The sequence below is a fragment of the Acinonyx jubatus genome, chromosome D1 (assembly GCF_027475565.1).
Source record: "Acinonyx jubatus isolate Ajub_Pintada_27869175 chromosome D1, VMU_Ajub_asm_v1.0, whole genome shotgun sequence".
NCBI lineage: Eukaryota > Metazoa > Chordata > Mammalia > Carnivora > Felidae > Acinonyx > Acinonyx jubatus.
In genome coordinates this window covers 111,010,301-111,082,389 of record NC_069390.1, presented here as the reverse complement: position 1 = coordinate 111,082,389, position 72,089 = coordinate 111,010,301, and the positions used below count along the sequence as shown (strand labels likewise).

General features: G+C 45.5%; 1 long non-coding RNA gene across 3 annotated transcripts; it reads right to left on the bottom strand.

The window, feature by feature from the left end:
• Positions 1–25,966: 25,966 nt before the first annotated feature.
• Positions 25,967–45,271, bottom strand: LOC113596943 (uncharacterized). Of its 3 annotated transcripts, XR_003417757.2 has the most exons (4): positions 45,182–45,271; positions 43,474–43,635; positions 29,330–31,326; positions 25,967–28,047 (listed from the first exon to the last, which is right to left on the bottom strand). It is a non-coding gene; the product is annotated as an uncharacterized LOC113596943 (long non-coding RNA). The 3 variants fall into 3 exon arrangements; XR_008290729.1 differs by lacking the exon at positions 25,967–28,047 and having other exon boundaries at positions 28,066–31,326; XR_008290730.1 differs by lacking the exon at positions 25,967–28,047 and having other exon boundaries at positions 28,066–29,455.
• Positions 45,272–72,089: the final 26,818 nt, after the last annotated feature.

Below are 72,089 nucleotides of genomic sequence, written 5' to 3'. Positions count from 1 at the left end.
CGGAAACTGTAGTAAAATGAAGACATCCACCTTAAGATTGAGCCTGAGGTGTTCACCTTCTCCAGAAAATCATCCAGGTAAGAATGAAAAACGGACTAGTGTTTGGGCTTTCAGGAAGGCATTACGTCTCTAGTTAGAGCCTTATGTGGGCAGAGGAAAAAGGGAAGACACGTTCCCTGAGCCCTCACTACACGGGTTCATGGGATTCACCTACAATTGAGCTCCCCTCCAATGCCCACAATCAGTACAAAGTGGGACATTTGAATCTAGATGCCCATTCTGCCTCCCCCCCCCCACCAAAGATGACCGGAAAGATCAAGATCTCAAATTCTTTGGGACTGTCATGGCATTTCCATCACTAAGGAAACAACCAAAGACCTAGCCAAAGAATATTCACAGGGGTTTTATACTAAAGGGTGGAGGAGACAGGCACGTCAGCAAGGACAACTGGTTATGTCATGATGCAGTTATAGGATCAAATATCATACACAAAGACTATTTGATGACAGCAACTAGCCCAGGACAATGTTCATGAACAAAAGCAGCATACAGTGATGACATCAGTCCAGTATTGTTAAAATGTACACAAAGAAAGTATATCCTGAATGGGCATCCGAGTTAATTTCTTTTTGGTTTTCAGTGATTTAGATATAATAGTAAGAAACCTATTTTGTTGTGATTTTTCAAGTGGTTTCCTTGAGGTTCTGGATACAATTTTAAGTTTTTCAGCCTTTTCACTTATGTTCTCTTTAATCCCATAGTGTGGTCTATAGAATGGTTCTTCCCCTTTCAAGGTAGGAAAAGAAGCCCAGAGATCAGTAACAATCGGGTGGAGCCCACACAGCGAGATTCGGGATTTGAATTCTGGTGGGCTTTTTCTTGTTCCTTCCTGACCATCAAGGCCCTCTTTCAAGAACCTGTGAATGGCCAACTCATCACCTCCTATCATCTCTAGGAAGACTCCTCACTTGTGTCCCCCCTTCTCTGTTGCTAAACAAATGTTCAAACCCAGGGAGAACCAGCTTCCCAGGCTTCCCTGTACCCATCTATGGTCTCCCCCGAAATATCGTTTTCCAACTCAGACTGCCCACGTACCAACAGAAACAGCATCCTGGTTGTCAGGGGCCAACCCGCGTCTCAGTCAGAATCTCAGACGCTGGGGTGTGAGCTCTAGGGCTGAAAACCCCAAGTAGAGATCACAACTTTTTCTAATCTGAAAACTCCAGGGGGTTGAATTGATGACTCATGTTACTTTCTCTTTAATGCTTACTTTATTAAAGTTAATTGTAAGCATAGTATTAACTCAGAGCCAATGTTTAAGTCACTACTTCTGAACCAACTCCTTGACAGAGTTCTGGTCACTACTTAATTGTTCACAGGACCCAAGTGATCAGTGGTCTGCAGGAAGTCAGTCATGACTACTACTTCTGGCTTAGTTCTTAACTACCAAAGAAGGAAATACAACTCTTCCTCCCAAGGATACAAAATTGAGCTAACTTTAGCTCAATGCCAGGTCAATGCCAGGTCAAAATTTGAACACTGTATGTAATTCCATCTTGTTTCATGGAGTGCTAAGCAGTTTTGCTCTGGTTCAGAACTCCACAGCGAAGGAGCAAGTTGTGGGACCAATACAACGCAGTATCCTTTGTTTTTCTCCTGTTTCCTCTGGAGACAAATTTATGGATTGCATTGTACTTGGAGCCCCTCAACTCAGCCTTGATGCTTCTAGGTGAAGCCTGATAAGAGTCAGCTATGAAGAAGCTTGTGTTACGGATCATGGGAGCCTTCAGGGCAGAGAACCCCCATTTTGCTGAAGACTTGTATCCCTAGCTGATTCACACACCAACGCAACACTGTAGACTAGGTGGTTTAAAAAACAAATCCGTAGGTCATTCTGGAGACCTGAGAAGACACATATTGCCTTTCTTGGGACAGAGCGGAGGCTGGACCTCTTTTCTTCTATGATGGTTATTCCAACATCAGGTCCCCACCCTCAGGACTTAACCCTAATTACCTCCCAAGATCCCACCTCCAGAAAGCATTGTATTGGGGGTTAGGGCTTCCATGTAAAATCTTAGAGAGTTACACAGATTTGCATGGGTTTTCCAGAGCTCACCAGATGATTCCCAGGAGTTGCTGAATCCTGGGAAGTAACCGAAGAAAGGTTTCCTTCCCCGGAGTAGAGAGGAGGGCTTTCCTGATGGCAGTATGAGCAATTATTCTTGCTCTGCAAACTAAGAGGGTTGCTCACTGCCCCGCCCCTGGGATCCAGCTCAGAGATGTGATTCCGGGAGCCCACTGACCCCTGTGGCCTTTAGTCCTGGTCACAAGGCAGTTGCTAGATCCTCACCAAGGTCAGGAAAGAAGGGGAAGGAGGACAACTACAAAGCGAATGGTCAAGAAGAAATCAAGATCTGCTGTCAGTCCCAGAACAAATTCCTTCATCTCCTTTATCCTGCAGCTCATCAGGGGGTCATTTGTATTCTGTGTAGCAACAGGCTTCATTCTACCAACGCCACCCGCTGCAACAGCTCCTTGAAATTCGTCATTTTGACTTAGTTTTCATTTTTACTAAAACTGCTTAATGAAACTGTTAAAATAGTTTGCAGATTCTCCTACATGAAGTGAACAATGGCATGGATATTCACATCTTATCGATGGAGAAAAAAAATCACCATGTAGCTCTAGTGAGCTGATCAAAGCCTGAAGCAGGTAAGTTCAAGGAGAGGTATTCTGTCCTGGCAAAGCAAACAGACTCGCTCCTTTTTTTTCCTGAAAGAACCCCGGACTCAAGTATGTTTTTCTCTGATCTTCAATATTCATCAGAGCCGAGGCTGGAGAGATTGTTAAACTTCATGTTCCCAGCACACACACCTCAGTAGACACCCTGCCTGTGTTTACAAGTTAAAGTCACGATTTCAATTTAACAGTATGTGGATGTTGAGTATTTGGAGGGTGAAAACATCCAACGCTGTTGGAAACCAGATGGGTGTGAAATGATGTAGCACAAGTTACGTGCGGGATGAGCTAAGTAGCAATGGATTCCATGTCTGTTTCAGCCCTAAATCCTTATGCCGAAAGGTCATCCAAGGTCATGGTTTGGAAGGTGGAGTGTTTGGGAGGTGATTAGGGGAGAAAGGTGAGCCCTCCGAAACAGGACCATTGCATTTTTAAGAGCATTTCCTCCCACACCCTTCCAACTACGTGAGGACACAGGGATAAAATACCCATTTTTGAGCCAAGAGACCCTCATCAGATCCTTCATCTACCAGCACCTCCATGTTTGACTTCTCAGCCTTCAGAAATGAGAAGGGGGTTCTTGTTTCTAGGCCATGAAATCTGTGCAGTTTTGCTCAAGCAGCCCAAACAGATGAAGACAGAAGGCAGGCTATATCAGACCATTAGCCATGCCAAGTCCAGCAGCAGGAGGGCTCCCTAGTTGGGTAGCATGTTAGCATCACCTAGTGAAGGATCTGGATTCCCACATCACATCCCAGAGACTTAATCTAAGTCTCTGGGGCTGGGATGCAGGTATCCGGGGAGAGGATTCCCATGCACCAAGCTGAGAAATACCACCCAGGGGACTTTGTCACTGAAAGCCGCTTTTGCAACAGTCTGTCTTGTGGACAGCGGTTTCTGTAGATATGAGAAATGGTGGATACATAGTCCAGAACCTGAACAATTCCTCCAGCAAGTTTTTCTCTTAAAAAAAAAAAAAATCCATCCTAAGACAAAAAAGGTCAAAGTGTGTTGACAATATCAAGTCTACTCAAGTAATGGCTAGAATAAGGCCACTGGAAATTCCAATTCCTGCTTCAATAAACTGCCCAAAGACACAAGAGCAGGAAAATAAAACCCAATTCTATAGTATTGCTATTAGATTCTAAGACCATTAGTGATTACATGGACATTTCTGGAAGTTCTTCAGATTTGTGGCAGTGTTTAGGGACTTGTAGGATTCAGTTATCCAGCAAGTTATTTCTTTCGTTGACTTGTTACCAGCTTCTATTACTAGGCACTGGAGACACTACTGAACAAGGCCAAGTTCTTACTCTCGAATGGATATTCAGGTAGGGAGAGACACCACGTCATTACCATCTCTGGCCTGCTGCCTAGGATTTTCTTGAGTCTCACACAGGGATTCTCCAAATTCACCGTGCGGAGGGGTCACATGGGGGTGCTTGCTGAAACGTAGGTGTCTGGACTCTACACTTGCAGATTTGGGATCCCAGCCTTAGTGCGGGAAGGTTAACAAGCATCCTGGTCATCGAAGCAGGCTGCCCATCACTTTGAAGAATTTTAGCACCGAGACCTCCTTTCTCCTGGCCTACAGGCAGCACTATGGGTAGGAGGGCTCTTCAGGACTTACCTAGCTGTACACTCACCCTACACTCAGGTACAGAGATGGCCTCTTGGGAGGATGATGTTTGCTCATTGGAGGGGAATGGCAGCTGCCAAGAATTCCTTTCCTTTCAGAATAGAAGGTGCAGTTTCTACGAACCATTTTGGGGTTAAGTTGGACCTACTACACATTAACGGCACATAAATATAGACTACTGCATTTCCCTCCACCTCAAAATGTGGCTATTTTGATTGCAAAAGAAAACCCAATAAAAAGAAAGTTGTGGTAGGATACTTGGGTGTGGTCACAAAGCCCATACTGTGGTCCAGGAAGTGGGGGTGGCTGAGCCCAGGCCTGGGACAAATAAGGCTCCAGCGATCGTCGTCATCCTCTTTCTACAGTTTTGAGATTTGGTTCAATTCCCCTCATCTTGCCAGGCTCCGTTTGATTCAACTTTGGTCACATGATTTCTTGGGTTCCACTGAAAGTAAGAATGCCTAGGAATGGGCCAACCCAAATCTGCAGATCAGGTCTAGAGATAGGTTTATATTTAACAATATTTTGAGTGGGCTTTTTGTTGAAGTAGTTGCTTACGTGTTTGTCTGTGTTTCCACCACGAATGGCAGGTTACACCTAAAACCCTCCAAGTTGTTGAGAGCTCAGAATTAGCCACGTAGCCAATGGAACAAACCACTATGGGAGTGACCAGCTGTCCTTTGTCCTGGTTTCAGATTCAGAGAACGGAAGGGTTTCCTGTAACAGGGGACTTCCAGTGTGAAAACCAGGAAGAACTGGTCACTTTACTCATTACTGACCAGGTAGTGCTGCTATCTGCTCTGGGCATTTACAGCCTCGTCAAAAAATGCAACGTAGCACATACAGTAACTTATTGCCGAATTATGTGCTCCACTGGGTGATACGATCTCCAAGCACAATAGGGACCCGGAGAAAGGTCAGTTTGATCTGCAGTCGCTGCAGAGCTGCATGAATTAGGTGGGATGGGGTCCAAGCCTCATGACTTGCAATCCTGCTTCCTCCTTTACAAGAAGTGTGGTCAGGTTTTCTGTGCGTAGAAACTTATTAATTGCCTTGAATCCACGTTTTGCACTTAACAGGAAGGGGCAAAGAATGACATGAGCTTAGAAGTTGCTATGAAAACCTTTTCTCTATTTAACCAGTTAACATTTCCATGAACATACAAGAAATACAATTCCTGCCCTTGAGGTGTTCGTGGTCTACTGAGCTGTGTGTACAGGATTACCTACAAGCGCCAAGTTCAATTATATGGGAGGAGACCTTGACAGCTTCTCAGCTATGGGGACCCCCCAGAAATGCTAGAGAAGAAAGCCAAGTTCAGTAACTAAACCTATCTTTTCCATACTTACTATGAAGATCTGTCAAACAGCCTTTCGGGGCAGCCAGAGGAGTTCAACTCAAGAGACTTGGTAGTGAAACACTCTTTGAATGACCAATAAACAGGCTATTTTGGAGTCTAATCATTTTTCACTTCATTATATGCCCCCACTGTGCTTACTCTAGGGCTAATAAAAGGCACACTTATCGGAGAGCAGGGCAGAAGACCACCCTACAAGCCTAGGACTCTCTCTTGGCAGATTCACTGCTGCCCCAGGACCGTAAGCTTGGCAATTCCCCGATTTCGTGGGGTTTGAGGGAGGTTAGGCAGAAGTTAGGTTGTGAACTGCTTTTTCATGTGATAGGAAGCTAACCCACCGAAGAGCTGGGTGGGCCCATCAAAGGAATTCACCCTCTAGTGACGTTACCAGATAGGGAAAGTGCTCAATCATCATTTCTAAAGCCAAATAAGGAGATAAACAAGATGCACAGAATACGGAGTGTAGAATCCACTAACAACTATGTCAGTAGAGGGTGACAGTTGGGGGACCCAACAGGACAGTGGATAGGAAGAGTATGACAACTAAGTCCTGTCTTAGTCATTACACCTGGCAGGGCTCCCAAGATTTAAGAGCTCACGCGGAAGGGAGGAGGGTGTTCAGTCCCCTCATCTAGGTACCAGTTTGTTTCCTGAAGCATCCTGAGGGATCTGAGATCGCGGCCGGATTCTATCTTTTGTGTGGCCTGTGCACTTGACATCCAGGCAGGTGTCTTCTCACCTCTCAGTATCTGGACCATTTGCTTTCCAGAAAAGAAGAGGGGGTGGTGGGGGGGCGTGCAGAATCCCCCTTCCCCGGCATCTCCAAAAGCCTATGAAATAGCCATACACTTCTCTCTCTCTTCGAAGACACTCCTCTTCATGTGAGTTCTGGGCTTTTACCCCAGACTGGCCAACCCTCAACACCACCATTAAGGGAAGAGGCTAACCCATCAAACAGAGGTTTTGCAAGCTGGCTTTTGGGACCTAGGCCTGGATGCAGCTCCATCTGGGACCTGCAGGGTGAACCATCACCTCCGGATGCAATTTCCCTTCTTCCTACCTGGATGTGCAGAGGCCTGGGAGAGCTTCTGTGCACTGCCATGAAGCTTCCGGGCTCAAATCCGGTCTCCGCTGTTTATCTGCCCTGCCACAGCGCAGAAGTTACTTAACCTTTGTAAGTTCGTTTCCTCTTGGGGAATGTTGCTTTTAACACAGCTCAGAGGGGTTGAATTAAGGACTCAAGATGATGTATGCAAAGCACTGAGTCGAGTGCCTGACCCCGCAGCTGGCACTGGAGAACTATTTTTACGTGCCCCCAGCACGGGCTGCCCTGACTTCTTGCCATCCGATTTCCTGTGCCCTGAGCTGGTGATGCGGATAAAGCCATTATGAAGCATGCCCCAAGCCTGCGGTCAAGGCCAGAAACCCCACCGGCTGGGCTCAACCCTCCCACTTCCACACCAATTACCTAGCAGAAGTACAAATACCGTTGGGATAGAGCATTGCACCCATGTCCTCCCTCTGCCTGTTTTATACATGGTTACAGGGCTAGAACATTCTCCATCAGGGCTGCTGAGGTCTCTGGTTTTGACCATGTGCCTTAGCAGGCATGAGGCGCTCGCTATAGGTCCTGGGAGGCAGATGTGGACACATCAACTACCAGCCGGCAGGGCAATGGGCCAGAGCACAGAAGGATGTGTGGTCAGCCAGCACTTGCCAAACCCATGGCATTCTACCAGGCTAAGTGTCTTAAGTTCACAGGCAAGCTATGGAGGCTTTTTAACATCAGCTATTCTTGCTTTGTACTCGTGTGGGGATAAAACTCCCATCTCCTTTCCTTTGTTCCCCTGGTTTCCTGCGTCTGCATAAACACGCCCATCGGCTCAGAATCCTGTTTAGACCTTGCACTTGGTTGGAAAAACAATGGAAGAGAAAACGGGCCGCCTCCCCCTTCCCCCCTCCTCGCCCCAGTGTGAGTTCCAAGCCACAGCCTCTGACGCGGGGGACTCTTCTTATCTGTCCTGGTTCCCTGCTCTTTGCAGATCTGAAACTGTTGACAAGTTACGGCTGCATTCCCTCAGCTTTCCGCACAAACAATTCCCATTCGCAACCCAGCCCGCAGACCGTGCAGCGTGGGGTCATGACGCCTTCAGGGCTGCAGGAGGCAGGGAATCGGACGCCAGGCTTCCAAGGAGCCAAGCGCCAACGCTCAGTCCTTTGCAGAAAAACGGGTTTAATTAAGATGTTTTATACCTGCTTTTGCCCTTTTAAGTGTACGAATTTAAACGTCTGTAATATTAAGTAGTTCTGTCTTCAGAAGCCTACTTTTCCTTAAACAAAAACCCAGCCTGGCAGGTTTTCCTTTAAACAACTACTTTGTTTCAGTGAAATAGGAGAATGCAAATGAGCCGAGGTCCATGAAAAATCGTTGATTTTCTCTCCTGGTTTTACCTCAACCCCTTCAGGGCTCACAGGTTTGACAACACACCTTTAACTTAGGTCTATTTGTATGAAAATAACCGCGTTTCCTCCCTCGCTAGTGCCTAGAGATGGTTACAAGGCATTTTTGACAAACGATAGGCCAGTCTTCTTTTCTTTCCAGTGACATTTGCTTTGGAATGGTGAAAAATGAGACAGGACAAGCCTTCTTCAGTGAAGGTTAGCAATGCAAACTGGGAAAGGACAGGCAGGCCCCGGCCGTCAAGGCTGGCGGTACAAGCAGCATTTCGGGGGCGCTGGGGCAAAACATTCCAGCAGACTCACCCTGGCCCCACTTGCTAGGATCGGGTCTCTGGGCTGACTCTGGAGGTAGCCAAGGAGGACAGGCTGTCAGAGTGGTAGGTAACAAGGTTGATCCTGGACTAGCGAAGTAGGACGTGGTTCTAGAGTGGTTCCTGACCGTGGCTTCCTCTGGGCTGTGGCACAGAATTCTGTGTGAGAAACACCTTCGCACCTACAAAGCTGTAGCATTTTAACGCTTCCACTAGAAGCGGACAGAAAGGCAATACAAGGTTCGTAGGCTAGTCAACTACTCGGCGAGTTGGGATCTGCAAGTATTTGCTGGATGAGGTGTACTGTATTCGTTGAAGGGGTGAACGCAGGTTCGCAATTACCCAACAGGATTCTGGGTGACAGGATCCCCAAACAGGCTGTGTGACGCACCCTTCCAGGCCAGAGCTATAGCCCGTGTACCAAGTCTAAGAGGAGACGGTTCCAATGGCTGAAATGAGGACACCTCTCCAGAAAAAGGAAGGGTAGCATAGGGACTATCAGGGGGTCTCAGGTCAAACGTACCTTAGTGCTTTCCTCTGAGCTATTGATGAGGCAGCCTGGGGCCAGCTGAGTGTCAACTACAGGCTAACAGCACCCCCCCGCCCACGCACACACCTAGTGGGATATAGAGGACCCACTTCGGGCTCTCCTAGCTACCCAAGAACAAAGTAAACAGATGGTTAAGTGGTACAGATCAGTCATGCAGGACAGGAATCTTCATCAGTTCAAGATCTTCCTAATGAGCACACCGTATACCTTGTATTTTAGCCAAGTTGACCATAAACCAAGAATAATCTTCCTAAGTTAAAAGACATAGGAATCTTGTCAACAGCCTCATCTCCAGAAACCTATCAACTCAGTTTCCCAGAGCCCCAACATCACCCCCCTTTCTCCATAGTCATGTGAGGAACCAAGTAGAAAATGGCAGGTAAAATTAAGATTCCTCCTAACCTGGAGCCCGTAGACAAGTCCTTGAGACCAGGACAGAGTAGGTTTCTCCCAGAACCCACACCATCCTGACGTTGATGCCTTCCAAGAGGAAAAACCACCTCACAGCTTGACAACGGCAAGGCCTCAGGTATCTTAGGAGTCCTCTTTAGCCTATCGAGGTCCCTCTAGGAATCTCCATGCGACTTGACCTTCCCCAACTCCCAAGTTTATTATCACTCTTCACAACCCCAGGGCAGCTTGTTCTGCCCTTGGGTCCTGTCCCCATGCTTTACGGGATCACCTTTTTCCAACAAAAGGGTCTTTAAGAATTCGTACTTGGCTGTCAGCTCTGGACACCATGAACCCCCAACCATTACCCCAAAACCTCATCACCATGAGGAAAAAGAGCATCAAAAGACAGGAGGTCATCTCCCTCACAGGGTTCCTTCAAAGTTTAGTACCGTGGCCAACACTCCAAGCACTTGGATAGAACCAAATCATACGAAGTTCAGTAAATATTAACCAATGAAGGACCCTCAGTACTTAGTTGTGTGGTACATTTATGAATTTAGGTGGCCTAAAAAGGTACAAGAAAAAATGCTTCCTGTTTTAATTGAGAGGGGCACCTGGGTGACTCCATCAATAAGTGTCTGACTCTCGTTTTCTGCTCAGGGTCCTGTCAGTTTCAGGAGTTTGAGCCTCACGTCAAGGCTCTTCACCGACGGCACAGAGCCTGCTTAGGATTCCCCCTCGCCCACTCTCTACCCCTCCCCTACTTGTGTTTTCACTCAAAATAAACTTAAGGATTTATGTATTAAAGTCAGAAACGAGGCTCGAAGACTTATTTTACTGAGTGCACCTGTTCAGTTTAGGACCAGTCTGTCCCTCACAATGACAAGTGCACTCGGTTTGTGCTGCTCTAACGAAAATACCACAGCTTTGGTGGCTGGAACACAGAAGTTTTTCTCATGGTTCTGGAGACTGGGACATCTAAGACCATGTCCTGGCTGGATCAGTTCCTAGTGAGGACCCTTCCTGGCCTGCCAATAGCCTTCTTGCCATATTCTCTGCAGAGAGATCATCAGTTCCCTGGGTCTTCTTGTAAGGGCACCAGCCCCAAGCACCAAGGCTCTGCCTCGTGACGGGATCATCTCCTGAAGGTCCCACATCCAAATCCCATCGCCGTGGGGATTAGAACATACGGATTCTGGGGAAACAGTCCAAAACGGGAAGAAGGATAGGTCATAAGGTTGTCAGGACTGTTACTACAGAGGAAATGTTTCTATACTTTAGAGAGAACCCAGTAATGACTGTAAATTGGTTTCAAAGATTGCTTTACATTTTTATCACTTAGAATTTTAATGTTTTGCACCTTGTTTCAATTAACCCAAGGCTTTATCTGTTTATGAACTTACTGTAATACTCTAGTTCCGTTGGTAGAGGTTTAGTAGAGAGCTTCCGATCTTGGGTCCCTCAAGAGGGTGCAGTTACACACTGGCTGTGGTTTCAGACACCTAAATATTGTCACTGGGCACGACAGTCAAGATGGCCTCTCTGGCACATCTGGCCCCAGGCTAGGACAGCTGCATAGCTTGGGTGGGGGGGGGGTTGTGGGGCAGGCTTCTTTATGTGGCTGGTGGGAGCCTACCGTCTTCTGGACAAGCTCTTCATGGACAGCCTCTTACATGGGGTCAGGGGGCTCCCACCAGAGTGAGTTAACAGAAATTCGATGTCTTTTTCCATCTTCTCTGTCACTTTTCCAATCTCCTCCTGGTTCTTCAGGGCTGGGCCAGCCCATAGTCAGCGAGAGGGGACCATACTAGAGCATCTAGATCAGGATGTAGGAGCAATGCATTGGGACAGCTTCCCAATGAGCCAAAGTAAAGTCCATCAGTTGGCCTAGCATTTCCCAAGCTTAGTTCGTTCCACTTAAAAAAAGAACCTCTTTTCTTGGATTTTAATTTGTTGTTCATACTGGAGACCCAGATTTGAGACTTGGGAGTCATCCAGAGACATTCTAGAAATGCTGGACCTCAAGTGTCTTCTGGTACACAAGCGTAGTTACCAATGACCTAAACGATTTCTTCAAGGAAGACAAGCAAGCTTGAGCTCCTATATTCCCAGGGTCCCTCGGAGCCTCCATCCATGCCCCCAGACCCTAGAGAAAGAGATTTTATCAGATCCATTGTATGCTCTGAAGCTCTGGGATGGAACAGGTGTTTAAGCAAGTTCATGTGACCATTCTACCCGGAGACACTGTTCTAGTGATGGCTACTGAATTTGCTTCAATTATGAACACAAACCATTTATTCCTTCATTTATTCAGATCTTTCGTAGGTCAGCCATTAGTTAAGCATCATGTAGTGGTGTTGTATGTGTGCACACGCCTTCAAGTACATCTCCATGCTTTCAAGATCAACTTCTAAGGATTTACCTCCTGATGCTCGTGCTGTCCAAGTTTTACCACTTGGTCCTCCCATACTTGAGGCTCTCCGGCCTCCAAGTTCCTGGGCACACCTTACTTCAAAAGGAGGGTTCAAGATCGACTTCTTAACAGAACTATCCCTTGAGTATTTTAACCTGCAGGCTATTCTGCCCTCTTACCTTCAAAACACCACTCATACCTTGATGTCCCACATTTATTGACAGGTATTAATACCTAAAATCCTCTGCTCTATAATCCATTTACTAGATTTGTTCCCTACTACAGAAAACCAAAATAAGCACACAGACCTTTAGCATGAATGGTTACCATTTTGCCTGTATTGTTATTTAAGCCAACTGTGCACCTAACATAGGGCTTGAATTCATGACCCCGAGATCAAGAGTCACATGCTATATCCACAGAACCAGCCAAGGGTCCCCCAGCACCCATAGTACTTAAGCACCTTGAAAATATTTTTTATTCACTGCTCTCTTCCCAAGAAAGGCTGAGGCAGCTTACCTGTTACAGGGCATGGGCAGTGACCATCTCTGGGGCTGGCACTTGCCCCTAGGACCTCCCCAGTGGGTCAAGGGGCACACGGCTCACGTATACTCACCTGAACCAAATGGACAGTGCACCAGCTCCCTATCTTGTGTGGGTATCATGACACCTGGTGTCCAAATTCAGTAGGAGTGCACATGTTGCCACCTGGAAGTTCTACTTGGTGCACCAGCTGTTACTTGGACTTGAAAGCAGCTTCTGATGATGTGCTTTAAGTCTAACCACGTGTCAGCTGAATGATCCCTCCGATAACAAATTAACCTTCCCTGCTTTCATCCCATTCCTTTCCACTGGATGTCACTCCAGATCATTTTTAAAAATCGGGCTGGACAACATGGGGTGCCACCAACTGCCCCGGGGCCACGAGTTTGGATTTCTTGGTCTCTGCCGCACTTCCTGCGGCTTGTGGATCTGAAGCTCCAGCAGAGCAAGAATGGTGTGAAGCTGAATAAGGGCTTAGCGGGGGCCAGAAATACCATTTGCAGCATCTGCGGGATCCCGAACCCTCGAGGCCAGGGCTTGCTGCAGTCACAGCAGGCTAGGCACTTGGAAATAATTCCATCCAGGTTTTTTTTGGTCAACCTCAACCAGTGGGCTCATGCTTCTAGCGCTCAGATTTCCCCCACGACCTCCGTTCAAGAGCAAGGGACTCAACGGCAATTGGGGCAGTGGACATTTTGGGGACTTCCCTGTCCGACCACAGCCTCAAGCCCCCACCCCTTTTATTTGAGCCTTTTCTGGTATTCCTCCCACCGTTGTTCTCCTTGTAGATCTATTCATCTTTCATTCACACATGTATTCCCTTAAGTGACACTATGGGAGCCCACGGTGTGCCAGGCACCCAGATGGAGGACACCACATGAAGGCGGCCATGTTAGACATGCTGCCCCCCAGGAGTTTAAGGAGTTTGCTGTTGATGTTGTTTTCTTGGAGCCCATCTTCAATTAGTGGTAACACAGATTGCCCGGCATGAGCCGTGGTTGTGGTGGAGCACCAGCACGGCTAAGTGGGGCTGTGGTCAGTCTGGGGGGGGTGCTGCAGGAACCCCAGGTTTCAGGTGTATTTCCCCATAAGATCATGGCTCAAGCAAGTTCCGTTTAAGAGAGCTAGTAGACTGGCAATCAGCCAACTCAGCGATTGACCTTACAAGAGGCTCTAGACACTCAGCAAACAGAGGGCCTAACCAGAGGCTGGGAGAGGAGAGGCAAGGCCAGGGAAGGCTTCTTGCAGGCAGGGCTAACTCACCTGCAGGTCGAAAGAGGATTGGAAGGACTTCTGGCTGACCAGATGACTTCCAGACCCAGGAAGAAGCATGAAGAGAAACACGGAATCTGTTTAGCAGAGAGGACTTTAAATGCCCAAGAGATCCACTCTGAGGAGCCCCTGGAGAGCTGGGAGCAGATTCATCACAGATCACCCTGCACCACTGTCCAGGAGACTTTCCAGTCATGGGTGGGAGTGGCTGGAACCCGAAGAGCCTGGGGGCCACAGGTTATTCCGGGAGATTGAGACAAAGTCAGGAGGTGGTGGCTAGGGACCATGTGAAGAGACCACACTCTAGTTATGGGACATCACCAGTTCCAACCCTGTGAACATGGGAACAGAGATGCAGGGGTCCCACACAGAGCTGCAACATAGTGTCTGAGAGAAAAGCCCTCCCTCAACCCACAAGGACCTCTGTAGCCTCTCATAAAAATCCACTCTTCATAATTAAGCTTTCACTCTTAGGGCATTTTCGGGACAACCGTGCAAATCCTTCTTTCAACACTTGAGAGATGACATGACTTGGATTTATTCACTGCTTCCATTCTGAAAGCCTCTGGGTTGTGTGTGTTTAGCCTTAGACCTTTCTTTTCATTCCTTGCGCACCTGCAGAGACCTTGTGTGTCCACAGCTCTGAAGCCCAATCTTGCAGCGCCCTTGCCTGTGAGCCAGCAGCCTCGTTTCTGTCACCCGGCATGAAGACAACAATGGTGCTCGTGCTATTCTCCTAGATCCTGCATCAGGGTAACGGCTGCCAAGGGGTCCATCTGCCCCACTGATCCAGAGTGAAAAGTCTCTCGGCCAGGGTGTCTGTGGAGGCCGGGGACCACCAAGGCACAGCACGTGAGGTAGTCAGCACCCTTATGGTACGCAGGGGCCATCTCTGGGCTTTATATTGCACAACACCTTGCCCAATAATTTACGAGAACTCCTTTATTCTTTCCACCCCGAACTACCTTTTGCAGATACTGTTCCAATATATACACCATCCCCCAACCCCAGGGTTTACGACAAACACCTGAGTGGCTTGTCAGGGGCCACTGTCCAGATTCTTTGGGGTGCCTTCTCATGCTTCATACAGCCCTGGAAGGCCTAGCTCCCCCTCAGGGACCCCTCATTTTCACATACACAGGTCCCCAGAATCCCTCAGCACAGTCCTGCACCATCTATGCCACATGGCTGGGGTTGATCCTCTTGTTTGGCACTGGGACCAACACCCCTGACTTACCTACCTACCACCAGGGGCAAGAGAAGGTGGCAGGACCCTTGGACTAAGTTATAGATTGGCCTTTACGATGCAAGGTGTGATAGGTGAGTCGTGGCCCCTAAAGATATACCCGTGACCTAATCCCTGGGCCTGGGAACATTAAGTGGCTAAGACGGAGCTAGGACAGAGACGGAGCTAGGACAGGTCACCCAGGTGGGCCTCAATGTCCTGTGTCTGAGGCAGAGGGGACACAGGTGACAATGTGACCCAAGGCAGGGACTGCAGGACATGGATGTAAGCCAAGGGTGCTGGCAGCATGGAACCCCCTCCCCTGGAGGGCCTGCCACAAGCATGGCCTGAGGGCACCTGCACTTCTGCCCGATACAGGTTTTGGACTTAGATTCTCCCAGTTTGGGAGCCTTATTTCTAAGACCCCCCAGTTTGTGGTCATGTGCCCCAGCAGCCACGGGACCTTAATACAGGCTAGATGCCCTCAGATGGTCTCCAGGCATTCTGGGGCTGGCAGGCCAAGAACCTCACTCTAGAAGCATCCAAGCAGGCTTCAGTGACATGGTGGCAATGGCACCAGGTCTGGGATAATTGGGCATCGGGCACGCAGGTATCTAACAGGACAGCGTCTGAGAACAAGGACTTCTCCGTTCACCTGGAACACAGTTTACAAAGGTGAGGGCAGAACACAGCAAAGACCCCAACGATAGACCCGTGACCTAATCGCTGAGCAGAGAGGTCCGCGCCCCACACAAAGGTGTTGAGATTCACAACTGACCACCACTATGCTTACCAGACACCCACCTGTGGGTGGAACTTGAACAGTCTTACGGGCTGAGCAGTTTAAGCTCACCCTTGTCTGCAGCCAGACCCATCAGCCAAAGGAAGAAACTAATGGAGCTTCGACAGTCCTTTCCTGATGCAAAGGGAGACAGGTGTGCCATGTATTTTCTCCAAGGTCACCTTTAGAAGGATGCATCTTGCCTGAGACGAGATAAAGACTGCACAAATTCCCAAACGAGCGAAGGCATGTGGTCATTTCTGATGGTTACCTTCCAAGTCCCCCAGAACCAGGCTTGGGAGCAGGAGAGCTGACAGGTGTCAAGACACAGAGAAAGGACCTCAAGAGAGACAAAATGCCCTGTGAGGGGCCACATGGGCACTCGGTGAGGTAACAGGAGGGTCACCGGTGGTACAACTTTTACAAGCACCCCTACTGGACAAGTCCTGTGTACAGAGGCACGGCCTTAGCTTCACAAACACCTTGTTACACCCCCCGGAGTCCAGCCTCAGAGACCCCAGCCTGGGACTGGACTTGGCCAAATCATCCCTTATGAAATTGTGTGCAGGTCATTCGTTTTCCAGGACACTGTCAAGGGAATTGGGGCTGACCTCACGCCTAGGACTCCAAAACCAATGGAAAATAACCTATCTTAACAGCTCTATCCCACGTGATTATCATGCCTTTCTCGACCACTTCAGATGGCAATTATTAGTTGGTTTTGCATGCTCTTAGAACTCTTAGTTGACTTTTAATTAAGTGCCAGTCTGTTTCCAACTGTAGCCCATACCCTGAGGATTCCCTACCTCATTTGTAATTTACTGCAGTTGCTTACCCAGCACACAAAGGAAGGCAGAAACACACTTTACTGTTGAACTGCAGGGAGGGTTGGGGGGTGGAGGTTGGGGAGAAATGGCAGGCTTTCATAGGCTTTCAACACGGATCAAGAAAACTAAAGCATTCTTTTTAAAAGAATTGCTAAGATCGGTCTTGAGGTGTATTATGTTCACAGCTACCAGATGAACTTGGAAATCACAGCTACACTTCTGGCTCAGATGTCAGCTCACAAAACAAAGTACAGGTAGACCAACTATCTTTGGCATTCCCTGATATCGTCCTCAAAACTCAAGGATACATAACACCCATACAGCATTTTATCCCACGTCGATATGCAAAATGTAATTCTCTAAGGTTCCTAACTAGCTGGGCAAGCCACTTAAAACCATGAAAGCCATTGGAGATCAAGTCATGAAGGGAACAGATTAGCAGGTTGAGTTCTTCTAAGACCCCCCAGCACACTCTCACCTTAGCGCTGTGGGGATGGAAAACTTCCTCTGCTGTGATACGCTCTCATTTGAGATTGTTTTCTGATCAAAGGTCATCTTATCAGAGGCATTCTATAGTGTCCGTGTAACCAAACAGCAACTTCAGTTAATTCTCTCAACTAAATGGAAACTGGAGAAAGTCCATCTTTCCTGAAAGCCTCATTCCAGTTACTGTTCGTCTTGCAACGTGAGAAGTTCCAAGTTTTTCGAACCCAAATGTGGACCTTTGATTCCTTCACTTCCTCTTCCTGCCTTCAGTGCGGGTTTATTGAAAACCTCCTCTGCCCGCCCCAGGGCACAGTTCATCCAGGTCATAGACGTAGTGAGGAAATACATCAAGGTCCTTGCCCTCCTGCAATTAAGCTTCCAAAGGGGAGGCAAGAAATAAGCCAACAATTACGTATCAAGTAGTTAAAGAAAAGCGAACACACGAAGAGGGTAGAGGCAGGATGCTGGTCCTCGGAGTCTAAGCACCTGTCCAAGCACAGACAGCATCTCTGAGGTACATTGGAACTGAGACCTGGAAGTGCAGAAGTATTCCAGGTAGAACAAGCCCATTATATCAAGGATGGTCTTGGGACTGGAGGAGGGTTTAGCAACGAGGAGAGACCAAGAGGACGTTGACAAGGGCCAGATTTGGGGTGCGTAGGCCACCGGGAGGATTCTGGCCTCTCCTACCTCCAGCTCCTATGTCACAGCTACGTAGGTTTTTCAGGTTCCCAGTAGCCACCCTTCACTTATCTAGACACCTTAAAACTGCCCTGAGGATTCATCTTCCAAGATGATCCTGTGAGCAAACACATCACCCAGACGCTGCCCAACGGCCGAGTTCTCCCACCAAATTCTGGAACTGTTTACCTAACAGTCTGTTCTTTTGAGATGAAGTTGTTAAAGCAAAGGAGAAATTCGCTCTTCTAAATGTCATGGATGGCTGTTCACATTTGGCATCCTTGGTATGGAAAGCCCGGGTGGCCTGACAATAGTGGAGTTTTTGCTTATAGCAATTTCAACATTATCCAAAGGTTGGCTCTGTTGCTCCGCATTTCTCTACCGGTTTTTTTTCCTTTCCTCTGTTTTACCCTCCACCTGCACTTAATCCTCTAAAATGCTGTGAGACTCACTGGTTTTGCATTCAAGTTGTTCCGTTTTCTCCTCACGTGGACCTCTATGCACAAAGAACTGTGCACTCAACTCTAAGTTCCTGAGATCGATTCCCAATTTGAAGCCCAGTGGAGTAGTCTCTGCACCCCAGCTACCCAGACAGCTACCACAGGGATCAAGAGTGGCATTGACTGTTTTTGGTTAACGTTCCAACAATTTTTCAGGTTTATTTGAAAGAGGGAGAGAACGAATGAGGGAGGGGAGAGAGAGGGAGACCCAGATCTGAAGCAGGCTCCAGGCTCGGAGCTGTAGACACGGAGCTAGAACTCACAAAACCGTGATCCCAGACTGGAGCCCAGGTCAGACACTCCACTGACCCAGCCACCGAAGCACCCGGAAGTTTTAAGGGCTTTCATCATACAAGTATTTAAGGACATTTAAAAATTTGAGATCCTTCACCTATAAGGTACCACTGGAGTCCCTGGTTAACCTTCATGAACAGCTCCTGTTCTAACATCCCATCTAGAATTCCTCGATAGGACACCAACAGGGGAGTGCAGGAGTGGGACATTTTGGCTTCACCTGCAGTTTCCTGGTCTCCTGACAAGACCCTTCTTGCTGATATATGTAGAATATTTCAGTTTTTGATTTGTTTTCATTGTGCATGCATATCGAGTATCAACAAGCTGTCCAAGGTTTTTTTAAGACTATTTACCAACTCTCACCCCTTTCCCTCAACCCTGGGGGCAACTCAGGTTTCTTGATCTGTTTATGTTGCCATTTCATTTTCTAGCACATTTCCCTGGGATTCATGACTGTGCCTTAATTTCCCCTTACAATGGCTCAGTCATAACACAGAACTCTTGGCCCAGAGTCTAGATCCGCTCCTTCAAGATGTTCAGAGAGGTCACGTGTTCAGTTCAAAATTACCTTCCATCAGTCCTTCCCCTGACTTCTCTCTGGGCCTGGGGTTCAGCTGTCATCCCATGTTTTCCCTATGTAATAAACCCAGAGAATTCCAGGTTTCTCCCAAGCTGAATTTCCTAGATTCAGGTCTGCCTTGTGTGTGTATCTTGGGGGCGGAGCTTATTCTCTATCAACTTTGAGAGATGTGGGAACCCAGGCATTCTCGGGAGCCTTGGCCTTCCTAATTCCATAGTAATCTTACTCTCCAGTTTGATTTTGAATAGGCTGGCTCAAGAATTCTAGGTTGGGCATTAGTCTTCAGAATTTTGAAGGCATCTTCCTACTGCCTTCTGGTACCTGGGACTGCAGTGTCTCAAGTCCTCATTCCTGGTCTTTGGTAGGCTATCTACTTTTACTTCTTTGACAGCTTGAGGACCCTCTCTGCTGTTTGAGCATTTCATGGCAACACGGATGATGGGTCATGCTCATCATTGGAGTGGGGCCAAGAGTGAGTGACCTCGAACCAGGAACTCGTAAGTTTGGTGAAGTTTTCCCTTTTACATAAAAATGTTTCTGTATTTTCGGATTTCTTTGCCTGATCACATTTGCTCCCCCCTAGTCCTCTTAGCAAGGCTGGAGAGGGCATAGTACAGGCTGCATTCAATCCCTCCAATGCTGCTTTTATGTCCTTACTCCTGAGCGATAGTTTTTCAAATTCATTCGAATGTAATTCAGCAAAGGTCATGCCTACTCGTACTGTCCCTTTCTATTTGTGTTTCTTGTAAGGAATAAAGTCTTCCAGGATTTAATGCTCGCTCATCCACGAGGGGAAAACAAGCCATCCCCCCTCCGTTTCTAGAACACATTTCCATTTCTACCAAGTAACACATTCTCAGGTGCCATGTATAGTGCTAACCCAGGATAGGAGAGGATTTTAAGGTTATCATAGGCCAGCCTGCTGCTCATTCGAAGAGCCTAACGTGTTTTAAAGACCTAGGCTTGGGGTGCCTGGGTAGCTCAAACAGTTAAGCATCCATTCCGCTCTTCATTTTGGCTCAGGTTATCATGTCATGGGTTGGGAATTTGAGCCCTACACTGGGCTCTATGGTGACAGCTGAGAGGCTGCCTGGGATTCTCTGTCGCTCCCCTGCTTTCCTGCAGGCTCTCAAAATACATGGGCTTGCTAGGGTTGCCACATGGCTACGATCTACTTTTTCAACAGATGAGGGCCACCAAATGTCTCAGAAAAACAAGCACATGTAGAGGAACCTTTCCAGAATTCCTAAACCCAAAATAGGTTTCCAGGGCAGGAAGGACGGAGGCTGGTATGTGCCCAAGACAGGACTGGATACTAGAGGGGAACAAGCCACGTAGATACAAACAAGAGGACTTGTGGGGACCTTCAACAGCCGTGGTAGCAAAGCCCGGGCCCAGACAGAACACCCTTCTGGACTGCTGGAGGCTAGAGAGGCACTCAGACCTACAAGCCCTCCTCCTCGGACCCAGCCCTCCCTCACTCCAAGAGGGGGAGATCCAGGGTACAAGCGGGGGGGGGGGGGGGGGGGAGTTACTGTAATTTTGCTTAAGAAAACATATGGGCCAGATGGAATTACAGATCATTGTAACAGAGCTCACTACCATCCCAACAGGGTTGAACGATGCACTCAATGCCATTTACGGAAAAGGTTGGGCGAGTTTTTCAAGCATGGGGCTGAGCTACAGGAAAGTTACTGGAGACAGTTTTGGGGAGGCTGGTCAGGGTGATTTGGTTCTGTAATTAGTGCTTAAAAGCTAGGCTCCGATGGAGACCAGGAGATAGACACCCTGTCTCCCTTCAAGAGGTCAGGTCCAAACAGTCGGCTTCTGGCTTCCGGGTCCTTGTAAAAGTATCAAGACGCTGAAGACTTACATTTAGCCTTAAGAAAATCTTAAGGTTTGATTGACAGTTTTCTGAAGTAAATGCTCCGGGGGAAAAAAAAAACTGGAGGTCAGGACTTATAGTTGGGAGGAAACCAGTGTAAAGTTTAGCCAAGCCAAGTTGACCGTCCATCTTGGTTCATGCCAGGCAGGTGTGCGGCCTCCTTCCTCCAATGCTCCTGCCTGTACATGAAGTCTAGGAGACAGCATCCTTGTGCTTAGCCTCAGGGAGGAGGCCTTGACCCCCTCAGGTCTGTCTCCTAACAGGCAGAACCTGAAACCACATCACCTCCACTTATCCCATTCACAGGGGAAAGGTAGGCTGGTGACGCCAGGCCAGGATTAAGTCAGGAAGGGAGGGATCTGAACCAAGTACAATTTAAGAGCTTCAAAGACAACTCTTTGGCACAGTCAAGGACAAATTTCAGGTGGAGTTGTCTAAGAACTTAAATATGGAAGATAGCCAAGAGACCAATAGACAGACTGTAATCATGATACTACGTTTTTTCCAGTAAGGAGGGAAAAAAACTCTGGATTGGGATCCCAGATCTCCCCCCCCACCCCCCATCATCCATTTGCTCAATTCAGTTCATCTGGGCAGAATCGTGCCCTACCCTCGAGGTAGTTCCGAAGCTGAAGGGTGGGTCATCACTTAAAATCTTCCAAGAAGCTTCTTAGAGGTTTAACAGCTTTGTAAGGCCATTCTTCGGCACTTCCCCCATTTTCAGCCCAGAGGCAGGAGTCTGGATACAAAAGAGCTTGTCTAGGTGAGCCAAGAGGCTACCCAGGGGGACAGAAAAGTCCAGGGTCAACTTGACTACGTGTGGGGAATTAGCCTGAAACTGCTCCACAATTAAGTTCTTTAAATTAAAAAAAGGCACAGCAACTTTGCCCGGCCACCACCCCTGCCCTTTAAGACAAGAACACCTTGTATGTGCCCTTGTGGAAAAGGGTGATTAGTACCCTCAGGGTTTTTTAGCATAGGGTAGGCATTTAACGTTCGTTCCTCCCCACATTCCTGTTTACAACTGTTTTAGTTTCTATCAACACTTTTCCTGAAGCTTCAACTCTAGTATGGTTACTATGCAGCGTTTAGCTTTAAGGAATACACCCTGATCCCTGGGCAAACCTTAGAGATCGTTGAACACAGACGTTGCCACAGTAAATTAGGAGTTAATTGGATGCACTTTTGGCCCCTTTCTCAGCTGCCCCACGGCTACTCATGCGTATTTGTCCTCGGGGAATCCACCTACATCCTTAGGTTGCTTAATGGCCCCTTTCTGCCTGGATCTCTTAACTCCTCCCCACAGGGTGATCTGCGCGGGAGCTCAGATTTGGTCTCCTCCTAGATTAGATCCTATGTGCCCTAGGACTTCTACTTTAGTCACATCATGGCGTGGTACTGTGCTTCAGGACTTGGGTTTGGAGTTAGACTTAGCTCGCACTGGAACTCTTACGTTCACGTATGACTGGACCTCTCTGAACTGCACTTTTAGCCCAACACCAAGGGGCGACCGGGCCTTTCCGTTTCGACATTTAAGTGGCAGGATAGACACAAAATGCTTAGCCAAGTACCCCTGGATTCTAGAAGGGATAGCTTGGAGCCCATGTCTAGATCAGGCTCACAGTAACCCCAGGAGGTAGGCTGAATCGCTCTTGTTAGTGGATCACAGATGCCAGAAACAGGACAGGGGTATATAAAAAAGCCTAGGACACACGGAGTTTAACATCTTGTTTCTGGCCTTTCATCTGGGAGAAGTAGGACAAAGTCAGGAACTCAGGTAAAGGAAAGCCTAAGTTTAGGCCTGAGAGCATAATTAGGGTCAGGTAGACACATGAACCGCTTTCCAAAAATTAAGGTTTTATAGGGGCGCTTGGAGGGGGCGGGGGCTCAGTCGGTTGATCAGTTTCAGCTCAGGTCATGATCCCCTGGTTCGGGAGTTTGAGCCCCACCCTGGGTTTCACGCAGGCAGCTCAGAGCCTGCCTATGCTGCTCTGCCCCGCCCCCACTCGCACTCTCAAAAAATGACCCTTCAGGGAAGCAATTAAGGCTTGAAAGCACACAACAGCCTTCAACCAGCCCCAGGGCCTTCCGATTGGGAATGAAGGCAAGGCTTCACACGGGCTCTTCGAGGAACCTGAGCTGCCATTTAACTTAAAAGCCCAGTGATTCTTCGGTCTTGTAGGAGCGGTCTTCTTTAAACGGCTCAAAAACGCCAGGGACTCCAACACCTACGGACTAGGGGAGGGAATCACGTATACTCTTCCCAGAGCCGAACAAACAGACGAGGGGAGCTCGAAAGGCCAAAGGCAGAGCCCAACAGGAGGAAGGCAACAGCAAGGACTAGGTTCTGGGTCCCAGGAAGAGTCCTTCCCTAACGCCGGCCTGTGTCCCCAGTCCCAACAAGACGGACCCATGGGGCTCCCAGATGGTTGAAACCACACACAAAAAAGTAAAATCTAAAAAAAGCCAACAGTCAGGAACGTTAGCTTTAACTAGTCACCCCGCTCTTGAAAAAAATGTTTGGGCCTTTTGAAACAAAGTAGGTAGAGATTTCGAGGCAGATAAGGACACACAGAGTAGCTTGAAACCCTTCCTATGGAAGCTAGCACAGCTCCTTTTTAACAGATTATGCCAAACTTAGAAATGAAGCTCCAGCAAGTCTAAGAGGCTCCTTCCTGCAGGTGGCCTCTAGAAAGTGCCAGAAAAATTAGGGCCCTTCCTGTGAAAGATTAATGCTCCTATCCCACACTCAAAGCTGGTTAGTCCCAGGCCCAGATTTTCCAACCACCCTCAACCAACAAGCAAAGACCCAGAAGAAAAGAGCAGGGCCCGACATAGCACTTCTGGCGTTTTCTTGGCCCAAGGAAATTCTTCAGTACTAAACAGGGCTTTCTCTATAGCACAAACGGGATGTTGGTACCCAAATCGTGACTTCTCGAGAATTTGTGATTCTGAGAAAGGAAAGTTCCCTACTTATCTTGCCTCCCTCTCCCCCAGCCAGGCAGTAGGAAACTCCCTATCCCTCAAAGAAAGCAGAAACAGAAAACCAGAAACTAAAAACACAGAGACCCCAGTCCCGACCCACTCCAGCCCCATGCCTTCTCAGGCTGCAGTTTAAAAAACAGCCGAGCTCTGGGGATGTCCCTTAAATAGAAGGTGGGCGAGGATGATTGGTCAGAGGTGAGGCCCTGATTGGCCAGAGCCAAAGAGCCTTCTGGACACATCAAAAGAAGTCAGGTAGCAGCTGAGAGCTGGGCTGATGTGTTAATTGAGAGACGCGTGTTTCCACCTGTAAGGACGCTGTGCTGATTCACACTCCAACGTGGTCATTGGGATTCACAAGGCAAAAAAAAGTGGCACCTGTCGAAATGGGCTAGAATCCCAAATTTGACAGAAAAGAAACTAACTCCGCAAAGGGGAACATTACACCGTCCCACGTGAAAAACAATAAATATTTCTTTTCTTGAATGGCCTGGAGGAAGACCCAAGCCACATGACTTTCTGTGTGCGCACGGAGCCCTGCCGACGCCTTCCGTTTCAGGGCTTTTTGCTGGTTTCTTTCTTACCAGCTGTCGCGTTCTCCTTCCAGAAACTTGACAGAACAAAACAAGACGGTGTAGCCTGTGGCTGCGGGATCACTTCCGGCCCTCAAGTGGACCTCTGGATGGCCGCAGTGGATGTCTAAATCCACTCTCTATGTTTGGAGTTTTTCTCATCGAGACAGCCTCAACCTCAAGCTTAGGAAAATCGATGGAATGTCCGACGACGATGCTGGACAGCAACCGTTTCTGTTACCCTGAGAAAATCCACGTGACGTGGAGAGTGTTCATGCTGCCAGAACATTCGTGTGTGTGTGTCTGTGTGTGTGTGTTAGGAATGCTGGTCTGGCGACTAAAGCAGCAGGTGGGAAGGGTAGAAAGGCAGGCAAGGGTTATTCTTTTTCAGTGCCTTTTTAAAAACCGTGGTACAATTCAGAACATAAAAGTTGCCATCGTCACCATGTTAAACATACAGTTCGGGGGCATCCGGTCTATTCCCATCGTCGCGTGCAGGCGTCCAGAACTGTTTGTCTTGTAGACCCGAGAATCCCGCCACCTGAACGGCCCTCTTTCCCGGGTCCCTCCCTCTGGCGACCACCCTTCCACCTGCCGATTCTGAGTCTGACCACTGTAGATACCTCATGTGAGTGAAATTATGCCGTGCTTTTGGGGACTGGCTTATTTCGCTTGGGATAATGTCCTCAAGATTCACCCGTTGTGGCTCATGGGAGAGGACGTCTGTTTCCAAAGCAGCATCACACAGCACTGTATGTATGCCCCACGTTTTCCTTAGCCACTTCTCCACCCGTGGCCTGCGGCTCGCTTCCACCTGTTGGCCGTTGTGAATAATGCAAACGAACGTGGGTATTCGTAAATCTGTATTCGACTCGAACTTCTTTAAAGCAGAAGGTCAGTACTTTTTCTTTTCACTGAGGACTAACTGACGTATTCATTCTGCGTGCACCACACAATGATTTGATATTTGTATACATTGTGAACTGATCACCAAAATCAGCCGCGTTGATACCTGTCACCGTACATAATGGCAAATTTTTCCTGTCCTACAATCTTTCAAGATTGTGTCTTAGTGGGGCGCCTGGGTGGCTCAGTCAGTCAAGCCGAAGTCAGACTTCGGCTCAGGTCATGATCTCCTGGTTTGTGAGTTCGAGCCCAGCATCGGACTCTGTGCTGACAGCTGAGAGCCTGGAGCCTGCTTCGGATTCTGCGTCTCCCTCTCTCTCTGCCCCTCCCCCACTCCCTCGCATGCCCTGTCTCTCAAAAATAAATAAATACGGAAGAACAGATCTACTCTGACACCTTTCAGATACAAGACTGCAGTATTTTCCACCGCAGTTGCCAAGTGGCCCTGCTGTACCTGCAGCCCCACGGCTTATGTTATAACTGGAACTTTGTGCCTTTGGACTTTCTTACCCGTTTGCCCACCCACCAGCCCCCACTCCTGGCAGCCCCCAGCCTGGTCTCTGCGTCTGAGTTTGCTTTGTTTGTGTAGATTCCACAAGTAAGTGAGAACATACGGTCTGTGTCTTTCTCCAACTTATTTTACTCAGGACACTGCCCTCATGTTCTAGCCACGTTGTCCCAAATGTCAAGGTTTCACTCTTCTGGCTGAGTAGGACGTCATAGTGTACGTATATGCATTTCCTCTGTCTGTTCACCCATCGATGGACACCCAGGTGTTTCCGGATCTCACCCACTGTCCGTAATGCTGCTGTGGATGCGAGGGTGCACATATCTTGTTGAACTCGTATTTTCACGTCCTTTGGCTCTTTTCCCAGAATTGCTATTGGTCGACAACATGCGAGTTCCATTTGCAGTTTTGTGAGGAACTCCATCCTGCTTTCCGCAGTACCTGCACCAATTTACACGCCCACCGAGACACAAGGGTTCCTTTTCCCCTCCATCTTTCCCACTTCTTGTTGTTTCTTGTCTTTTTGGCAATAGCCATTGTCACAGGCGTGAGGTGGTAATCTTGTGGCTTTGATGTGCATTTCCCTGATGGTTAACGGTGCTATTTTTTCATGTGCCGATTGGCGATCTGTAGGTCATCTTTGGGGAAAAAAAGCTATTCGGACCCTCTGGCCATTTTTTAATTAGATTGTTTTGTTTTTGCTGTTGACTTCTATGATTTCTTTATATATTTTGTGTATGAACCCCTTATCAGATATAGGACTTGCAAATATCCCATTATGTTCCCTTTGTCGTGCAGAAGCTTTTTAATTTGATGTCCTCTAACCTCTTTATTTTTGCTTTTGTTGCTTTTAATTTTGGAGTCAGATCCAAAAAAAAAGGATCAAGACCCATGCCAATGAGCTTACCACCTGTTTCCTTTCAGGAGGCTTAGGATTTGAGGTCGTACATTCAAGCCTTTAATCCATTCTGAGTTACTATTGGCTCATGTGGATCTCTTTTAGGTTCATTTTATAGGGAATTCTCTGGGCTTCCGGGTCTTAGCTGTCTGTTTTCTTCCCCAGGTTAGGGAAATTTTTAGCTTTGATTTCTTCAAGTAACTTTTCTGCCCCCTCTTCTCTGTCTTCTCCTTCTGAAACCCTCCCAGATGATGTGAATGCTAGTCTAGTTCGTGTTGCCGCATAAATCCCTTAAACTATCTCAGTGTCAGAGTTTGTTATTCATATCAGGTTATTTTGGAAAATTGGCTAAAATGAGAAATAATAAGGTTAAAGCCACATAGATGTATTCATCCAATCTTACGACAGAAGTTACCCATGACTTTAAAGACCTGAGCTCCGGTGCTATTATAATCCCTTTCGGACTATTACTATAGTAATGAGAAGCCATTTAGCAGGATTTCTTTCATATTTGCTATCATACAATACGATTTACTAGGAAAGCAACTGGAGAGTGTCTTGAATTTATGCTGCAGATTTGCAAATCAGCCACTGGTACGTGAGGTTTGAAGGAAGAAAGTGTCCAACACCCAAACCCAGAAGTGACGCCAAACAAAAATGGTGCCACGCCTTGAAGGGAGAGGTCTGGGGCCATCCCTGTAAGCTGTGCCCCCCTGGGCCTGAGATCATTTCCCTCCCCTGCGTTTCTCCCACTGGTCAACGTGCACACTGGCCAAGAAATAAGCAAGACCGCAGGCCTTCCAGAAAACAAGACAATTTATTGTAAGTCCAAGTAAAAGCTTCCTTAAAATTCTTTTATCTGAGGAGGTGGGGGCTCCGGTTTGTGGGGGTGTCTTGTTCATCATTTCCTGATACGTGAGGCCTGTGGCACTGTGGCCACCACACGGTGTGTGGGGAGGAGCCTGTGGCCACGTGCTGCCGGCCTGTCAGCCCATCCCCCACGGGAGCAGGGTCACGGTGGGGACTCATGGTTCTGCAGGGGCCCACGGCCCTGCTGGATTCTCGGCATTTCTTAGTGTTCCCGGCCGGCCTCCTCCTTGCTCTTTCTCCAGCTCTCACATCGGTCCTGGGAAATTAAGCTCTCCCTTTTTTTCTTTTCATTTAGGTACCGATCCTCGTGTAGTATTGCACGGTAATATTAGACACTTCACTGAGTAGACACTGAAATGGTCATAATTCACCTTTCTGTTTTAAGAAAAGAAGGATCTGGTGATTCAGTGCTTTTTCCTCCTTTACCGAAACATGCGTGGGTGCCATGAACCCACGAACTGCAAACAACGGCTCCTATCTCCTACTGCTGCCCGTGTCCCTGTGGTTACTTTCTGGAAAGGAACGAGTGTGTGAGGAGTACTAAGTCGGTTTCTTCCTTTGGGATTTTATAAATTAGAAGTTCAGCCACACAGCCCTCAGAGTGGGAAATACAAGGACCAAGGTGGGACAGAAATAAGTTTTGGCAACATCCACGGGTCACTCATTTAACAATACCGCTGAGTCCCCACCACGTCCCAGGCGCTGTGCTTGCCTGGGGCCACACGGCCCTTCCTTGCACAGACCTTAGAGTCTGACGGGGGAACGCACAGACTGGACACGTCTGAAGAGGTCGTGGAAAGTACATTAGAACGCATCTTTGTGAAACAACAAAGAAATCGTTAACGATCATAATCTTATTCTCAGTATGTAAAACACAACACATACGCAGATTTTGTGACATTTACTGACATGAAAGGCTAGTACCCAGGGTAAATTCCACTTGTTTAACCGTCTTGGGGCGCCTGCGTGGCTCAGTCGGTGGAACGTCCGACTTCGGCTCAGGTCAGGATCTCGCAGTTCGTGAGTTCGAGCCCCGCATCGGGCTCTGTGGTAACAAACAGCTCAGAGCCTGGAGCCTGCTTCAGATTCTGTGTCTCCCTCTCTCTCTCTCCCCCTCTCCTGCTCATGCTCTGTCTCTCAAAAATAAATAAATGTTAAAAAAAAATTTAAAAAAAAAACGACGACTCCTATGGACAACCTTTGACCTCTTAATGTATACTGCCTCCAAACTGAATCCCAATATTATGTCTTTTTATCTAAGAAGTCTGAAGCAATTCATTATAACCTGAATTAATAATACCATAAATACTGAAAGTTTGTCTGTGAATATTGATTAGAAAGCATTCTTTCCATGCAAGGAACGAGGCTAGGAGGCCGTCACCTGTAGCGCTGGCTGCTTAAATAAATTCTTGAACCTTCCCAGGCCTTAGAATATATGACGCAGATGAACTAATGATTTGTAATTACACTGCAGCTCTAAAATTAATGATATTGTGATTTTTATTAACTTGCAGGAGATCTAATATTCTTGACAGGAAAATGCAATTTTGTAGCAGAACAAGACACAATTGTCTGTGTTTCCTCCTTGGAATCTTTAGTTAGTGTCACTGTGTGCATGACAAGTGAGCCTCCTCTCCCGGGGGTCCCTCGTACATACCCACTTGCCTTTCCTTTCTGACTCAGATCCCAACCGACGAAGCCAGCCTTGATGACACTCCATCACTCTTCTGTGTTGTTCCTCAAAAGCCTTCTTTTCCCCGAAAAAGGGTATTCTCCCCAAGAGCTGTGTCAGAACAAGAACAGTCAGTACCCAGGAGGCTGGGTTGAGGAGGCTTAGAGATTTTTTAGACTTCCTTGGGGAGATCTGTTCTATCTCCGTGCTTGGTTCAAGAGATCATACTCTACACATATTTTTTTTCTTGCCTGTCTTCTGCGTCATGTTTACCACGGTTTCAACATAACCCACAAAATCTATTTGCCTCTTGATTTGTATCCAGTGTATTAATTTTGCTGAACGTCCAGCCTCTTAGTTCATGTAAGTTTACTCTTCTGTTGTGTATGTGGCAAAACTCCATCATGGTTAAGTCATCCTGGAGAAGGATATACTGTGAGGCTAAGGGGGACATGTATTTCTAGCCCTTCAACAAGCAAAAACTTCTGACTGATGACAGAAGTTCATTTTAACCCTTCGAGCACGTATTCCCAGAAGATTTACTTGTTTATAATGGGGGAGCCTGAACAAACTCCTGGAGGCATTCTTTTAATAAATATTTGTCTGAGAAGCTACTGTGTATAAGGCACTGTGTTGGGTCTACATCTAGAGCAGACGAGGTCTCTGCCTTCCTGATATTTAGTCTTCTAGTTCTGACAGAGCATGTTTGCAACGGAGCCTGAGAGTCAGCATTCCTGATGCGCCTCCGGGTGAAGCCACAGGTCTGTGGACCACATGGTGAGGAGCACGGTTTCAGCCAAGGTTGACACACCTTTGGTATGCCTCATGAGCTAAGAGTGGTTAGCAATTTTAAGAAATCACAAGAAGAAGAGTATTTCTTGACGTAGGCAAATTCCGTGAAGTTCAAATCCCAGTGCCCAGAAGTACAGGCATAAGAAAGGCTAGAAAAAATACGTTTAGGGTATGATCTCTGTTCCGTTGAAACAGTCACGTTCATTCACTTTTTGGCTTTTGCGCTCTAATGGGAGAGTCGAGTTGTCGCAAAAGGTACTAAATGACCCACAAAGACTAAAATATTTTCCATCTGACCCTTTAGAGAAAAAGTCTGCCAACTTCTGGGGTAGAAGGAACCTCGAACTCATAGGAGTCAATTAGCCTCTAGAATTTTTTTTTTTCATTGCTATTAGGACCTCACAGGATCAGCCTTCTCATTGGGAGCAGACTCAATGACACGGACCTTCTCTCTCACCAAGGTCCTGTGTGGCGCCCTGCAGGCCTTCAAGGCCGTGAACCTAGGGCTTGTGCAATGGTTCCTCTTACAGAATGACGGGCCGAGTCACCCCTCCGGCTCTTGTTCACCCTCACATTTTGCTAGGGTCCAAATATTCGCGTCTCCCCAAAACTCTTCTGTGGGAATTCTAACCCCAAAGGTGATGGGGCTCTGGGGGGTTTGGTTAGATCACGAAGGTTCTGCCTTTTGCGGCAACACAGCGAGCTAGCGTGTCCCTTCCACCGCGGGAGGACACGGCAAGGAGTCTGCAACCTGCAGCCCGGAGGAGGGTCTTCGCCAGAACCCAGCCGTGCTGATGCCCTGAGAGCGGACCTTCCAGCCTCCAGAGCTGTGAGCAATGAACTTCTGTGGTGTAGGCGCCACCCAGTCCGTGGCATTTGGTTATGGCAGCATAAATGGACTGAGACCTACTATCACGGCATCCGGGTGTTGTCACACGCATGGGACTTGTCCCATGTGCAGAGGAAAACTGTGACTTACAGCTTTCAAAACAAATGTTTCTATTTGTTAATTGACAATCTCTTGAAACTGGACATTAAAATCGATGTTTCTCTGCTACACACAGATTCGTCTCCCCTGCTTTGAAATAAAACGATAGAATGTCTATGGAGATTTTTCATCACTGTGAGGGCTTGCTATCTTCAGACGGGACCTGCAATACCATTCTTCATCACTGCAGTCAGCCTGACACCTGCCACAAGAGAAAATGCTGTAAGGTTTCTACCCACCTCTCTCACCAGTATCTTAATATCTAATATGTTTGCAGAAGATCGCACGCTTGGATTACTCAAGAATAAACTGCAGTCAATAAGTGAGTGAAAAGAATCTGGGAAGCGGAAGAGAGAAAAATTACCGCCAAGCAAGCTCTGTGAGTTCACAGAGAAGTGGCTATAGACACACCGATACCGTGGCTCTTCCATATTCAGAGCATAGCCACAGCCACTTCTCACACAGTGGTGACCTTGAAACTACCTTAAAACGTAACTTGAGGGGGCGCCTGGGTGTCTCAGTATGTTTGTCCGACTCCTGACCTCTGCTCAGGGCATGACCTCGTAGTTCGTGAGATCGAGTCCTGCATCAGACTCTGTGCCGACGGCACGGATCCCGCTTGCGATTCTTTCTCTCCTCTCTCTGCCCCTCTCCCGCTAATACCCTTTCTCTCAAAATAAATGGGCACACTTAAAAAAACAAAAGCAACTTATGAACGATCTTGAATCACATCCAAGCAAATAAATCTATTTTACTTATTCTTCTTAATGGCTCCAGCTCAAAACTTGTCAACATAATGGTCTCTGGTTTGGGGATCGTCTGGAACTGACGGCTGCCGGGCCTAAAAGGCACGTTCTCCGTTATTTTTCGCTCCTCACAATCATCGCCAAGTCCAGACACGCGACCCAAGCTAGCCACAAAACGGTAGCTCTCTTCCAGGTCAGTCGTTGTGAAAGCTAATGCGTCAAGAAAGATGGAGTGACCCATGCTTTTTTCGGAGCCCTTGTTGTCATGGGCACATCTGCTCTTTTGTTTTGGGTACTTGCATGGTCAGTAGAAATAATCAAGTAAAGATAAATAAAGTAAAAACAAAGAAATAAAAACTTAAAACATCTTTCATTAGGTCATTCGAGCACACGTCTGTTGTAATAATCCCAAGAAATAAGTGTGGTTATTCCCCAAAACAGTGTAGCGACTTGCCCAAAGGCCTCCGGTTATGTCATGAAGGAAGGTAAATTCAACCCCAGGCCCCGTGGCTCCAGAAATAAAAGCTTTCATTTGAATCTATGTTTACTCCTCACAGAGCAACTCTCAAAAATGTTCCCTGGAGTCTAGTGTCACGCAGACGTGGGGAATCCTCCAGGCTGTGTCCTCCTCTTAAAGATCTAAAGCATACATTATTCTAGCAGTGGCTCCAGGCTTACTAGTGGCTTCTGTATATAAATCTATTTATATTTGCTTAATGCTGTATTTCTTAAATTTATTTTTTTTTTTTGGACCCCCCTCCTCCTTGCCGTTTTTTCCAGAACAACTATGAGCAATCTGCACGGAGTCACTCAGGTCCCGGTGTGGATGCGGTCAGCACTTGAAATCAATTCAGAAAATATTCCAGGACAAAAAAGAAACAAAGAAGAGAGCGTGGTTGGGAAGATGGGTAAAGGTGGAATAATGAAGGGAAAAAAAGAGGAGGAGGAAGAAGAAAAAGAGAAAAGAAAGAAAAGACAAAGAAAGACAAGGGTACATCCTTAACGACCTGAACACAGGAAGAGAAGGGAGCAGAGCATTCTGGCCAAAAACATTCATTTGGAAAATCATTCACAGATTCAACAGCATGTTGATATAAACTGAGTTTTTAACATGCTGATATTTCGAAGCAATTAAAAAATGGTTTTGGTAAGTAGCAAAAACAGTTTTCGGCCTTGTGAGGCCCTAACAGAGGGACAGCGAGATTCAGATGATTCTGTCTGACCCGTCCAGAGGAACTTAAGATGTTCGGGCAGACAAGACAAAGGTAGAGATAGCACTAACAGCATGGAGACACAGACCGGGCGAGCCACGGTGGTTTAGGGGAGGCCTGTTTGGACATGTGATTGTGGGGGCCCCCCACCAGCGTCCTGGTCCTAGGAAACTGCTCCCACAGCTACATATCCGGAGCTCAAACCATGTCTCGATTCTGTGTCCTTTGCCAACTGACTTAACTCATTTGTGCCTCAGTTTCCTTATCTGTAAAGTGGCAATCACAGGAGAATCTACGTCACAGGGTTGTCACCAAGATTCAAGTGCTCAGAACGTTCCGGTGCACGTATGTTTTAGGAGTCTCAGTCATTCTGATGCGTGAAATTACTCTTTCGGAACACATGGGGGAAGAAGTTGAGATCCAAGAAACAGACAAAGGGGCTACGAATGTGCCCTGGGAAACGAGGAGGCACACATTTATAAGTCACGTTTCGTCCTGACTACATGCGTCAGAGAAGGAGGCGTGGGAGGAACTCAGGGACTGAACGGCCCGAGAGAGCGTGTCGCTCTAGAACTGGGTTCTGGCAGCTCAGATAGGGAGGCAGGATGGCCAAGTGTCCCAAAGATTGTACAGACACCACTAGCAGACTGGTCTGCAGGTGCAAAGCCAGGGAACAGGCCACTGGGAGGCGTCAGGCTTGGGAAGCCCAGGCTCCTGGAACCATCCACCCCAGACTGTGGGCCCAGCATCCTTGCACTGACCCCAGCCAGCTGCACTTGCGGAAGGAGAGGCTGGGGCGGAAGGTGCCAGAAAGAGGGCGTAAACCCGAGAGAGAATCCATCCTCAGGGACGGGAGGACTGGTCTTGACTTCATCTCGAAAAATAAGCAATACGTTCAGTCCAATCGTGATTCTGCTTGTTTTTTTGAAAAAACCGGGGGTGGCTTATCATTGTTTGTCCCACAGATGGGTTTGCAAATTGTCAGCCAATTAAAATACACAAAGTTAGCAAAACTGGTTACTCATGTTCCCAAAACTGCACACTGAATGTGCTGTAAGTGAGCTTGCTTTCAAAAGTTCAGTGAGGTATACAGATTCCAGTTACTGGTAATGACTTAAAATAGAGCATTAAAAAAAAAGAAAACAACACAAAATGCCACGGCAGACTCTGGTGTTTCACCCTATACTTTTGGTTCTTGATGTGGCTCCCTGGGAAGTATAGTTGGAATCACGGGTTGAGTTATGGCTGCTGAAATCTGTCTTTGTTGACGTGGAAGCCAGAGAAGGCGTAGTGTTAGGGATGGGTGGGAAGGGGGCGTGGGGGCGGGGCGGGCTTCTACAGATGGAGGAGAAGACCCCCTTATATCTTCATCCCTCATCAGGATTAGCGGTGGGCTAACGCCCGGGGTGTCCTGCCAATCTGTGTGGCTCATAAGGACTGAGATTAGAGTCTCTCAGACATCAGCTGGTTCCCACTGGCATGGCATTCCATTTTAAAATATCTCCCCTCGAGCGATGGTACCAAAACTGGCATCATGGTATTTACAATAATTATGAGAGGCATTTGCCCGTTCTTCAAGTCACATGGGTCCGTGTAGCTGACAAACAAGTTACGGAGGAATGAATCTCAGGGGGGTTGCAAGTAAACGGCCAGAGAAAACTGGAAGAGAGTGATGAGCACAAGGTAACAGAAAACTCCAAAAACACAGAACTCTTGAGAAGGCTACTCTAGAAAATGTGTAACCAGAGCACAGAAAAGCAACACCTCAAGTGTTAATTCCTCCAAGATAGTAGTTCTCCACCGGCTGTCACAATTAGGGGAGCGGGTGACTCTGGCATCTGCTGGATAGACATGAGAGATGGGATTCTGTTGTCTGGGGTGTAGACGTCAGAGACCGTGCTAACCATCTTACAATGCACACTCCCACACAAAAAGTTACCCACTTATTCACCCCCAAATGTCAGGCAGATCGGGATGGAGAGTTCCTGCCTTGTATGACACATAATTTCTGCAAACCCAATGTTTTTCTAGTTGGAGAAAATGATGGCTGCTGTAGTGTCTAAGTCCTTCACAGTTCTCTGCTTTGGACAGCGTTGGTAACCCAGTGTTATAAAGGCATCGCATAAAACATGAGTGTACAGATTAATGGATGGCTGTGCCCAGGACACTTGCATGACCCCCAGCCAGGTCAAGAAATGGGGCTTTGGCCAAGAGCCGAGAACCTCGCCATCCACTGCGGGGCTCCTCGACGGCACAGACGCTTCCTTTCTCCGCATTCTCCTTTCTTGCCTCCTAGGTTTTCTTTGTAAATTACCAGGCAATTATTTACCCCTAGACCTTTTTTGGTTTTATCTGTTTTTGACCTTGATGTACATGATGCGTGTGTTCTTATCTTTCTTCCCTCGTCATTTTGGTGCATTCTGTCTACACCGCTGCATGTAGCAGCAGTAGGTGCCATTCACTGCCGTGTGGTAACGTGTTGTATGCTCACACCGCATCCTTCGTAGGGTTGACAGGTGTTTGGGTTGTTTCGAGCTTGGGGCTATCGTGCTTGTTGCTGCGGACATTTTTGTAGGTCTGCTCTGATGCGCACGTGCACACTGGTCTATTGGGTTCATACTTACGGATGCAGCTCCTGTTAAATAAACTTTAAAACAATTAAAAAAAAACGGGGGCACCTGGGTGGCTCAGTTGCTCACCTGTCTGATTTAGTTTCAGCTCAGGTCGTGCTCTCAGGATTCTTGAGTTCGAGCCCCACATCAGGCTCTGCGCTGACAGTGAGGTGCAGAGCCCGCTTGGGATGCTCTCTCTCCCACTCTCTCTCACTCAAAATAAAGAAATGAACGTTAAAAATTTTATATATAAAAAAAGGAATGCAGCCCCTGGGCCACAGAGTGTAAGCGTCCTCAACATCAGTAGAGAACATCAAATTCTTTTCAGAAGTATTGGTAGAAACTTCCGCGTCCACACGCTGTACTTGAGCAGCAATTACTGCACGTTTTCTTCATTAGTTGGTATTGTCCGTCTTTTTAATCGTAGCCATTCTGGTGACCAGTGGACGGATCATACTGTGGCTTTGATCTGCGTTCCTCCGACGACCAAGAGGGTTCAGTAGCTTCTCATGTGTTTATCAGCCACTGAAATATCCTCTCTTTGTGATGTGCCTCGTCAGGTCCCCTATCCACTTTTCCACAGGGATGTCTTTTTCTTGTAGTGTAGTTCTGTATATATTTTTGACATGATCCCTTTGTAGCTTATTCAAGTTCACGTATTTTCTCCCTATCTGTGGCTTGCTTTTCACCTTCATGATTGTGTCTTTAATGAACGTTTTTTTAAGTTTCTTTATTTACTTTGAGAGAGAGAGAGCATGAGCAGGGGAGGGGCAAAGAAAGAAGGAAAGGGAGAGGGAGAGGGAGAGAGAAAGAGAGAGAGAGAATCCCAACCAGGCTATGCACTGTCAGCACAGAGCCCAATTTGGGGGTCGATCTCACAAATCCACGAACTGTGAGATCATGTCCCAGGTCGAAATCAAGAGTCAGATGCTCAACAGACTAAGCAACTCAGGTGCCCCTGAACATAAGTTTTTAACTGTAATGTAGTTGATGAAATGTATACATTTTCTATGTCCTGTTGAAGAAATTTTTCTACCTTGCAATCATGAAGACAATCATTTATGTTATTTTACACAGCTTTTATTGTTTTGTCCTTCGTTTTAGGACTGTAATCCACTTGGAACGTGTGGATATATGGGTGAGAAAGAGGTTTTATGTGTTATATGTATATTTAGTTTAGTGCATACTCCCCGGGACAGTTATTGAAATAACTGTTTTTTCCCCACTGCTTTGTGGTGACACATTTGTCATAAATCAAATGTCCGTAAATATGCAGTCCTGGCCTTTGGGTTTTTATGCCATTTCAGTCATGAGTTGATTTTTGAGTCTATGCCACATTATCTTAATGAGTACAGGCTTACAGCAATCTTAATATCTGTACAGCAAGCCCTGATACTCCTTCGTTGTCACTAATGTCTGGGCTGCCTTCAGCCTTTTCATTTTCAAATGAATCTTACAGTCAGCCTTTCAAGTTTTCTTATACACACACATTTCAGAAATGTTAATGCCACTGCAAGGAATCTATACCTTTTCAGTGTCAAGTTTTGCAATCCATAACACAATACACCTGTCCACATAGGAAGGCCTTCTTTAAAATACCTCATTAATGTTTGATGGTGTTCTGTACAGGTCTAATAGAACACAAAGGGTAGAACTGTCAACTCAGGCATATGTGAATTACAGATTGGATTCAACAGAAAACATTACTCATAATTCAAAGGATGCAGGATAAGAATACAAGACGCGGGCAATGTGTTCTTCCTTTGGAAACGTCCAAAGCCATCCACAGAGCTCCAGAGAGATTCTTCTTCCCCCGGGCTCGGGTGTGTGGGGGCTCAGATTCACCACCTGATGTGTCAGCAATGCCTGTGGAATATTGCTTATGTAAAGGAGACCACGCTGGTTAGAGATCGTCCCCATCGTACACTCAACAAATTGTGTAGCTCATGTGACATTCTCCGGTCTATCATGCCCTCAAAACACAATATGTTCCAGGGTGTTTGTTTGTTTGTTTTTACAAGAGGTAAATAGCACTACAAGCAATTTATTAGAAAAAGACTCATTCATCTTTCTGCTGCGAAATACCAGGAGCACGCTGACCAGGAGGCGGGTTACTGGTGTGTTTACCAGGGGACTGATCTCCATTATTCTCCTTTCTGGGAAAGCCTGCTGTATATAAGCCCACTGTTACCATTCTTCCTGCCAGGTATCTTTGTTAGCTATGCCTTCTACCTCGTTGATGATACTGCTGTTATTTTATTTTATTTTTTTAATTTTTTAATGTTTTTATTTATTTTTGAGCCAGAGAGAGACAGAGCATGAGCAGGGGAGGGGCAGAGAGAGAGGGAGACGCAGAATCCGAAGCAGGCTCCAGGCTCCGAGCTGTCAGCACAGAGCCCGACCTGGGGCTCGAACTCACAGACTGTGAGGTCATGACCTGAGCTGACGTTGGACGCTTAAGTGACTGAGCCCCCCAGGCGCCCCACACTGCTGTTATTTTAAATGATGTATTTCTTTGAAATATCATTTCTAACTGCTCATGGTTGGTATGGAGAGATCCAGGTATTAAATTTATATCGACTTTGTAATAAAAACTTAAAAATGTATTAAGTTTTATAAGTTTCTTATGAATCTATTCATTCTAATCATCTGTAGCTTATGTTAGATTTTCTACTACCTGGCCATATAATTGGCTGTAATGAAATCTTTCTTTCTTCTTTTTTTTTTCAATCCTTATATTTTTCATTTATTTGTCTCATCTTATTTCACAGGCTGGAGCCTCGGATACAAGGCTGAACACCAGTGGTGAGAGCTGCTTCCTTTCTGATTCCAAAAGAAAATGTGTCAATATTTCACTAGTGAGTAGGATGCTTGCTGTAGTTTTGGGAAGATGACATTTATCAGGTTAAAGAATATACTTTCTACTACTAATGTGCTGAAAGTTTCATAATAAAGAGATGTTGAATTTTATCAAACACCTATTTTTTGGTGCCCATTGGGATGATCATATAGTCTTCTCTTATTTATGTGACTTACCACATTGACAACAAGTTCGCATTTCTAGAATAAATCCAACTTGACCATGACAATATATACTTACACGTTGCTGAAATCAATTTGCTAATATTTTGATTAGCATTTTTGCATCTGTATTCATGGGTGAGATTGGCCCATAGATCTTGTTTCTTGCATTGCCCTTGTGAGGTTATGGCAATTCATAAAGCAAAGTGGTTAATATTCTTTCTTTTCTTATTCTATGGGAAATTTTGTGTCCATCGGTATTATTGTTTCCTTAAATGTTTGTGAAATTTGCTGGTGAAACCATCTGGGTTTCACAGACTCTTTCACTGAAGCTTCCAACCATCCAGTGACTTCGGGCCATCCCAGTGTTACAAACATATGTAGCAGCAGGAAATAGAAGAGAAAAATAAAATATGGCGACCACTACAGTTAACTGGAAAGCACTTCAATGTGTTCCAGAGCAGGTAAATCTACCTATGGATGCACACGCAGATGGACAAGCCAGCCACGGCTGCTGGAAACCACCATTTCCTGAGGGCCTCCTTCAAAACTCGGCCCTTTGGTGGTTCAACAGCCTCTTCCTATGTGAGGCCTTAATCTTAAATCATTTATCTTACTCTACATAGCACATTCCCACCTGTTCCTTAGCCTAGATATTTCCGAAGAAACTGCCTTCTGGATGGCCCCTGGGGGACTGAGATGGAGACCGATCTGGACGGGACCCTCTAAGACCTCAGTATTTCTATACCTCTCTGAAAAGATAGACCCAAAGCTAACAGATAAAAATGATTGGCTTTCCTAAAAGGAGCATTCCTAAAGACACAGTCTTTAGGAACGCCTTCTTGACGGCCTTCAATAACCCGTATGTGGGAACTATAACCTGGAGTTGAGGGCAAGTTTATTTTGTTCAAGGTCGCCGATAAAAATAGCCTTATATAATGGGTTTTACCCAGTAGCTGAGGCACGCAGGGAGGAATGCTGAGCCACAGCAGAATGGCTAACACACTACAATTATTTGCTGACCGCCTCTTTCTCTAAGCTTTTCCCACATTGTGGGGTTTTCATTCTCAAGTGTTCTCACTGAATACAAATTTCCACAGTGGAGACTTTCAATTACACCCATCCTGCAGATTCAGCTCAAATTCTCATGTCTTCACGAAGGCTTTGAGAACCAGCTCTATCACGTCTTCTGTCCATATTGTCTATACTCGCTATAATAACGCACATACTACGGAGACATGCTTCATACTTCTGACACCACCTACACCAACCGCGAGTAAATGGTGGGTATGGCCAGAACCCAGACCTTCTGACCCAGCCCGGCTGTCTTTCCGGTAGAATCCTCCAACCTCTGACATTCTTGACATTGTACGTTCAGGGGCCTGGCCTCGTAGGGGGTGAGTCCTGACATGAAGTTCAAGGCAAGTGGGCACAGCAGGGAGAGAGGAGAGAGAAATTCTCGAGACTGTGCATCAGGATTACACTTTATGTGTTCCGTGGCACAAAGGATCCGGGAGTAAAGGGACCCTTCTTCCAAACCTCAGGAGTGAACTTGCCACCTGCTCCAGGGGAGAAGTGGTTTACGATTTCCTCACTGCCAGCCGGACTGTAGGCGATCACTTTGCAGGACTGATAATGGTCCTTTTCCTTTTGATAAGCACCTGGGCTTTCCTGCACACTTCCGTCCTTCACCCAGCTGTTAAACAGTTTGTAAAATAAAATCACATCATACTAATGGATGGGATTGCTTGACTCTTCCTGATAAGCCCACGTCGGCCGCTTTCTCTTCTGACAACCATGTCAATGACGGGAAGAGGAAGGAAGGTACAGAGGCAGCTACCGCGTGTGGTGAGACGCCCTCATAAATGGCTGCATAATGAAGATTTAATCACAAAACAGCTATAATGAGGCTTTTAAACAGCCTATTCATGATTCTGAATCTTTTTTTCACCAGACTCCTACCAAATTCTGCAGCAGGCAGTGGGGAGACTGAATTTATGGCTCATTAATAAAGATTGCTTTCTCAAAAGCAGGTCTTTTACATAATCACGAAGACGAGGGAACTTTTACAGGAATTGTATATCATTGCAAAAGTGACTGATGGGTCTGATCAGCAATGATTCCATTCTTAACCCAGCTGAAGGTTTCTATTTGAATAATTCCTGCAAGTATATCTTCTGTGCAAATACGTTTTTGATTGGTAATAAATGTAACTAGTTATTTCGTTTGCAACCTATGGCCTGATCTGATATGATCCTCTTTTATATGTGGCCTTGATTGGTGTTCCAGAAGTTCCTGTCGGGGGACTGTGGAAAAGACGAGATGACGTAGCGCCCGAGGGGATAATGTGGAGAAAGTGCAGGCGGGAGAGGAAGCCATCACTCTGGTGATTCTGGGACCTGAGAAACATATGCTTCTTCCCTGTGTTTGAGAGCAGGGAGACAAAGTTCCACTTTCCATATGACTTATCAAAAACAGATCCAAGTACCCCCCCGAAACTCCTCTTTGCCAGTTTGTAAACTGGTTCCATTAAAAAGCCTTTATTAACATTGCCAAAGCTGTGTTTCTGAAGAAAATTCTGACGCTCAAAAAAATGTAATTACGGATCTTGACATTTGGCTTTGAGGCTGCCTGGCTATTAATGACCATCTAGCATCTTCACAGCTCCTGTCATGGCTGCTGTCATGCCATCACCTGCCGGACTATCACCAGCTGCCATGGCTGGGAACTCACTGCGTCCAACACGCCGGTGTCCTTTGCATGCATTATATCTCATTAAATCCTAAGTTCTCTGTGGACCTTTTATATTGAGAGATCACATTTGGATACGTTAATTCACCTGAGCAAGATAACCGAGGTACAAAGTTGGCATTGCCTGGGATTAGACTAAGGCACTCTGATGTCAAAATTCAAGGTTTTTAACGATATGCTCTGCTTATAATCTGCCGTGGAGTCAAAAACCAGGTGGTCAAGCTCATTGCCACTGTATCTGAAGATAAAGTATGTAAGTGCTGTATTATGATTAAGAAACTCTCCTGATAGCAATGTATCTGGGCTTTGGAGTGGTGGGTTCCAGTTGGTGTTGGGGAAGGCAGGAGCATTGGGTCTATGAAACTAGGTAAAATAGCTTGCAATACACGTATCACCACTTTTCAGATGTATGTATTTTTTTTTAAGTCCCTTTGGAACGGCACTCACCCTTCTCTCAGGACCAAGTGACCGGTGGTGAACCATTGTTCACAGATGTATGTATTTAAAGGTAATGATTTAGGGGCACCTGGTTGGCTCAGTTGGTCGAGCCTCTCATTCTTGGTTTCGTTGGTCAAGATCTCATGGTTTGTGAGTTTGAGCCCCACGTGGGCTCTGTGCTGACAGCATGGAGTCTGCACGGGATTCCCTCTCCCTCTCTCTTTGCCTCTCCCCTGCTCTCTCTCTCAAAATAAATAAGCATTTAAAAATAAACAAAGGTACTGATTAAAATGTGCTCATAGATTCATAGCCTGTCTTGTGTATTAGTGGAGAGAAGGATAGCACAGCGGTGTGGATATGCCACAGACTCGGAAGCTATATTTCCTGAGTTCAGATCCCAGCTCTATCACTGTCCAGCAGGGAGGCCTTGGTTACCTAGTCTCTCTGTCTCAGTTCCCTCTCATGTACAATGAGGTTAACAATGGTAAATATCTACCCATAGGACCTTTGTGAGGATGAAAGAAATCAGACAAGGAACACTGAGAATGCTTCCGAGTACCCATGGTGGGCCCCACACTCATCCCGGATGCCAAAGGCTCACTACATAACAAGCTGTCCTTAAGACGGTCTGTCACTATTTTGGGTTAACTGAAACCATTAAGAACCATGGCTCTGGAACAGATAAATTGAGACATCTTGTTTGGTTGTTTCAGAGAAAATCCTAAAGCCCTTCCAGGTTCTGACTTGTGTTCTGGGTGGTTCAGAAATTCTGTAAAGAGATGCCTCTACAGTGTGTTAGGAATTTACATGCATATGGTTTGCACGTAGGGGCTGAATCAAAGTCCGTATGAAATAGCACCACCTCTGGGGATTGACATTTAATGTAAAGGCAACATAATAGACGTAATCTAAAGATAACAGAGAAGAAATTTAAGGAAATATATTTTCCTTTTTTTACTGTTTCATTTTTATGTTTGGAGAAGTAGACCATTATTCTCACTCTTTGGGGGGTTTCATTAACCCAGTTTATATAATGTATTTCTCTCCCTGCCCACACATCTATATATTAATTCTCTCATCAGCTGAATTTTCAACTCAGATTCCTCATTAATTGTTATTTTTCTTCTCAAGCGGAAACTGGGGTATGCTCTGAATGCTATTTGATAAGCCCTGTCTTTATTTGTATTCACAGATTCTACTGCAGTCTACTGAAAGTCATTTCTTGGCAGCCGTGGGTAATTGCAGATGAAAAGGCTATGCAAGTAATTTCCCCCTACAGGAAAGTGAGGAAGGATGCTGCTGGAACTAGGTAGGAGGATTCCAACCCAGGCAAATAAGGAAATAATTAAAGGCAGGAAAAACAATTTGGCTCTATCGTATCTCATGCAAATTAGAGAGCCCCAGGATTCTCTAAGAAAACCTTCACTCCCTCACCACCCCCACACATACCAGCACAGACTCAGAGCAGAAACAAACAAACAAACAAAATCCCCCCCAACAAGGTGGTAGGTAACTCACAAGTGAGCCTCCCAAAGCTTGAGACCTGACATGTGGGTTGCACAGTCCTCACCTGGACAGATTGAGGGTCCTGTGGGATTTGTTCACAAAGTCTGCACCATGAACAGGAACTCCATGAGGTGATGCAAATAACATGCTGAACATTTCCTACTTGCACGTCCTCTCACGTGGAAGGATGATACAGTCATCTTTGATATGGGAACAGGAAACAAAACTGTACGATACGGGAACAGGAAACAAAACTGTACACGTAATGTGCGCTCTGAAAGAATACCCCGCCTGTGTATGTGTGTGTGTGTGTGTGTGTGTGTGTGGCACGACACAGAACAGAGTGGCCCTCCCCTGGCCCCTGGCTGCTCTTTACAGTACATTACATGTCCACGTGGATGCCACCCTCAGTGTCCGAAGGACACTTAGTCTCCCCGTTCCACAAGGACAAAACAGAGGGTGCACTACTTCTCAACGATTTGTTTCATGAATCGCCAAGAGCTCTTTTTTAGAGAACACTGAATCTCAAAATCGAGTGTACATTAATCCAAAGATCTTGCTCAGGTCTTTATCCTCAGGGATTCTGATTCTGTAGGTTTCAGGCAGGCCTGAGAACTGCCACTTTTAACAGGTTCCCGGGTGATACAGAGCTTCATGCTAAGAGTGCAGGGGTTTCCAAACTATTCTGCACTTTGGAATCACGTAGAGATCTACAAAATCACTGCTGCCTGGCACCGTACCCAGCAATTCCCATTTCATTGCTATGGGGTGTGAACTGAGCATTAGGATTTTACAAAGCTCCCTATGAGATTTGAAAAGGCAGCAAAGTTTGGGAACTGGTAATGACAGGTATAGCTCTCTCTGCCTCTCCTGCAAAAGTTTAAAAATTTTTTTTAACGTTTATTTATTTTTGAGAAGAGAGAGACAGAGCATGAGCAGGGGAGGAGAAAGAAAGAGGGAGACACAGAATCTGAAACGGGCTCCAGGCTCTGAGCTGTCAGCACAGAGGCCAACGTGGGGCTCGAACTCAAGGACTGTGAGATCATGGCCTGAGCTGAAGTTGGACGCTCAACCAACTGAACCACCCAGGCACCCCAGAAGTTTAAAGCCCTTATTCTCACCCTAGTGTTTCACTGGCATTTGGTAAGCAAAAGTCCCGAGCTTGGGCTAGTACATGAGCTGTATTTTTAACTTCTTTAGCCATGTCGTGCACTTCCACAGAAAATAATGCACTTGCAAATCCTGATGTGTTGGGGCACCACAGAGTCACTGGCCCAGATCGGCAGGGCCCTCAATTGTTTCTAACTGTCATTAAATGAGACCTGATTCCATTCATTTATTGTCATCCTCATTTTCTCTCTCACGTATGAGCTCTTTTTCTTCCTCTCTCATTTCTCTTAATATTTTTTTTTCATGCTCTCTCAACATCAGATCTATTTCAGTGGTGCCAGTCTGGGGCAGTTTTGCCCCCCAGGGGACATTGGGCAGTGTCGGGAGCCCATCTGGTTGTCACAAGTGGCGATGGATATGTCTGCTATGGGCATCCAGCAGGTACGGGCCAAGGATGGTGCTGAACATCCTACAAGGGACGGGAAGCCCCCCCAAACATGGAATTATTCAGCCAAAACATCAGTAGAGCTGTGGATGAGAAACACCAGTATTTCCATGCCACCTTCCCCAACTCCGCAGAGGACATCGTGTGAGCTTCAAAGAGGAAAGATAGCCCACTGCCCCCTCCGACCTCACTCTCGAGTGTCCAAACATGTTCTTACCTGTTCAGCTAGGTTTCTGGAGACAGGTGAGACCTCTACGGTTGGCAGCACACAACTGCTCCTACCATCGTTGATCTCTTCGATCACTCCCGCAAGATAGGAAAATTTTAAATGAGTGCTCACTTACTCACTGATTTATTATATTCACTTGGAAAATGTTGATTATCTACTATATGTCAGGTGTTATGCGAGGTGCTAGGAATATAATCCTGAGCAAACCAGACACTCTCTGCCTTCAATGATTCTCATGTCCAGTAGAAGCAACACACGTTAATGAAATAATCCTCCAAACAAATATTAATTACAAAATGTGGTCAGCGCTAAGCAAGCCTCTCACTGGTGAACTTGACCTAGTAGGAGGGGTCAGAGACAGCTTTTGTGAGGTACCGTTGGCCTCTGCACGAGTTTGGTTAGCTGGGCAGCAAGGTTGAGAATGGAGAGGAGACAGACCCCAGGCAGAGGGACCCGCATGCACTGAGGTCCTGAGGCCTGATGTATAAAGCTTGTCTCATTGGAGGATGTAAAAGAAGGTCATTGCTACTGGAGAACAGACGAGAGGGAAAGAATGCACAAATGCGAGCCAGGGGGCATTTCTTTAATTATTGCCATGCATTCGACATGTAAGTATTGAAATTTACTAGGTGCCAAACTCCACTCTAGACTCAGGAGATCTAGCAGTTGAGTTTTTTTTTTAATGTCTATTCATGTTTGAGAGACAGAGCAAGCAAGGGTGGGGCAGAGAGAGACAGGGAGACATAGAATCTGAAGCAGGCTCCAGGCTCTGAGCTGTCAGCACAGGGCCCAATGCGGGGCTCAAACTCATGAACCATGAGATCATGACCTGAGCAGAAGTCGGACGTTTAACTGACTGAGCCACCCAGGTACCCAGCAGCTGAGTTTTATTATGCTGGGTGCCACAGACTGTAAACAAAAGAAGTAGGAAAACTATGTTTTGTGGTCACTGACGAAGAGATGACTACATTGGGGAAGGAGTGTGGGAGCATGGTAGGAGTGGTAAGTTTCTATTTTATGTAGGGTGCTGACATTTGGGTAAACCTGAGGAGGATGAAGGAGCAGCCTCTGCCACAGGAAACATCTTTCCTGGTAGAGGGGCCAGAGAAAGCAAAAGCCCTGAGGAGATGCCTCTTCAGTTCGAGGAAGAGCAGTGGGGTCTGTGTGACTGAGGCAGAGCAAGCGAAAGGGGACAACAGAAGGAGGAACGGATAAAAAAAGGTAAGGGTAACAGAGATTGGCAGAGGGGATTATAAACAGGACCCAACAATTATGCTGTCTAAAAAAACAAAAACAAAAACCACATCTCACTTCAAATATAATGACATAAGCAGGTTGCTAGCAAAAGGATGAAAAAAGATATGTTAGCAAGCATTAAGCAAAGAAAAGCAGAAGTGGCTACATTAATATCAGATAAACTTTGGAGCAAAAAGAACCACTAGACACAAAGAGGAGCACTGTATAATGATTAAAGGGCCAATCAACTAGGAAGACATAGGAATCCTAAACGTGTATGCACCAAACAACAGAGCTACAAAATACATGAAACAAAAAGTAATCAAACTAAAAAGAGAAATAGACATATCCACAGTTGTGGGTGGAGACTTCAACAGTTGATAAAACAACTAGACAGGACATCACCCAGTATATAAAAATAATTCAATATCATCAATCAAGATTTTACTGACAGTTATAGTACACTTCACCTAAAGGCAGCAGAATACCCATTCTTCTCCATTGCTCGCAAATCATAAAACAAACCTGAATATATTTAGAGATGGAAATCATATAGACTGTGTTCTCTGACCGCAATGGGATTAAATTATAATCAGTACAAGAAAGATAAAGGGAAAATTTCAAACACGCAGAAAGTAAAGAACACACTGCTCAATAATCCACAGGTCAAAGAAAAAGTCTAAAGGAAAACAAAAAAATGCAAGGAATTTAATGAACATGAAACACAAGACATCAAAAATCGCAGGATACAGCTAAAACCACTAAGCAAAAGTAGCTTATAGCATTATATACACACATTAGAAATAAGAGAAGTCTCAATAATAGAAATTCTCATGTCATGGATCTAGAAAAAATGCAAGATAGACTAAAAATGCTCAGAAGGAAGGAAATAACAAATGTAAGAGCTGAGGTCAATGAAGGTAAAAAACAGAACAGTAGAGAAAATCAATGAAACAGAGTTGGTTCTTCAAAAAGATCAATAAAACCAACAGATCTCCAGGAAGAGGAACAAGAGGGGGGAACAGGCTGAGAATTTACCAATATCAGGAATGAAGCAAGGAATATCACTACAGACTCTACAGATAATAAAAGGATAACCAAGGAATACTATGAACAACTCCACATGCATAAATTTGACAGTGTAGATGCAATGGACTGATTCCTCAAAAGCAAAACTAACAATTCACCCAATACGAAATGTATCATTTGAATAGCTCTATAAATATTAAGAAAATTGAATTCATGACTTTGAAACCCCCAAAAAAGAAATTTTTAGGCACAGATGGTGTCACTGAAGTATTCTCCCGAACATTTAAAAACAGAACTAACACCACCAATTCTATGCAATGTCTTCCAGAAAACAGAAGAAGGAGTACTTTTTAATTCATCACATAAAGCTATTATTACTCTGATGGCAAAACCTAAATGAAGATATAACACTCACAAAAAAGCAAAAAAGGATGAAAGAAAACCCCAGACCAATATCCTGCATGTATATGGATGTTGAAAACCGTAATGAGATATTAACAAACAGAATTTAGCAATATATGTAAAAAATTATACACCATTATAAGTTTATTCCAGGCATGTAAGGTGGGTTAAATAGTTGAAAATCAACCAATGTAATTCACCACATTAATAGGCTAAAGTAGAAAATCACATGATGATATCAATCAATGCAGCAAAGGCATTTGATGAGATTTGACACCCATGCATGATAAAAACGCTCAGAAGACTAAAAATAGAGGGAAAGTTTCTCTATCTGATAAAAAGCAAATACAAAAATCCTGCAGGCAACATTATACTTGATGTTGCAAAACTGAATGCTTCTCCTCCCAGGATGAGGAACACAGTGAAGATGTAACTCTCACCACTCTTATGTAACATAATACTAGAAGTTCTAGCCAGTGCACTAGTGCAAGAAAAGGAAATAAAAGCATACAGGTGAGAAAGGAATAAACAGAAGAAAATACGAGGCATATAGATACGAAAGAAAGATGGATGATGCCCTTGTCGACATAAAAAACTTTAAGAGATATCTACAAAAAAAAACCTCTAAGAACTAAAATGTGAGCTCAGTAAAGTCACAGTTTAGCAGATCAATATACAAAAATCAAATGTAGTTTTATATCCTAACGGTAAGCATGTGGACACCAAAATTAAAAAAATATAACGTTTACAATTGCTCAAAAAATGAAATACTTTGGTGTGTGTCTAATAAAAGCACACACAGGACTCTTCCACTGACAACTGCAAAGCACTAATGAAAGAAATAAAGAAAAAGATCTAAAGAAATGAAAAGACATACAAGGTCTTTGGATTGGAAGGGTCAATATAGTGTAGATGTCAATTCTTCCCAAATGGCATAAAGGTCTTAACACAATTCCTATGAAAATCCTAGCAAGAGTTTTTGTAAATATAGACCAGATTATTTTAAAATGTATATGAAAACCAAAGGAAACTAGAATAGGTAAAATAACCTTGCTAAGAAGAAAGTAGGATGAATTATTCAACTTCAAGACTTATATAACTACAGTAATCAAAATTACATGATATTGTCAGAAACATGAATGGAACAGATCTGATTTTTGACAAAGGTGTAAAGACAGTTCACTAGAAGAAAGATGGTCTTTTCAACAAATGGTGCTTGAACAATTGGACTTCCATAAGCAAAAAACAAACACAAAACCCAAAACCAAAACAAAAAACCTTGACCTAAGGTATAAAAAAGGTTAGCTCAAAAGGGATCACAAACTTCAATTAAAACATACGATTATAAAACTTTTAGAGTAGGGGCGCCTGGGTGGCTCAGTCGGTTAAGCGTCCGACTTCGGCTCAGGTCGTGATCTGGCGGTCCGTGAGTTCGAGCCCCGCGTCGGGCTCTGTGCTGACACCTCAGAGCCTGGAGCCTGTTTCAGATTCTGTGTCTGCCTCTCTCTGACCCTCCCCCGTTCATGCTCTGTCTCTCTCTGTCTCAAAAATAAATAAACGTTAAATAAAAAAAAAAAAAATTTAATAAAACTTTTAGAGTAAAATACAGGAAATCTTTGGAACCTCTACCAAGTCAAATAGTTTTAAAACATGACACCCAAAGGACAACCCATAAAAGAAAAATTAATAAGTTGGATTTTATCAAAATAAAAAATTTTACACTGTCAAAGGCCAAACTATCCAGTGGAAAATGGACAAAAGTAATAAAGAGACATTTCATCAGAGAGGATATGCAAATGGAAAATAAGCACATGAAAAGATGTGTAACATCATTAGCCACCAGAGAAATGCAAGTTGAAACCACAATCAAATATTGATACACACGTATGAGAGTGGCTAAAAAAACCCAACAACCAAAAACAAAACAGTAGCAACACTAAATTTTGGTGAGGAGGCAGAGACAGCAGTTCACTCCTATACTGATGACGTGAATGTAAAATGACACAGCCCCTCTGGAAAACAGGTAACTACGCGGGGCACCTGGGTGGCTCAGTCGGTTGAGCGTCCAACGTCAGCTCAGGTCATGATCTCACAGCTTGTGAGTTCGAACCCCATGTTGGGCTCTGTGCTGACAGCTCAAAGCCTGGAGCCTGCTTCGGATTCTCTGTCTCCCTCTCTCTCTGCCCCGCCCCTGCTCACACTCTGTCTCTCTCTCCCTCAAAATAAATCAACATTAAAAAAAAATTTAACTACAGTATGATCCATCAAGTTGACTTCTGGGCATTCACCCCAGAGAAATAAGGATTTATGTTCATACAAAGAAACCTAAGCATGAATGTTCATAGCAGCTTTACTAATAACGGACCCAAATTGGAAACAACCCTGATGTCCTTGAACAGGTAAATGGTTAACAAACTGCGGTATGTCCATAGGACGGAACAGCACTCAGCAATGAAGAGGAATGAACTATTGGTATGCACAGCAACCCGGTTCAATCTCCAGAGAATAAAGCTGATTAAATATTGACAGCTGATATATTAAGCTGATATATTGACATCACATAAGTCATAATTCCATTTGGATAACATTCTTAAAAATGACAAAATATATATCTGGAGAACAAGTTAGTGATTGTCAGGGTCGAGGTGATGCTGGGGGAAAGAGAGAAGTGAGTGTGGCTTTAAAAAGGTAAAATGAGGGATCTTTGCGGTGACGTAAATGTTCGCTATCCTGACCATATCAGTGTCAACATCTTGGTGTGATATTGTACCATGTTTGTGCAACGTGTTATCACTGGAGGAAGCTAGGTAAAGGGCTCGTAGGATCTCTCTGTATTATTTCTCAGAATTGCAAGTGAATCTACAATGATCTCAAAATAAAAAGTTTAAGTAAGGGGCGCCTGGGTGGCTCAGTCGGTGAAGCGTCCGACTTCGGCTCCGGTCACGATCTCGCGGTTTGTGAGTCCGAGCCCCGCGTCGGGCTCTGTGCTGACAGCTCGGAGCCTGGAGCCTCCTTCGGATTCTGTCTCCTCCTTTCTTTGTCTCCTCCTCTCGCTGCCCCTCCCCTGCTCATGCTCTCTCGAGAATAAATAAACATTAAAAAAATTTTTTTCAAGTTTAATTAAAAAAGTATGTATCTCATATTAACACATAGATATGTTGGCGTGCCTACTGTATGGCACAATGATTAGCTAGTAGGCACTCTGCTACCCTCTTTCTGCCCTCCTACCTCTTCCTCCCTCCAGCAAAAATAGAGGTTTACTTTGAAATGTGGCTCCTCCACTGTGGATCGTACCCAACTACCCAGCTCCTTAAACTTAAAGCCATCGCAAGATGAAATTTTGCAGGACATCATTTACGATTAGAGTTGGCCTTAACTTCTCTAAAAACTGAGGGAAGACATTAAAGCGATGACTCATTTTATTTAAGAATTCTTGTCCTCATTTTTCTTGACTTTTCACATTCAATATCATACTGTGAGAAAATCAATTGCCAGATATTCTGAAAGAATGATAAATGAGATGATGTAATATTTAAGGAAAAAAATTACTCTCTGGAGCATAGTACAGTCTGGTTTTTTTTTTTCTTTCATTTTTCTTTCAGTTTTTTAAATGTTTATTTGAGAGGGAGAGACAGAGCATGAGCTGGGCAGGGACAGAGAGAGAAACAGAGAGAGAGAGAGAGAGAGAGAGAGAGAGAATCCCATGAACTGTGAGACCGTGACCTGTGCTGAAATCACGAGTCAGATGCTTAACTGACTGAGCCACCCAGGTATCCCTATAATGTAAATAATGTTTAAAGAGCAGATTGCAAGGGTTCACAGCCATGAGATTTTCTCATAGGTTGTATACAGAAATTTTTTAAGTTGTAACTATTAACACGGTAAGGAAATTAAAATGAATGAAAAGTAAGTTAATTTCTAGGGGTAAAAAAAGCAACACCTTACTAGTAGGAAATACACGACACCCAGAGTTTATGTGACCATAGTGAGAAATGACATGAGCAGAGATGGAAATAACACCGAATGTAGCCACGTTCCCGCTCTGGTTTATGGAAGGAAGTTGACCTTGAGACTTACAGAATTGGAAAAAATTAGGGAAAAAAAAACACCCACACAAAGAACAGAGAACGGGTAATAGGAATAAAAGTCTTTTTCTTGAGGTTCTTTCAACTGTAAAACGTATTTTATCATTTCTCACCTGGGTGTTACGTCTTCGGTCAAGCTGAAGAGCTCCAAGAGAAGAAAGCAGAGAAACAGCTTCTCGAGAAAAGCCAAGTTTACCGCATACACCCGAACATTCTCCGGTCAACGACAATCACGAGGACCACAGCACGTCCGAGTGCCCCTCCACAAAACACGAACTTTCCCCCACCCCCAGAACTGAAGGAAAACTGGTGTTTTCACGTTGAATACTGACAGATAAGTCCTCATTCCCTCGTTCTCTCTCCCTCTCTCTCTCCCCCCACCTGCCCTCTCTCTCTCTCTCACACCCCCCCCCCCCCCATGGGGATCATTCAACCTCTTTTTAGTCACCGGTACATCCTACAGGCTACTGTGTCCTCCTTGCTCACAATCCAAATCTATAATTATGCCCCTACAGTTTATATTTACAGAGCATTTCGTGTGTTGTAAAGTCTTCACAAAGGTATTTTATTTATCATTTTTAGTCACAGCACTTGTCTTGCATGAGCTTGAAGATGCTGACCTGGTTCATAGGTGACGGCACAGGACGAGTGACGCGGATCGTGCCTCTCACAGGGCACAGCGTCCTCGGGAGGAGCACACAAGTGAAAGAAGAAAGGAAATTGTAAGCCACCCTCTCTGGAGATGACTCTACATTTCCACCCTCAACATGGCCCCTGAGCTCCGCAAGAGGCTTAGCCGTACATGTGCGTGTCGGCACCTCCACGCGCGTGTTTCGTTGGCACCTGCACCCAAACCTCAGGTTCCCTCTTCCCCTTGGCCTCTGTATCGTGCTATTTAGCGGCACCTATTCCGTAAACCCAAATGGCAACGTAAACTTTGGTTGCACTCTCTGTGTTCTTGTTCACCTTTGATCCATCTGCTGCCTATCACCTTTTATCCAATCCGTGCCGCGGATTGTAGCCTTTGCCTATAAAACACCTTACCTGGCTCGCTTTCCTCGCGGCCGTCCCCAGTGCCGCCTCCGACCAGCCGGGCCTCCTACAGGTGGTGGCAACGGGGCTCTCAACTTCTCTGCCACTTCTGGACACCCGCGTGTCATGACATCCCTCTGCCCGCAGCTGGCTACCTTCAGCATCTCTCCGTCAACCACTGGCTGAGGCACAGACTCCTCAACCTCAGGGTCGCTGCCCTGGCTTATCTTTGCCTCAGACTGTATTACATGCACTCTAGCCTTCTGGGATCCTGACTTTCCTGAAAACACACCTCAGTGTCTGGCTGGTACTCCTGTCAACATCCACGGCAGCCGCAGAGGCCAGTTCCAAATGCCTCACCTCCAAAACCTCTTCCCGCCTCCAGTTACCCGCTGCCACGGTCTGTCAGTTTTTCCTCTTACTTCCCTAATTCTCCAGTCACTTGTGCACGTGTCTTTCCTTTTCTTCTAGATTGTAAGCTTCTTTTTAAACAATTTGTTTTAAGTTTCTTTATTTATTTTGACAGAGAACGAGAAAGGCAGAGAGAGGGGAGAGAATCCCAAGCAGGCTCTGCACTGTCGGCACGGAGCCCGACGTGGGGCTTGAACTCACGGACCGTGAGATTGCGACCTGAGCAGAAATCAAGAGTCAGGGCTCAACTGACTGAGTCACCCAGGTGTCCCTAGATTGTAAGCTTCTTGAGGACGGAAATGCATTAACATCTTATTTTCTCAAACAACCAGATCTGAGAATTCAATATCTTGGAAATGGGAGGTCACCACCCAGACAAGGAGGTAACAGCATTCTAGGGAAATGAGATGGGTGTGAAAAGGCACAGTGTGGGAGGCGCCATGTCAAACTTTGAGACCGTGGTTGAACAGAACTTGAACTCAAGGAAGACAGGGGTCGCGTGTTAGTGGGCTGTATGAGTCAGCTGAGGGAAGGTACAGATGGCTGAGACTTTTGGATTTGGTGTGGACCTCAAGATCCCGAGCGAGGGGATGTTCCAGACTTCATTGAAGGAATGGCAATCTGCGATATTTGGGTACCAGGGCAGAGGGGTGTGAATGAACAAGCCCACACCTTAGCAGTGATCGAGGAAAAGTTGAGCTGTGGCATCAGCAGAAAAGTCCTTGCTCAGGACATAAGAAGGGTCTCCGTCTGGACCAAAGCTTTTAGGCAGGAGAGAGTAAGTTATATCAAAGCGACATCAGGCATGTTTCAAAATACGGAAATATCCAAGCACTTGATCCCAGCTGGGCTATGGAGAATTCAGCTCTATCCGTGTCCCAGACAAGGTCAGAGGAGGAGATGCCACCACCACCGGGCTTGCCGTGTCCACAGCCCTCAGTCTGGAAATCCCTTTGGTCTAACCTAAATTTATTTTCCTGTAGTTTAAGCTCATTTCCTTTCTTCCATCCTTGGGGAAGGTAAGGAACAGATGGCCGTAAACCACCAGATAATGACCCTTTATAGACTCGACACACATATTAAATCATCTCTCAGCCAGCACTCAGCTGAACAATATAAACTCCCAAGCAGTTACTCTTGGATTTGCTGTCCTGAATCCATAGCTTTGTGTTCTTAGGGTGACTGTCCGGTGGCCTTCTCTTCTTGCTGACATGATCATCCACAGACAGGACACGAGTCTTCAAAAAATGGATAACGATTTCCAAGTTCACTGGAAGCATTTCTTTGGGAAACTCTGTCCTGTCACAGTGGAGTGTCATGTTACGTTAAAAACAAAGAAAGAGGACCTCAATGTTACTGATGGACATCGTGAGACCACTAGGATTTTCACATACTTTTGATAAATCTGTACCGGGCCATTTTTCCCATCTTATGCATGTGAACTTCAAACTTTTTGTCGTTGTGACTGTTGCAGTAGGAATTTGCCTCTTCGAATCTCTCTGGCCCTGGCCGTTGGTTTCTGGCATTCTTCTCCTTCTCTGGCCTTGCTTGACAGTTATTATTTATTTTACCTTGAGTTACAGTCAGAAATAGTTCAGATTTTCCACATCTCTGCACTTCTAAAGATCGGACAAGTCTGTGCCCTTTTGAAAGTGTCCCAGATTTCCCTTTGTACCAGGCTTCTCTGCAGACCTTCTCTGAGGTCTTTCGTGTGTGCTGTTCCCCTGCCCCACCCCCACGCTTCCCGACTCCCTGAAAGAACCACTGAAGATCCGTAATGACTCACTTTGGGCCAGACACTGGGATGGTTGGGGTGTGGGGGACAAGTGAATCACGCCATCAATCCCTGTTCTCTGGGAGTTCAGAGCCCAGTAGGGGCTGGTCTAGCGCATTCTTCGCGGGGTAGGGATACAGCTGAATATCTCAGAAGCTTGAGCTCCAGATGATTACCTGAGATGCAAATTATTCCTGGAGTTACCTGAGGAGCCAGAAAACTGTAATTGCCACCTATTATACCCTTGAAAAGGCTGAAATGGAGGCCTCCTTACTTGTCCGTTAACAATTCTAGTTTTGAAATGAGCTAAGCTTTTTTTGTTGTTGTTTATTTATTTTTGAGAGAGAGAGACGCAGGGGGAGGGAGAGACGCAGAATGCGAGTAGGGGAGAGGCAGAGAGAGAGATGGAGACACAGAATCTGAAGCAGGCTCCAGGCTCTGAGCTGTCAGCACAGAGCCTGATGTGGGACTCAAACTTGTCAACCACAAGATCATGACCTGAGCCGAACTCAGAGGCGTAAGTGACAGAGCCACCCAGGTGCCCCAAATAAGCTAAGGTTTTTAAATACTCTCTTCTCAGAAGATCGGTATTTAATAAAATATAAGAAATAAGAGGGCAATTCTCCGATGAACACTTAAAATAGGCTCAGAATAAATCCTAGAGCCCGTGCAGACCTCTTAACCCAAGAGTTGAAAAAGAGAAAGTAACCCCACCCCCCTTTTCTTTTGTCCCTTCAATCCTCACCAGCCCTCTGGGTCCTTGTAGGTTCAGACATTCGAGAAAAGCCCAGAAAGAGCTCAGAAGGGAACGTGTTCCCTGGTCTTCCATTCAGGTGACCCCCGTCTCTGAAGGGACAGTGAGCGCCATGGTCGCCTTTCCCCGAGGGCCTCAACATGACAGAAGGAGGCTCCCCTGTGGCCGAAGTTCATGACTGAGGAGTGTCCTGATCAAGAGCTCATCCAGAGGGACGATGGAGTCAGACACCAGGAGTTTCCATCTGGTAACCACAAAGCAGGGCCCAAGGGGGGCAGTGACTGAAAATCTAGAGCGCTTGGAGGTCCCGGCTGGGCTGTTTCTACTCGTATCTGATGGAGCACTGGGATGGAGCATCGGACAGAAGGACAAACAGAGCTGTACGTGGTCAAACCAGGAGAGAAGTGGGAGAATGTGGACGTGAGTGACCCTGGGGACCACCCCAACCCCCCTGCCACCAACCAAGTACAGCACAAAGGGCTAAAAGGAGGCGGTGAACCTGTTACCCTCATCTCGTTTGCACCAGAAGTTTGTGAGTGCAGAGAGAGAGGGAAGGCGTGATCGTGTCATCAGAGTCTGTGGGCCGTGCAGCGGGCACGACAGATCCCGCTTCGTAGAGGACGCCATTCTCGCAGCCTGTGGGGCCCCCGCCGGCACATCCGGGCTCCAGGTTGGACAAGCTCGCCTGCTAGGAGCCCAGGCCGCCGGGATGGAGGCCATCGCTCTCTTCTGGAACTAACCAACCAGACAGCCGAGCGGGACCCTCACTCAGTGGGTCCATGGGGTTCCCGTCATGGCGACACTGCTGAGGAAGTTCCCGATTTCCCGGGGTCTGGGGGAGGAGATCATCCCCCCGTGGAAGTGACTTTGGTGATGGGTTTCCTTCTAGAAGATCTCAGCCTGGAGTCTCCTTTGCTTGTTCCTCTTCTGCATCCTCGGTTTTCTTCCCAGGCATACTGCCCCCTCTGCTCCCTTCCCGGAGCCCCAGCCCGGGGGAGCGGCCCCTTTACCCCCAGCGCACACGGTGGACGTTTCAGGGCCTCGACGCTGCCAGGGCCTGTGGTCAGGGGGACCGCCTGTGGTTCCCCTCCCTCCACCGCTGGACCACGTCAGCCTGATGTCTCTGGGCTAAGGGTGCGGGCAGGCGGGCAGAGTCTGCCGGAGGAGGAAACCAAAAGCGAGAACAATGCCACTTTTTTTTTTTTTTGCGGTATTTGTAGCACCTATTATCTCACCGTACAAGCCTGATGGAGGCTTATGAAGGGGGCGTGAGGACGAGCCTACGGGGTGGGAGAGGTGGCCTCGCCCCTGCCCTGGGCTGTTGCAATTCTCGCTCTTCCTTGGCGCAGAGACTAAGGCTTCTGTCGGCTCCCCCAGGTTCCTGTGGGTGGGAGACTCTTTCCTGTGGTGCTGGCTTCCTCCAGGACTCGAAGCCTGCTTCTCCGAGCACAGGCCAGAAGGCAGCTCCCATCTTGGACCTCCTCCTCCGCAAGTGCCCCTGCCCTGCGTTCCGTGGCCAGGTCCCCCCGCCACAACACCTCCGACCTCCACCCACCTCTTTGCTTCGCCTGCTTCTGCATCAGGGTCCCCACGTGTGAATTTTGCCCTTCCTAAATGGTATCATTTCATCATTTTTATTCTCCACCCCTCCGGAGCCACCTTTTGGGCAGGTTGCCACGTTGCCCACGTTATTTCTTCTGCTTAGGACGCCTCTTGACAAAGGACGGGATGCAGGATTGCGTGTTGCAATTCGCAGCTGTACCTTTCTCTTCCGTGAGACCATGAGTTCCTGACAGGTAGGGAGGAGATCAGATGAGCACTGAAATTCAGCACCCTGTGCGGAGGCAAACACACGGCGGGTACTCAATGCACGTTCAGCGCACCGTAAATGAAGGCTTCCTCTCCGCCTCTCCGTAGGAGCATGTCAGGTACCCTTTAAAAGACTCTGCTGCTTACGGTGCTGGCAGTCAAGGTGAAAGCCAAAGGCAATCAACAGTCATTTAAATAATTTATCATTAATTACTGATGTGCGGTAAAAGGGGATATTGTCTAATCTTCTTCCAAGCAAGGATTCAAAGCCTGCAGATCCGGAGCTCTGAGACTCCTACAAGAAGATAAGAGTCAGCTCCCTGGCTGAACCTGTCAGAAGCTGCCGATTTACTAACATCACAATAAAGCCACAACAACAAAACGGTTTCCCAAGCTACCCTGGGGTTCCCCTCCCCCATCTTCTGGGAATGAACTACGCAATAGGTGTCGCGAACTCAGTCCCCTGCTTGCTGTCCCTTTGTTACCTTATACACAGAAATCAAGGCAGCAAACGGAAAAATTAGCAGAACGTCACAGTCTGCCCACCATTTGCAGGGAGACTAAACTCGACACACAGCCAGCCCTTTGTGCGTTGATAGATCCCTTTCAAATTCTTTGAATTATATATTAACTTTCACTTAGAGTTGAATAAACTAACACTTGCTTTAGGAGGAACTTGCTCAGCGTCGTGTGTGGTAGGCAGTGGAGAAACAAGTAGCGTCTAAATTCTGAAAACGTAAAAACCCGCAACCTAGCGCACTCTTTGTCTGACCGTTATATTGTCTCTTGAAAGCTACGTGCACCGAGAAACACTTTAGCGATACTTCCCCGAAAGAATTAAAAATAGGCTACACCGAGTTTCCAAATTCAGTTCGTTTTAGACAAAAGAAAAACAGCTAGACTCTCACCAGCTCCAAAATCACAAAAGCTGTGAAAACTACCGCACACACTCAGAAGTCATGTTTTCCACCGTGTTTTCATGTTCTCATTTAAATATTTACTGAACGCCTACTCCTTCACTCTTTCTGACTCCCTGAAATAACAAAAAGATATGACTCAGCGTCGAGCCAAAACTAAAGTCAATGTAGCTGATGAGGTCCTGTTAAGTAAGCCTAGCGAACTATTATCTACATTCAAAATGTTAACAAACACCACGTGACCTTTGCTAGGGTGAAGTGAAAGAGAAGAATGTTACGTATCAATGACTTCACCCACTAATGAATAGAAGCCATGCTAGTTTTCTAGAATATGTAGTTTTTTCTAGTATAGTTTTCACAAACTAAACACACATTACTCAGAGGTGGAACTTTAGTTAGAATGTTTCATAATTTCTAAGACTGTGGCAACAAAACTATTGGAAACAATTGGTATTTGTGCGGCTATAAGTGACTTTGAAATGTTTCCAATGAGTAAGCTCCAAAATGCGTGGCCATTACTCACTGCATCTGACTTGACCTTTAGGACTTGTTGTAATTGGATCATGCCAGCTTATAAGAATATTCAGCCCCCCGCTGTCACAACATCATGAGCTACATAGATGTAGGAGAGCTTGGTGACTAGAGCTGGAACGTTAACCCTCCCTCGCTCATCACTTTACTGGCTGTGTGGTCCCGAGGAAGTTGCTTAATCTCTCTGAGCCCTACTTTCCCAACCTGTACAATGGAGTTAAGGATCTTTGTTCTTCTGTGTGAATTAAATAAAATAATATAAACAGGGGCGCCTGGGTGGCTCAGTCGGTTGGGCGTCCGACTTCGGCTCAGGTCACGATCTCGCAGTCCGTGAGTTCAAGCCCCGCATCGGGCTCTGGGCTGATGGCTCAGAGCCTGGAGCCTGCTTCCGATTCTGTGTCTCCCTCTCTCTCTGCCCCTCCCCTGTTCATGCTCTGTCTCTCTCTGTCTCAAAAATAAATAAACGTTAAAATTTTTTTTAAAAATAATATAAACGAAGGACTTAGTATGGGATCATTAACAATCCATGGAAGATATTTAGTACGCAATTTTTATTGAGACGTGCCTCTCACTCTAAATCACTGGAGACAGACGTGACAGTCTGGTGTCAACGTGAGAAGTCAAGAATCATTCGGTTAATGACTCGATAATAGTTACATTAGGTAGACAAGGTCAGTATCAGAAGGGGGGTAAGAGGCTTGGGAAGCTTTAAGAGGAAAGTATTTTGTAAATATCCTAGAAGATTTTAATCTAAAATCTTAATGAAGGGACAAGCTCATTGCACCAGAAGAACAAATATTTCCTGGAGACTTACGCGTCCAAAGCCAGACACTATAAGAGACACCTAGGAATTCGACAAGTTCCTTCAGTAAATGTGTATTTACCGTCTACTCTGCCAGGTACTGCTTATGTCCTGGAGCAAGAACCATGAATCACAGAATCACATCCTCTACTCTCTTTCTAGAAATAAGAAATATGAAGAAAGTATTATTTTCTTTAAGGCATTTACTACTTAGTTAAGGATGCGGGAACTTTTATATTTTTAAAAAAGTTTAACAACAATAATTGCAACAAAGGATGCAAGGAATGTCACTAGGAGACTGGCAGGAACTCACGGTGTCCAAGAAACCTGAGTTCAAATCCAGATTCTGATAACACCTCCGGACTTTGAGACAAGATGCGTGGTGGCAGAGTCTCGTATGCTGAGCTGTAAAATGAGCATGTTTTATAAATATACTTTATAAAATACCTCCGGTAACTGAAGGGAGTTGCAGGTGTAAATCCCTCCAGGGAGTGATAAGGATACATACACGCTTTCATTGAGGAGGACACCTGACCAGTGCCTTGAAGGATATGCAGGATTTGCTAGACAGACAGGGAGAGAGAGTACATCCTGGGCCAAGGAAAGAGCCTGATGAAAAGACATGAATCTGGGAAAGTGCAGGAGTATGGGGAAGAAAGGGAGTTGAACAATGTGGCTACAGCAGAGTCCGTGTGGATAAGCAGGTAGAGAAACGACTCCAGCGATGGGTGGGCCTTGGATCGCACAGAAAGAATTTCAGAGGCGTCGCCCAGCTCTCCCACGTGTGCAGACACAGAAACACAGACGATGAGGTGAGTGTCTCAAGGTTACATCATTAAGAGCAAAGTAGAATCCCAATACCCATCTGGCGCTCTGTCTCCCCGATGGCCCAGCCCACGGTTGAGACAACATCTTGTCACACTCCTGGTCGATTCGTATCGGAACACGCGCAGCCTGTTAGACATTTTTCATAATATACAGCAGAAATCCTACCCGACCCTCTAGTTTAAGTGTTGCGTTTATGGCAAGGAAAAGCTATTCTGGAACGACCAAGGGGAATGGAAAACAAGGGGCTATTTCTCAAAAATGAGATGGTGCTTTGCAAAAATGAACTGACTTTACGATACCAGCTGGAAAAGGTTTCTGTATTCCCGACGCACTGCACTGAGCATAACTTACAGTTGACCAACCAGCTCTGAAATGCTCTCTTCCGCTTCCTCACATATGGATGGAGCCCTACAGGAATAGACGCTGTTAGTCCTTGGACAGGACATCTGGCGTGACTCCTGAAAAAGAAGGTGCACAGCTCTTGGCTGGTTTTCAGCACAGCACAACAGCCTAATGTTGGAACATTTTCAGGGTTGCGCCCTTGGTGATTGGCCTTGTTCGGAAACCAGTGCTGTGAAATCATATTCCCATCGAGGAGATTTTTTTTCTTCCTCACTCTTGCCCTCTTTCCCTCCCTCCCTTCCTTTCTTTTTTCCTTCCTCTCAACCTGCCCAGAATGTCGGGGATGTGTAGTGACCTGTGGAATACTCAGACAGAATTCCAAGTGGACTGAACCCTAAGACATCGTATCACAGTCAGACCCGTCACCTCTTAGGGTTGGCAGATGTTCTTCACAGTTTCTTCCAGAACAACAGTTCTTTTGCATAATTTATTGTAACTGGATAGTGGAATTATGGGCAGAGAAATGCTCCTTTCTCAAATTTGGGAATGGAACCTAATTTTAACACCAGCGGAGGAGATTTAGAATCTCATAAATGAAGGAAACTTTCATTAATTTGGATAGGAATTAAGCCGAAGCTAGCTTTGCTTTATAAAAAAAAGTCATCAATAAAACAGTCTAACACTTGCAGAGAGGAACATTTAATTTGCTGAAGAGAACAAATTGCTTCTAAACAATTAAAAACACCAATTTATGGGTAAACAACCAGTATGTTAAGTACAAATCATTCTCCTCTATTTGTTAAAGCAGCCAACTCCCTTGCCTGACCATACTTAATTAGCCTAACGCACATTAATTTATTTAATTGAAATTAAAAGACAAAAATATTATTTTGTTGAAAGTGACTTCCCCCATTTGGCCACGGGGTGAAAATTAACAAATCTGCTTTTAGAAACGATTCCTTTTTTCCCTTGGTCAACACATTACATGTTTAGATGGCCGATCATATACCTTGACTCCACCATTTACTACCTCTACGAGCCTTGAGGATTCAAACTTCTCTGAGCCTGACTTGGGTGTGAAATGCAGACAATAGTTATTTAGCAATTGCCACATCACATTTATTGGGTGCTTAAAACGTGCCAGGCTTGATGAACGGATAAAGAAATTGTGGCTTATGTACACAATGGAATACTACGGGGCAATGAGAAAGAATGAAATCTGGCCTTCTGTAGCAACGTGGATGGAACTGGAGAGTGTTATGCTAAGTGAAATAAGTCATACAGGGAAGGACAGATTCCATATGTTTTCACTCTTATGTGGATCCTGAGAAACTTAACAGAAACCCATGGGGGAGGGGAAGGAAAAAAAAAAAAAAAGAGGTTAGAGTGGGAGAGAGCCAAAGCATAAGAGACTCTTAAAAAACTGAGAACAAACTGAGGGTTGATGGGGGGTGGGCGGGAGGGGAGGGTGATGGACATTGAGGAGGGCACCTGTTGGGATGAGCGCTATGGAAACCAATTTGACAATAAATTTCGTATTTAAAAAAAAATGTGCCAGGCTCTATTCTAGGGGCTTTGTCCACATTAATCCAGTTAATCCAACCATCAAGCCTATGACGTAGCTACTTTTTAAAGTTTATTTATTTAAGGTGGGGATAGTGGCAGAAAGAGAGAGAGACAGAACCCCAAGCAGGTTCTGTGCTGTCAGCACAGAGTCCAATGCGGGACTCGAATTCACAGACACGAGATCATGATCTGATCTGAAGGCAAGAGTCAGACACTCAACCTAGCCACCCAGGCACCCCCGTGACGTAGATATTTTTATAAATCCATTTTGCATGTGAGGAAACTAAGTTACAGACAGGGTAGCTGATTTGCCCAAGATCACACAGTTGGCCAGCGGAGGGCCTCAGGTCCCAAGAAGACAGTCTGATGCCAGACTTCACTTTCTACCTAGTTACAGAAGTTGAAGTAAAGACTAGCATGTGACAGGACACACAATAAGGCATGTACATTTGTGACCACTGCTAAGCCTTCAAGATACTGACATACCTCAGAGGTCTCTCCTGCCCCTTCCCTACCCATACTTTCCCCATGCGAACTCCTTCACTCCACACCTGTAGACACCATCCTGGTGCAGATGGCTCTGAGAAGAAAGACACAGTCCTGTGTTTTTCCTGTGTTGATAAGCTGACAATACTTCTGACATCTGATGTGTGTTTTCCACTTATCAACCAATTCTCAGGCACCAACTGCATGACCTACCATTTAGCTCAACTCTGACACTATCCATCTGGTAATGGCCTCCGATCCCACAGATTAAGGGCTCAGTCCCACAAGATGGCCCCCAACTCCCACCTCGGATACCACCTACAAGAGTACGTAGGGTGAGATCCAGAAGGGTCCCGAGTACAGGACCTTCTGTCACATGGAGTTGGGGTGCACCACCGTCCCAGCATGTGGATTTGTTCACCTGCCCCTACCTAGAAGTTCTCCATACCCTGTAATCTGGGGATTTTTATGGAGGCTTCATCATGTAGGCATGTTAATCACTAACTCAATTTTGAACCCCCCCCCTCCCCTTCCAGGAGATGGGGGATGGGACTGAAAATTCCAAGACTCTATTTAGGGCTTCGTATCTCTGATGACCAGCTCCCATCCAGAAGCTATCCAGGGGCCCACAAGGAGTCGCCTCATCACGACAAAAGACCCAGGAAATTCCAGGGGTTTTAGGAGCTCTGTGTCAGGAACCAGGATTGATTGATTGATTGATTGATTGATTGATTTCCCAGTTCTCAGCTTGTTTCCAACCCTGACATCTACCAGTCCTTCTGATCCATACACTGTACTGCCTATTTGTCATGTTACATCATCTAAGGGGCAACTCAAACTTCTGCAGCCAAAAACAGCACTCTAGATTTTTCTCCTTCCTCTATCTTTTCCATCCTCAGAAAATGAGCCACCATCAGCCCTTCTGCTCATGATAAAGATCTAAGATTCTTGATCCCATGTCAACTCCTTCTCTAAGTCCTCCAGATGCTTCCTCACCTTTTCTCCATTTGTACATATATAGTCGAGTCCAAACCACCCTCCTGCTTAACTACCCCAGGAGCCACCTAAAGAGTCTCTCAACGTTCTCCAGGGCCTTCCTATAAATCCCGTCTGCCCAGAAGTGGTAAGCTCATTGACTACAAATCAAAACCACACGGAGACACCACCTCACACTGGTCAGAATGGCTAAAATGAACAACTCAGGAAACAACAGATGTTGGCGAGGGTGCGGAGAAAGGGGAACCCTCTTGCACTGCTGGTGGGAATGCAAACTGGTGCAGCCACTCTGGAAAACAGTATGGAGGCTCCTCAAAAAGTTAAAAATCGAACTACCCTACCATCCAGCAACTGCACTACTATTTACCCAAAGAATACAAAATTCTGATTCAAAGGGGCACATGCACCCCAATGTTTACAGCAGCGCCACTGACAATAGCCAAAGTATGGAAAGAGCCCAAATGTCCATCGACGGATGAATGGATAAAGAAGATGTGGTTTATACACACGATGAAGTATTACTCAGCCATCAAAAATAATGAAATCTTGCATTTGCAACAACGTGGATGGAAGGTATTATGCTAAGCAAAATAAGTCAGAAAAAGGCAGATATCATATGATTTCACTCATATGTGGAATTTGAGAAACTTAACAGATGATCATAAGGGAAGGGAAGGAAAAGTAAGATAAAAACAGAGAGGGAGGCAAAACATAAGACCGTCTTAAACACAGAGAATATCCTGAGGGTTGATGAGGGTTGGGGGGATGGGTTAAATGGGTGGTGGGTTTTAAGGAGGACACTAGTTGGGTTGAGCACTGGGTGTTCTATGCAAGTGATGAATCACTGGGTTCTACTGAAGCCAAGGCCACAGTGTATATTAATTAACTTGAGAATAAAAAATAAAATAAAATAAAAAATATGTATAAATAAAATGTGACTCAGATTAAGTTACTCATCTCCTTAAAATCCTCAAGTTTCTTCTCACTCTGTATTTATGTATGTATGTATGTATGTATTTTGATAAAGAATTTTATTTTTTATTTAGAAAATGGAAAGCATGTATTTATAATGTGTTCTTTTTTAATATAATTTGTTGTCAAGCTCATTAGCATACAGTGTATACAGGGTGCTCTTGGCTTCAGGAGTAGATTCCCATGATTTATCACTTACAAACAACACCCAGTGTTCAACCCAACAAGTGCCCTCCTCAATGCCCATTACTCCTTCTTCCCTGTCTCCCGCCCCCCCACCATCAACCCTCAGTTTGTTCTCTGTATTTAAGAGTCTTACGGTTTGTCTCCCTCTCGGTTTGTAACTATTTTTTTTTTCCTTCTCCTCCCCCATGGCCTTCTGTTAAGTTTCTCAAATTACACATATGAGTGAAAACATATGATATCTGTCTTTCTCTGACTGACTTACTTCACTTAGCATGACACCCTCCAGTTCCATCCACATTGTTGCAAATAGCAAGATTTAATTCTTTCTTATTGTCAAGTAGCATTCCAGTGTATACATAAACCACATCTTTATCCATTCATCAGTTGATGGACATTTGGGCTCTTTCCATAATTTGGCTATTGTTGAAAGTACATTGGAGTACATGTGCCCCTATGCATCAGCGCTCCTGTATCCTTTGGGTAAATTCCTAGCAGTGCTATTGCTGGGTCATAGCGTAATTCTAGTTTTACCTTTTTTGAGGAAGCTCCACACTGTTTTCCAGAGCAGCTGCACCAGTTTGCATTCCAACCAACAGTGCAAGAGGGTTCCATTTCGGCACATCCTCTCCAGGATTTGTTGTTTCCTGATTTGTTCATTTAAGCCATTCTGACCGGTGTGAGGTGGTATCTGAATTGCAATGTATTTTCTTCTTAGGACTGCCTTTGCTGCGTCTCAAAGGGTTTGGACTGCATCTTTTCATTTTCATTTGTCTCCATATAGTTTTTTAGTTTCTTCTTTCATTGCCCATTTGAGCCATTTGTTCTTTAGTAGGATGTTCTTTAACCTCTACTCATTTGGGGGCTTTCCCAATTTTGTCTTGTGGTTGATTTCAAGTTTCATAGCATTGCGATCTGAAAATATGCATGGTATGTTCTCAATTTTTTTATATTTATTGAGGGCTGTTTTATGACCCAGTATGTGACCTATCTTGAAGAATGTTCCATGTGCACTCGAGGAGAATGTGTATTCTTCTGCTTTAATCTGAAAAGTTCTGAATATTTCTGTCAAGTCCATCTGGTCCAGTGTATCATTCAGGGCCATTGTTTCTCTACTGATTTTCTGCCTAGATGATCTGTCCATTGTTGTAAGGGGAGTATTAGAGTCCTCTGCAATTACCATATTCTTATGAATAAGATTGCTTATGTTTGTGATTAAGCGATTTATGCATTTGGGTTCTTTCATGTTGGGGGCATAAAGATTTATAATTGTTAGCTCTTCTTGATGGATAGATCCCCATAATTATGATATAAGACACTTCTTCAACTCTTGTTACAGTCTTTAGTTTAAAATCGAGTTTGTCTGATATAACTATGGCTACTCCAGCTTTCTTTTGACTTCCAGTAGCATGACAGATAGTTCTCCATCCCCTCACTTTCAATCTGAAGGTGTCCTCAAGTCTAAAATGAGTCTCTTGTAGAAAATATATAGATGGATCTTGTTTTTATTTTTTTAATCCATTCTGATACCCTCTGTCTTTTGATTGGGACGTTTAGTCCATTTCGAGTTGTTATTGAAAGATACGGATTTAGTGTCATTGTGTTATCTGTAGGTTTCAGGTTTGTGGTGATGTCTCTGGTCTTTTGTGGTCTTTGCAGCATTCCACTCACAGAATCCCCCTTAGGATCTCTTGCAGGGCTGGCTTAGTTGTCATCAACTCCTTCAGTTTTTGTTTATCTGGGAAAGCCTTATCTCTCCTATTCTGAATGACAGGGTTGCTGGATAAAGGATTCTTGGATGCATATTTTTCCTATTAAACACTTTGAATATATCCTGCCACTGCCTCTGGCCTGCCAAGTTTCGGTGGACAGGTCTGCTACTCCCGTTATGTGTCTACCCTTATCGGTTAAGGCCTATTTGTCCCTAACTGCTTTTAGAATTCTCTCTTTATATTTTGCCAGTTTCACTATGATATGCTGTGTTCCTGGTATGATATTCCTGTTGAATCTGAAGGGAGTTCTCTGTGGCCCCTGGATTTGGATGTCTGCTTCCTTCCCCAGATTGGGGAAGTTCTCAGCTATAATGTGTTCAAGTAAACCTTCTGCCCCTTTCTCTCTCTCTCTCTCCATCTTCTGGAACTCCTATGATATGGATATTAGTACATTTCATTGAATCACTTAGTTCTCTAATTCTCCCCTTGTGGTCTAGTATTTTCTTCTCTTTTTCCCCAGCTTCATCATTTTCCATAATTTTATCTTCTATTTCACTTACTCTCCCCTCTGCTTCCTCCATCCTTGCTGTCACTGCAGCTAGTTTCTTTTCCGCCTCATTCACAGCCATTTCTTAATTCGTTGTGACTATTTCTTAGTTCCTTGTTCTCTGTAGCAATAGACTCCCTGCCATCTTCTATGCTTTTTTTCAAGCTCAGCTATTAATCTTCGGACTATTTTTCCAAATTCTTGCTTAAATATATTGTTTACATCATGTCTTGAGCAATTCTCTAGCTTTCATTTCTTCCTAGGATTTCTTTTGAGGAGAATTCTTCCATTTCATCATTTTGGCTTGTTTTCTGTCCTTTGCATGTTTTAATGGCTTGTTATGTGTCCTGCCTGTGAGCACTGCTATATTAAAAAGGGGTCACATGCTGTCTAGGGCCGGGCCCTTCAGGAGGTGTTTTTGCGGTGTGTAGCATGTTCTCTGTTGTTGTGACTCTGGTTGCTTTATCTTCATACTCATAGTGGTGGTTTGGATCTTCCAGAGTGTGCTTTGATATGCTCAGTGAAGCAACTCTGTGGAGCCACTCAACTTGGCAGGGCACACGTCTGCCGACTCAGGTCCTCTATAGAAGGAGTTCTGCCCACCTTGGAGTGGAGTCCTTGCAGGCTCCGGCCAGGTGCTGAGTCATAGCCACACCCTCGTGGAGGAGAATGTCTCCTGTCTCCTTCCCACTGTATTTAAGTTAAGATCAAGCTCTTTACCATGGTGCATAAAGCCACTCAACATCCAGCCTCAGGCGACGCCTACAGCCTCATCCCAACCACCTCTTTTCTTGCCCACTATCTCCAGTCACTGTGAGTCTCAGATCTTCAGGATCATTCCTGGTTTTGGACTTTTGCCCAGCCTTTCCTCACTCTGGAAACATGTTCTATTTGATCATCCAATGACTGGCTCTTTCATGTCACTTCAAAGGTCTACTTCAAATGATGCCTCGACAGAAAGGCTTCCTCACCACCCAGTATGAACTTGCTCTATCACTCCTTTCAACGAGAGTGCCGCAGACACACATGCCTACATGCACACCTGAAAATATAAGTTCCACGAGGGTGGGAGTCTTGCTGTTTGTTGTTGGTGCTCTGATTCCCAACATTTAGGGTGTGGTAGCTAATAAAAGGTACTCACTGAATTAATGACTGCACTAAACTGTAGTTGCTGTTATTAATGGTCCTTCTCAATGTGAAGGACAATTTTCATCTTCTATACCTCTTACCATATTCTGTGACAGGATGGGGTGTGGCCCAAGTGCAAAAGGGGGAAACACCCTCTTTGTAGAAAGTGAGCAGCCTGCTACACAGAATTCAGCATCTGGTGAGAGTGGCTCTAAACCACCAACGACACTTGGTCTACAGTTGGCATCTATAGTCCAACTTGAAGTAGTCATTAGTCCCCAAGCCAGAGGACAGAACCTAGTGATGGAGAGGCAGCAGGTAACGTGGGGAGGCACATGCAGGCGGGTGTGCATGATGGGTTTTGAGCAGGAGCCCAGCCAGTTGACAAGGAATTGGGATTGATAGACAAAAAGGACAGAGGTTCATTTCTAGAAGGAATGGACATCAGATTTGCTGACAAACTTCAGAAACCTGAGGTCAAAGAACAAAGTAAGGTTACCCATATTCACATAAGGTACAAAAGAGGGAAGTGGCTCAAGGGTCAGGCAGAAGCCCACCCTCAAGGGTGGAGACGGTGAGGGGACTTGATGACAAGTGTCAAGCTAAAAGCAGACTTGAGAGTGAACGAGTTATAATGTGAGGCTGTGTTCCATGCCGTGGGTGGTCCAGTCTGCTAGGAGGTCCCATGGATTGCTTTTCACTGCATCAGAACACTGTCAGCCACAAGACCCAAAAGCCCAGCTTTCTGCCTGCTGGTTTTGATCAATATGATAGATCTTCCCCCTCAGAGGCCTGTCTAAAGCCTATTATTCTGCCTACACACATGTGGAGCTAAATTAATGATGATGACTCCAGGCTTCAGAGCATCTGTAAACTGTTATTATCACCGTCCACACCGCTGCTTTATTGATCTCCTCCATTAGGCACTGACTCAGTTTATGACCACTCTTTTTCAGGAAGCCAATAGGTTAACCTCCTTCTTTGTGTCTACCCATAGTCGGGATAAATGTAGACCTAGTAAAACTTGATATCCTTTCCTCCAGGCTCAGGGCAAAAAGGAATCTGCCTGGGGGTAAATTCATCACACTGGTTATATGAAATGAATTTACCAAACACTTCAATGAAACATCCTAACCCATTATGAAAATACAAGAACAAATTTAGGACTGACCACTGACCACACTTGGTGCATAGATAGTTCAACGTTCTCTCACCAAGGGGGGCGACGGGCGGGCGGGTCGGTGCGTGTGTGTTTCAGTCGGTTAAGCGTCTGACTCTTGGTTTCAGCTCAGGTCATGATCTCATGGGTTGTGAATTTGAGCCTTGGATCAGTTCCGTGCTGACAGCTCAGATCATGCTTGGGGTTTTCACTGTCTCTCCCTGCCTTTCTGCCACTCCCCAGCTTTCTCTCTCCCTCTCTCTCTCTCTCTCTCTCTCTCAGAATAAATAAATACACAACTACAAAAAACAAAACATTCTCTCATCAAGGATGATTAGGAAAATGTTTCACTCCTTCTATTCTGAACTACTGTAACCTTTAATTCTGATGTTTTCTTGCGATGTTGGCAGGGGACCTACAGACTCCCTCTGGTGACTCAGTGCTTAGTTTTTACTATTTCGATCCGGCTTGTGGGGCCTTCTCTACACACACATATCACCTTCCACACAATGGGCCCCCATCAGCATCTGGCACACAGTAGACGCTCCAGAAATGATGCCGAGAGATTGTACGAATGTTCCTTCCTAGGGAGAGGTGACTCTCTGGGACACATACATGGGACTTCTGTGATCAAAGCTGTGACCCATGGTTTTCTGAGCATTGCAGAAATGGAGTGGCCTGGTTGCCACAAAGAAAATCTTTAACAACCACTGGATAAAACCGGAATTCACTGATTCTGGGAGGCACATGTAGAGACACGCACGCATATAAATGCACAGACACAGAACAGCAGGAGCACTTAGTGAATGCATGCAGGCATGTCCAGTGTGTGTTCTACATGGCTCATCTAAATGCAGGGGTAGGACTGTGTGACGTTCATTCGTGTTATGTCCTCTCTTACACGCAGCAAAGCGTTGGGGGCTATAATCCAGTGCACGAGCAATGCTCATGGGAGAGCAAACTAATGACAAGTTTGCTGCTCTTTTCACCCGTGCTTCTTTATTCTTCCACACACTAATCTTTTCTCAAAATCCAATAGTCGTGTAAGTGTTTTTGGAAGAGAGCCCAGCAGAAGGATTAGAGGGTCTTTGGGTGTGAGGGGAAAATCTAGAGTGCTTCTGCATGATGTCCACAGAAGGGGTTGAAATAGACAGGATGATGTGTCCCAAGCAGTGGTCAATGAATGCCATCATCAAATGAAGGCAGCCACATAGGGGAAGACATAAAAGTCGGTGTCCATCTCAGTCACGGGTAGAGTCTTCACCCAGCCAAAGTCTTATGTCATTAAAATATCAGCAACTATTTAACAGCTCGCTTAAACATTTCCCACTTTTTCAGAAAGCTCTGATGCATAGTAGAGATGAGGAGATTATAACATTACAAAACCTATTTGTCTCTGGAGATTTCTTGTTATGAAATTTGAGGGAGTTCTGACTCCTAAGCAGGGAACTTTGGATGTGACATTCTATTTAAACATCTGTTCAGCCAATATGTGATTACAAATAATCTGCTTCAATCACATTTGGTTCACTGTTAATCAAAACCCAAAAGCTCTACCTTGTGCAATAGCTTTTTCTGTGTGTTTCCATAGTTTGAATCTAACGAAGCACATTTAAATGACTGCCAGGTGGTAAGCCCGTATGAAAGTTTCTGCTGTGCAATGTCCAAATTATGGATTTCTTGCTTAAAAGGTGTTAATCATTATAAAAGTAACCTGAAAGCCAGGGAAAACAGGAAATGAACAGTTATATAATCATTGTTTCCATCTAAGTTGTTCAATATATTAAAAATGAAATTCTCTGTTGGAAGAACCAATGGATAGAACTAAATACGCTGTATTAATGCTTCCTCTCTCCTTTCTGATTTTCTAAATAACATCAGATTGAAAAATGTATACACTTTTAAAGTTTTTGTTTCCATACTGTGTTGTGTTTAAGAAAGCAAATCAGCAGTAGCTTAATCCGTAGGATTTTCTCCCCTCGCTTACCAGTCAGTATTGACATCGAAAGGTCTCACAGATAAACCCAAATGAAAGTCTTCTACTCCAAGAGTCCTCAGCCCTTTATCAATCGTCAGTTTCCAGATTCAGCAACAAAAAAGGACAATTTGGTGTGTGTGTGTGTTTTGGTTTTTTTCCTATCCCTTGGGCTTGTTCCTTTGGCCAATTTCTGCAGAAATAGTTAGAACTCTTATCA